At 45.8% G+C, this 61,985-nt stretch overlaps 1 protein-coding gene across 1 annotated transcript; it reads right to left on the minus strand.

Annotated features, from left to right (window-relative positions):
- Positions 1-5,558: 5,558 nt before the first annotated feature.
- SLC6A5 (solute carrier family 6 member 5) lies at positions 5,559-60,286 on the minus strand. The gene is made up of 18 exons (XM_065529706.2): positions 60,176-60,286; positions 59,432-59,621; positions 58,778-58,938; positions 57,819-58,490; positions 55,083-55,221; positions 52,350-52,481; positions 51,836-52,009; positions 44,735-44,876; positions 41,366-41,498; positions 32,069-32,203; positions 30,831-30,934; positions 28,072-28,196; positions 22,474-22,586; positions 21,588-21,719; positions 20,318-20,417; positions 12,910-13,010; positions 8,107-8,274; positions 5,559-5,844 (listed from the first exon to the last, which is right to left on the minus strand). Exons 1-18 carry the CDS (start codon positions 60,284-60,286, stop codon positions 5,689-5,691), a joined length of 2,988 nt encoding a protein of 995 aa, XP_065385778.1. The 3' UTR covers positions 5,559-5,688.
- Between the last annotated feature and the right edge of the window lie 1,699 nt (positions 60,287-61,985).

A 61,985-nucleotide genomic window follows, 5' to 3' on the forward strand; every position in this document is an offset into this window, starting at 1 on the left:
AAAAACATATTTAGAAGGGTTATAAAAACAGAGCATTTCTCACTGAAATCCCATGGTACCTGGGATCTGCTTTGAAATACTCTAGGGAAACAGGGTTTCAGGGTGGGGAGACGGATCATGAAATAAACTTGGACATGAGTTGGTAATTGCTGAGAGTGTGTGATGTGGACATAGGAGTTCATTATTCTGTTCTCTCCAATGTTATGTATACCTGAAATTTCAAGATAAAATGTTAAAAACAAACACACACACACAATGATCAAAGGAATCTCAGGAAGGACATAGAAGGTGATGAGTCAGCACCAAGCTCTGATCCCACAGAGTGCACTTCTTGCCCTTTCAGGAGCACCGTTGCTGGGAAGATAAGACATTACACTGAGTTTAGTGTTAACAGCACTGTGCACCTGCCAAAGTACAGTTTTAAGGCCAGTCCCTGAATGCATTATATGGAACTCTTATTATCATAGACTCTTCCCAGTCTAGAGCTTGACTGCAGGCTGGACACCTGTGCACTTGGCATGTGGATTTCAGCATCAGCTTGTAAGGGCATTTCTTTCCTAGTGAGGACAGCCTAGATCATCTCTGTAGCCTTCCAGCACTGAAGCTGAAGATGGAGGCAGAGCATGAGTATGCTGTGCTCATTTGAGGAGAACAGAGCCTCTGGGTTAAGCTGATCAGACAGCAGAGAACATGACACCGAACCCTGGGGCCACATCTCTGAGTAAGGAACATGAGGGCTCCACCCACCCAAAAGGAGAGAAATGGCATTTATTTGTTTTTTAGAAATAGGTTTTCCTTCTACTATAATTTGAGTTCCTTAAGATTTGAGACCACTTTATTCCATTTTGCCTGGGGCCTAGCACAATGCAGGAATTACATAAAATGTTTGCTAAATTGAAATATAGTTGAAGACTGACAAAATGATCATGAAAACATACATAGTGTTTTAACTTGTCCAGTCTCTCTGTTCAGATCTCAGATCTACTCAGATTGTCTTTCTCTCTTTTTCTTCCTTCTCTTTCTCCTACTCCAATCTCTCTCCCCCCATGAGGGTGATTAATAATTCAGCAAACAATAGTGTCTTCTGATGGTTAAAAACATAGTAACTGAATTGATATTTGTTTCTGCAGCAGCACAGTATCTCGTTTTCCCAGGAGGGCAGTTTTCCATGACCGTCCCAGGTTTTGCACAACAAAATAGATCAATCTTGGGGATACCTAAAGGCTATTTATTAAGAAAGAAAGATGATGGGTAATGGCTTTGTAAGAGACACAATACTATAATCATTATGTTTTAAACACTGACATTTATTTAGGGTTTTGTGAACTCATACATTATTAGGATAAATTCTAATTTATATTATTATATAATAGGCAAATATATAATACAATAAATTGCATTTTTATACATAAATACAAAATTTGAGGTAGGGCCTCAAGAATAATGACTTCTTAAATGAATAATGTGCAGTATATAATATGTACTCTATAAGATATATATATATATATGATGCATCATTTGTAACATAATATATCTTCTTCATGTATAGTTAATGAAAAAATATAAGGACCTGATTAGGGAACATATATTTATTCGTGGGCAACAGTACCCACAAAAGGTGCCTGCGTTTAGGACGTTAGCCAAGTACACAATGTAAGAATTAACCTATTCCTTTACAGGTCCATAATAAAGTGCAAAAAAACACGAACAAATGAGAGACAAAACAGTTTTTAGTCAATTATTAAGAATCATCCTAACAGTAAAATACACCTATAAGGCAAATGGTTACCTGAAGATGTATTTAATCCACGGCAGGCAAGTCAAACCACTGCTTGCTTTTCAGAGGTGATGAATACCCAATCTGAAAACACTTTCTCTTTGGCTGCAGGCTGCTCAGAGGTGACCTGAGCAAAGACCACATTTCGAAACTACTTGGCCTTTCTGGACAATTAAAGCAAAATCTGGGAAAGATAGGAAGCTTCACTTTCACAAATCCTAGGGCCACTTAGTGGGGAAATGAGTATCAAGGCTGAATCACCCACACATTTGCTCCCAACCTGGAAGTTTTCTACATGATACCCATTGTGAAAGAGAAAGAAATGCTCCTCTGTTGGCCTTGACCTTTGGGTCCTGCAAAACACCCTGCCACACAGCACGTCCTCTCTCGAGTCACCTGCCTCAAAGAAGCATGTCCCAACTCAAATCCAGGTGCAACAACAGTAGTATGATCTTGCCATCTCACCTGACGTTGAGCAACAGTTATTGTGCTAGCCTCTGGGAAGAGGACAATGACCTACGGCCAAGGGAACAAAGAGAAAAGAAAATCTTACTTTTAGGCATGGGAAAACCATGCTGACAGCAAAGGTGGACAGGAAGCACTGAGAGACACGTAGATAAGGAAACAAGAACTTAATTAAAGGAAAACTCAACTCCAATGCAACATTACCATAAAAACAACCCAAGTCCTATCCATTTAAAAGTCATCATGTTAAACTCTTTTTAAAGTGCTGCTTACTGAAATACAAGATGATTACATTTCTTACATATTAAAAATGCATTGGAAATTTCAAAGACATTGAGGTCATCATGATTTTGCATTGACCACAGACCTCATGCAATACATAAATATAAAGGAAAAACAATAAAACAGAACTGGACATATTTGTACCTGATAAACATAGTCCTAAAGATAATAAGTTACTAATATGCAAGACATTTGCATAAGAAGTCACAACACCAATTGTTAAGAAATACACATTTTTTCTCCTCTGAGGATATGACAGGGTTAATGTTTTTCACATATGGCTTTTTTTCTCTGAATGAGTTTCTGGCCTTTGTTGGTGTTATGAAATAATCTCACAAGTGGAAAATGCTCCACTATTCTATACAGTGAACTAATAAAAGTCTTTCTTCAGCTACTTGGTTTTTTCCCTAGTTTGAAGGGAAGTTTTCAGGTGGCAGTTTCTAACAATGTTATTCATTTTATTTGTATCCATTCATTTTTTTCTTCCAATTGACTGTACATTTTAATATCATGGAAACAGTCCATTAGACAAGCTAAATTTACAACGTAACCATTTCCAGGTAAATTTGGAACCTTTCAGCTAAGCTTGTCCCTTTAAACAAAGGGAAATAAATCTTGGAAACTATAGTGAAGTGGGGTCAGGAGGAAACAGCTGCTCCGGGAGCAGCTACTGTGTCTTACCTGGACAAATCATAATTAACACAAATGTAAATGCCCCCAAATCCAAAACATGCAGCTAGTGATGAGGTCTCCGTTCTCACAATTAAGTTAACTTTCAGTTTGTACAAAACAAACCTGGCAGCATCTGTGGGAACCCCCCCACCCAAACACACACACCTTTTAATCACAAAAGCAGCAATTAGCAGAAATTGGGTTGGCGTCCAGCATCAGACGAGTTTTAGCCAAGAGGCAAGAGGAGAGCCAAAAACCATTCATCCTGACACAAACATACCAGTCCCATGAGAGAATGCTAATTGATTTAAGCTCTTTTTCTCAACCTTCAAATTGGAAAGCCTGCAGATAATTTCCAGGCCTAAGTTATTCCTCCCGGCTCCTCTCACTCTACCAGGTATCAATTGGAGAGGCTCATTTTTGGTACCATTGTGCGACATCTGCTACAGTAACTGGGGGCTTCTCATCAATATGGCTTTCTTAGAGAAACCTGTGTTCATGGCAGACAGGTGAGGCGACAGCTCAGCTTCCTAAAGCTAAGTTTAGGGAAAGCTCAGGGTGTAGTCTCTGTGATAGACTCAAGCAAGTTTGAGCTTTGGGAGACAAGAGGGGAAAGGAGGAGAAGGAGAGGGGAGAACAAATATACACTGCAGACAAAAGACATGAAAATCTAAAGTTCAAAACCCATCTTTGTTTCCTTTGCTAAAACATTTCACAAGCTCCTCTTAAAAACTGGAAGTTCATATTGATGTTGGCAAATGGCAATGATACTTGCCCTAGAAAAGGAAGAGCTCAGTAAAATGAGTTGAGACTTTTTTTTAACAAATGAAATCTTTTTTAAAAAAAATGTACATTAAAGTCTGTTGTTGGGTTTCATTTCTGTTAAACAGGATGAAAATGTCACAATATACAAGATTTGAACTGAAAACTTTGCCTGAGACCCTGTACTATGAAGATAAATGAAGAAAATGATTGAAATGATCTCCCCTAAAGGAAACAACTTTAGGTTTAGATATTATTACTGTAAGGGAAAATAAAATCCCCAGACTACACTACACTAAACTCACCATCTCTACAGAATTCATAGGATATTTATAAGGACAGAAAACACCACTACAAGTACACACTACATGAACACATGTCACGTTTTAAAAATTTCATATATGCATGTTCAGGATACAAGAAGATAATAAAGTTTACACTTGGCCAATTTCTGCAGACATATGATCCCCTCTCATTAGAGTGCAGTTAAAATGAATACTGTGAATAGGGAACTCTTAAAATTGAATCGGCTAAATGTAGTCTTAAAAGCTATAGTCTTAATTGGCTCACTCGCTACTTGCCTAAGCTGTATTTATCAGAAAGTTCTATAAATACCATGTCCTAAAATATACTACCAGTGCAGTGAATATTGTGGTTGCTTTCTATTAAACTCTCCATTTCTTTGATTTCTCTATGACCACAATTGCCTTTTACTGTGAATGTAAAAGTTAAGAGTAAAAATTAAGAAGTTATCTGTCTTTTAAGAGCTTGTGTCCTATATATATAATATATAGACAGAACCAGGGTAAGTCTTGTTTTCCCAGAGGTCAAAAGACAAGGTATCTACAGCTTACAGAGAGACATTTAGAGAAGAAACACGGGATCATGACATTGAACCATGGTGGTAAATATCATGTAGAAACCAGCATGGAGCTCTACTATGAATGTACAAAATGAGGCACAACTTATATGATGGCTTCTTGGGCAGAGGTGGAGGAAATGGCCAAAAGAACTCACAAATGTGGTTATTTAAAACAAAACCAGACAGTTGAGGGAAGAAAACTGACAGTTCAATCTAAGTCACAATGTGCAGACTGTAGCGTCTGAGTTAGTGGTAACTGGAGATGGCTGATCCACAGGAAGGAAACAGATCCCCAGTGGTGACTGGAAATACAAACTTAACCACCGCAGTGGTGTCCAAATTGAATGGTCTTGTCTTACATCCAAAACATTTTCTGACCACTGCTGACTCTCTGGAAAAAAAAAAAAAAAAAACCTGTCTTGAACTTTGTGTGTCTGAACAAGATCACTACATTGCTCAGTTCTGTTCAAGTCCAAATTAAGTCTTATAATTCAGTCATTCTATATATGCCTTGCTGGCACCCCCATGACATCACACGGTGGATACGTCTATTGACCAAACCACGCATACATACCAGCGCTCATCTAACTGATCCTCCCCTGTAGGGTAAAACGTGTGGTCAGGGGACAAACCTGACCAGAAACAGTCACCATGGGCACAGGCAAACAGCACTCCAGGTGGTCTGTGTAGCTCTTTACTACAGCATGCGACATTACGCCTGCTTTTCTACATAATCACTCTCAGGCATGGATATGAGCCAAGATGTAGGAAGAAAGATGAAGAAAGATGGGAGGAGAGCTATGGAAAACATTAGGAGGAGGCAGAGAGGAAAAAAAGGATCAAGTCTGGACCATCCCACACCACTGGATTAGCACTGAGTGCCCAGTTCCAGATCCTTCACTGGCAGTTTGAGTCCCAGGGAAGAGGTTCCCAAGGGGTCGATCATGTTCTTGTAACGCTCCCCGCGGTGTTGAGCTAAGAATGGGCCCCAGTCCGGCTGTGGCGAGCACACCAACTTCAGCCTCTGCAAAGAAGCCAAAGACAGACAGGGTCACAGAGGTAATGTACCTTCCTCATCTGGAGATGACCCACCCATTCCCAAACTGCTTATGACCACTTTGGCCAGAGTCCTTGTTTGAGCCAAGGAGGCCCTCTACCAAGAGAGGCAGTTAGGAAGATCAGCCTTCATTAATTAACTAGGCCAGAGACATTAAAGAGGATACTTAGTTTGGTTCACTTGAAATTATTTACATCACCCTGCAAGCAGTATTGCAATTGCTCTGTGTTTGCCTTGCACAAGATTAATAGAGGATAAAGGGCCCAGATTTTAATTATACATTTTTCCCTCCAAATGAAGGGAATCCTCAAGCTTCTCTCTTCACTGCCAAACACAGTCTGCAAAAGACATGTGCTTGATTACTTTCGTTCTGTAGTCTCAACAGTGGGTTGCTACATCTAAATAATTGGATTTTGTTTAGCATATTTCCCAGAAGGATATAAATGACCAGAGGAAAAAAAAAAAAATCCAACCCCAAAGATACATCGCCAAGAGTGAGCAAAGATTTTAATTATCTGTTGACAAAATACACGCTTCTGACTTGGTTCAGCAGTGTGGGTTCTTGCAGGCAAGCTAAAAATAATAGGAATGTCTCTAATCCTTCAGCTGAAATTTTTATGGAAAACATAACTTGACTGGAACATTTTCTAGAAAAAGGAAAGAAAACATATTTCTGACTACATAAGAGGGAACAATTATATGTTTATTACCTTTTAAAGTGAAGCTGGTACTTAGAGCTATTGGTTTAATCTCTCCTTAATCATCAGTTTGCAACCTTTGTGTCCCAAATCCACCATAATAAATTTATATAGTCAACTCAATCAGTTTAGAGAATTTTAGCCTAAGACAAAAGTAGCAGAGGCTAAACCAGGTTCCATTCAGAGGGAAAGAGATTTCTGGGTCAGTTGGTGGGGAGGCTTATGTGGGGCAGGAGTGAACCATCTCTGGAGGCCCATGGGGCCAGTCACTTACCTCATTTACCTCAAGGGAATAACAGAATTTCCTGAGGTTGGAAACTGGAATACGGCTGCAGTAAAAAGATTCCTATACATCCTTTTGCTAATTCTGTCTCCACCATTAGTCCAATGAAGACAAAAGCTACCCCCCAACCCAGTGGACTTTTGTGTTGTGCACGTACCACATGCCTGATTCCCATCCTCTGTCTCCCCTCCAGAGCCTCAATGGGATACCCCAGAGGCCTGTTCCTTCTTCATTCCTTTTTCAACCCAGCAGACCAACAGCAAAGCCCAAACTGTTATTCTCTGCCTTCTATCACCTGAGTCTAGTCCAATGCTTCGCTAACAGGGGGGCTTGTTAAACTGTAGATGCCAGGGTCCCATTTCCCCAAGACTCTGGTTCAGTAGGAGTCTTCTGCCTGGATTCTGATCATGTGCATTTCCAACAAGTTCTCAGGTGAGAAGGATGCTGCTGGTTGCTGGAGCAAACCCTAAGTAGCCCTGATCTAGTCCAAAATGCCAGATTCCTGGATCCTCAAGACCGAGGCAGGGCTGGGTGATTCCTAGCACACCTGAGCAAGTGACTCCTCATAAATAACAAAAGCCTGACCACACTTCACTGGTGGCACCAGAGGCAGTCCCCGTCCCATTCACTCTGGAGTGACAGTGGGGATTCTTCGCATTAGAGATGGGAAATGGGTCCAGCAAGGGATCAATTGACAAAGAAAGACAAGTCTCACCTCATACCAGCCATGTCCTGAAATTCTCACTACATTCTGTGGTAACAGTGGCATTTTAATCAGCTGAGACCCTCAACCATCCCTAACAGAGGCACAACAGGAGGGGGTAGTGATTTTAAGTTTAATGGTAATAGATGTTTGGGAAGAAGAAGCCTTAGACAGAGAGGAGCATCAGGGAAGGGGGAATCTGATGTGTGGTTAAAAACAAAACACTGAGATTTAAACTGTGGATGAGGGGAGAGGAGGAGGAAACTCCAGGAAAAAGGAGACCCTCGATCATTTATTCCCCAGAGCTGTCACCACACTGAGGACTAGCATAATAACAGTTCTGCTTGCAGATTGGCTGAGCCCCTCCATTAGAGGAATCATACATAATAAAAATGGGTTTAATAGAAATGGTAGCAATCGTAATTGCTTCATCACCAAGTCTCCCTCTTGAATAAGTTTACCGAATCTTTTGTTTTTTAACGTGCAGAGCTTTCAGGGGCTTTCCCTTGGGAGGAATTGGGAGGGAAAGAACTAGACAGAATTACCTCGATAAATCTTCCAGGGGCCAGATGCATTTTTATCACAAACATAATCGGGATCCAGATGACGGAACAGGCGAGCATTAGCCATCCAAGCACCATGGACCAGTTAGGATAGCGGTAAGAGCCGTAGGTCATGGGCTCCCACTGGTAAAAGCTGAAGCAAAGGATAAACTGGAAAGAAAAGTGACACATGTGTTAGGGTGGTGGCATGAATTATTCATGCACTCAACACTATTAAACCCCTGTTATGAGTTTGATGCTTTCGTCTCTAATATTTTATACCCACGAAAGAGTAGTATTATTAATCCATTTTTCAAATGAACAAACTAAATTTCAAAGAGATGGAAATGACATGTACTGAGCTGCTGACCCTGCATTTGCCAAACCATGGGAGCGGAGCAATATATGTGCATGTGTATACATACAGACAGACAGAGAAGACAAGTTTAAAGGGTATATACTAAGGTGACAAGTGGGCAGATGTGGGCGGGGATGATAGTGGGTGTTTTTAAGGAGTTGTCTGTATTTTCTTTCTTTTTTTTTTTTTTTTGAGACAAAGTCTCACTCTGTCACCCAGGCTGGAGTGCAATAGTGCGATCTCAGTTACTGCAACCTCTGCCTCCCAGGTTCAAGCAATTCTCCTGCCTCAGCCTCCCAAATAGCTGGGATTATAGGCATGTGCCATCACGCCCGGCTAATTTTTGTATTTTTAGTAGAGACAGGATTTCACCGTGTTGGCCAGGCTGATCTCAAACTCCTGACCTCAGGTGATCTGCCCACCTCAGCCTCCTAAAGTACTGGGATTACGAGTGTGAGCCACTGTGCCCAGCCTGTCTTTTTTATAATGGGTAATAATCAAGCTTTTGTTAAAAGAAAGAAACCCAGGCCAGGCGCAGTGGTTCACACCTGTAATCCCAGCACTTAGGGAGGCTGAGGTGGCGGATCATCTGAGGTCAGGAGTTTGAGACCAGCCTAGCCAACATGGTGAAACCCCATCTCGACTAAAAGTATAAAAATTAGCCAGGCATGGTGGCGGGCACCTGTAATCCCAGCTACTCAGGAGGCTGAGGCAGAAGAATTGCTTGAACATGGGAGGCAGAGGCTGCAGTGAGCCAAGATCATGCCACTGCACCCCAGCCTGGGCAATTGGGCGAGTCTCAGTCTCAAGAAAAAGAGAAGGGGATGGGAGGGGAGGGGGCAGGAGGGATTGGAGGAGGAGGGAAGGGGAGGGAAGGAGGGGGAGGGGAATTCCATTATGTTTATGTCTTTTTACTTTTAAAAAATTGAATCTACTTTGCTTAATGGCCCACATCCAGGAGCTGCCTCTAATGCTGGCTGAGTGAGACCCAGATTGGTCCCCAGGCAGTGACTGAGCCGGAAGCTTAGTCCTGTGATAAGCTGTGCGACAAACAGAAGGGATGCACAGCTCCCCTTAAATGACTTAAGGAGAACAGGCGCCGTCACCAAGTGGTGAGCCGTGAGCCCAGAGACCAGTAGGCTCATCTTGGCCCAACCACTGATTAGCTGAGGGACCTTTATGTCTCAGACTTCCCTGCTATAAAATGGATATGTCTCCCTCTGTGTATACAACACAGGGGTTTTCTGGAAATGATAGTTTGGTATTTACTCATGAGTTCCCCCTCGATTTTAAGAGGGGTCATGATGTGTTTTCTGCCCATTAACTCCTATCACTGCACACTTGGGCTAGCAACAGCCATGAGAACCCTCTGAAGACTCGGCCAGCGCAGCTAAAGAGAAAGAAGGGAATTCAAGTGCTAAAAATAGAGGTATCTTTAAAAAGTGGAGCCAAGGTTCTAACTTCACTACTCAAGCCTTTGGGGGAAAATTTCCCTGAATGGTGTATGGCTCCCTGTATTCACCCTGCCTATAGCAACATCAGTCTAGAATAATGTACCCATATAAGTCCTCTCCTCATCTCCCCACCCCTCTCTTCCTAACTTAAACCACAAAATAACTGCCCAAAAGTGATTGGAAGGAATTTTGCCAGGAAAGATAATGTACGAAAGTGTTTTAGAAAAGTGTGAAGTGCTAGATGGATGAAAGGCATCTGTATTATTACCGCAAAGCCCAAACAGCTGGGATGAGTGATTATTTCAGTACAACAATAATTCAATATATTGATTCAAAGCAACACGAGCCCGAAGACAACTGTTGGAAAAGAATCTTCTATGGAAAGAGATGTCTACTCTAGGCCCCTTTTTAAACATTTGTCCCTAGAGTTATAAGCTTTATTAACCAGAGTATTGGAAGTATGGTCTAATGTAATTATTGTAAGCTGCTCCATTTCATTTACTATATAAATAGCAATACATCTGCTTATGTGCACGCATAACTCAGTAACATGATCTGACTATGTATACAATAATTGCATGGAGAATATTTATAGCTCTATAAATCCGTGAAGGCATATATAAAAATGATCAATTTCATTTTAGGGGCTCCAAAGTAATTTAAACCCATAATCTTAGCCTATTCCAGCACACCACAAATATCCATTTTATAGAAGGGCAGATGGCAAAAAATAAGTGTTGGGCTTAGTCCTCTGATACTCATTTCCAGTTGCACACATATCATATCAAACTTACCTGTGCAAATTTGTCCTTTGCCATGAATTTCCCTCTGCCAAGTTAATTTTGACGAAATGCTGTCCTTGGCTGGGACTGGCCGTGAGAGATCATAATTTAGCCACTGAGTCAGGTACACCCTGACCTTTTTGTGATGGCAGCCAAAGAAGGTGCTAGAGGGAGACTCATCAGTTGACAATGATGATGGAATTGACCCCTTCTCATTGTCCCTAGTTCCCAGCCAACACAGAAGGGGAATCTGGTTCGGAATATTTTCTGGGACCTCTCCACAACTTTCTGGCATAAGATTTATATTAGAAACTAAGTAAAGCACAACATAGTTGAGGAACTTTCTCAAAAAACAGCAAGTCCCTAAAATTCCTCTTCTCTGACATTCTGCTCACAAAAATGATTCGAACTATTTTAATCCAAACTGGCCAAACCTTAATGAAAGATGAAAGTACTAGGTTTTTAGAAATAATACATAGGTATAGGCTTGAAGCTTAGACAGCCCTGGATTCAATTCTTGGCTTTGTCACCTCCAAATCTAGTGGCCTTGGGCAAGTTCCTTGACCTCTCCAAGCCTCAGTGCACACATATGTAAAATGAGAGAGGAATCACCCAGCAGGCAAAGTGGTCCTAAGCTTTAGAAACAATGCTTATAAAGTGCCTGCCTCACATAGACCACAACAAACAGCAGCGCTGATTGTTACTATGTGAAATGTTGTTCCAGGGTATAATAAAATCCTCTGAAGCACAGTATGTTTGGGGTGGGAAGAAAAGCAAGAGAGAATCTAGAACAGGTTCTAACTTTGATTTTAGCCAAGCATAAATCATGAGTGGTAGGATCCAGGGAAGAGGGCAAGCGCACTGGAGATGGGAACACCGGAGGCCTGCGAGTCTGTTCACAGATGTTCTCTTCCCACCGGTTAGGTAAATTCGAGTTCTGCATATACATTCCAGTCTTGAATTCAAGAGACAGAAAGCCTATCCTTTTCAACTGTCATGCTCCAAATCTGGTGGGACTTTTCAGACAAATTGCATACTCTAAAATATGGGTACAGATGTCAGCCTCAGTATCACATTCGTGTCAATGCAGAGGGAGATCAATGCTGAATGATTTTTCTGTCTACATTTCTAGCTTTTCAGAAAAAAATTGAGATGTTTTGATTAAAACTCATTTTATGAAGGAAGGTGAGAGAGAGAGGGAAGGAAAGAAGAAAGACAAAAAATGCATTCCCTTTACAATTATACTTTCATCCTGTCTTGCTTCCTTTAGCGAAACTGGTACTATGTGTAATAGTAAAACAAAGGTCTTAATCTGGTTTCTAGTGTCACCTACTGGACTCATTGGGAATTACAGCCAACATCCTCCAGCGTTCCCAAAATTACACCTATATAAGCTAGAGAGGAGGAGGGGAAAAGATCTCTGTCAATTGCTGTGTTTGCAGTGCAAAGTGGGCAAAGCTGGCAGCTTATAGCACAATAACAAAGGTGACAAAATGAGAATGTAAGTCCATGAATTGCAGATTTTCTGAAACATGAAAGGGTCTGATCTTTAAGAAGGTGAATGTCAGATGATCCCAAAATGTCATCATCCCACTTGAAGATGACAAGGTAGGTCTCAAAAGCAATAAAAATTAGCATAAAAGTTTAATGCTATATTAGTTGTAGAGCAGCTGTGTTGAACCATGATTAAAAGCATGAATTCTAGAGTCAGACCACCTGAGTTCAAATCCAAGCTGTTGATAATTACTAGATGTGCAATGCAAGGCAAGTCACATCAACTCTGGGCTTCCGTTTCCTCATCTGTAAAGTGGAGATAATTATAATGCCACCCTTGAAGAGCTGCTGTGAGGGAGAGATGAGGCTATACATAGGAAGCACTGTGAACAAAGCCTACCACGTGGTTATCACGTGGAAAACGTGGCTGTGATTGTAATCCATTATTAGTACATAAAGCAGACTGATATGATGGGAAATGTGCCATAGGGGTGCTCCAAAGACCTGTGCATGAGTCCCAGCTCTGCACCTGACCTGCTAGGCACCTTTAGGCAAGTCTTTTAAACTCTCTGAACTTCAGTCTTCTCATTTGAAAGACAAGACCACCACCCAACACACCAGCTCCCAGGCTCACACGCAGGCACACACTGCTCAAACGTAAAACACCACATATGTATGCAAGGTGCTGTCTGCACAAGAAAACATGCAAAATCCTTACAGTTAAAATGGTTGGGGTTACAAATGCCCAGCAGACTTTCCAGAAGATGTTGGGCTGGAATCCGATCATCATCTCTATATCCTCACAGAATCTTTGCAAGCCTGCAAATAGACAAGCAGAAAACAGGTATAAGGCACAGTAGCAGGAGGGCGAGATGGGGGCAGGGCAGGCACTAGAGCCCCTCACTCAAGCACCATTGGCTAGGGCTGGCCCCAGCCTGGTATCAACATGACCCCTATTATGCAGGGAACCGTCAGACAAATGACACGCTGCCAGGAAGATTAAGGCAAATTGGACACTTAAATAGATATTAAATATGCTCTGTGGTGAGGTTCAAAAATGTCAGCCCACGGTAACATCTGAAAAGCTCAGTTCCAGCCTGCGCTATCAGCATTGTCACAAGCTGACATCTCACACATGCGGCTGTTTTCTGAGGTGCTTGGTGACAACTCTGGCAAGATCGGTGAAGATTGTGGTCAATAAGCAGAGTATATTCTGAAAACCTTGGAATTTAGAGATAAAATCACTGCACACTGGCTTTTATCTTCCACCCTCCCAAGGACGCTATTCCAATGAGTCATTTATCTTTGCGCCATGCAAGATGATAATAGCACACAAAAACCAACATAAATTCCAAGTGTCCTTCACCCACTTTGTTGGAACTCAAAGGACTGCTGTCTTCTTGGTCATTCATCAACCTCACTAAAGTAAAAACAGAGGAGATGGTTACTCTCATGGCCCTAGACAATTGCCATCCCTACTCCCTATTGGTTTAGGAAGGTTTTTAAAACCACTCCTCAAAAGAAAAAGGCGTTGAGAAATATTTTAGAATTGGGCAGTTTCTTGCATTCTTTCCCAACCTCATCAGAAGTATGGCCTTCCCTGAACTGTGGGACTGAGATGTTGAAGGGACCTGTACAGTCTCCAAGTTCAAGCTCCTTCATAGTCAGCAACTCTGACTTCAGTATGGCCTCAGCTTAAAAACTCATCATTCCTTCAGCCTCCATCATTTTCATGAAAAGTGGGTACCTGCAGGTCAAGAGAGACTTACCAACAACTCCTCCCATCAAGAATACTCCTTGCACATTGTCAGGCCTTCTTTCTAGACCTTGCTCCCTTGCTCCTCCTGTTCTCAGGATTTCCCAGCCTCCTCAGATGTCTGGGTCTTTTGCCCTGAGCTCCATGAGAGCAGGTGAATTCAGTCTCTGGGTGCTCCTCTTCCTGCCTTCACTGGCCACCTCTCCCCCTTCTGCCATCACCTCCCTGTCCACCACCTCATCTGCCCTCATCTAATCAGTGCCCCCCACCACCCCCATCTCAGTCCCCACTTATCCTTCCTGGTCCTGTATTTTCAATGCCTGCTCTCTGCTACTTGGAAGTGGGGAAGGATAAATGTGATGTGAGAAGACAGTGTCTTGCTGGGCTAGAAAAGTGACTGGAGTTTTCCTTCTGCAGAATGGAATAGTTCAATTCAGACCCTTAAAAAATGGCCCCGCTGGGCCAGGCATGGTGGCTCTAGCCTGTAATCCCAGCACTCTGGGAGGCCAAGGTGGGTGGATCACTTGAGGCCAGGAGTTCAAGACCAGCCTGGCCAACTTGGTGACAACCCATCTCTACTAAAAATACAAAAAATTAGCTGGGTATGGTGGCGCATGCCTGTAATCCCAGCTACTTGGGAGCCCAAGGCAGGAGAACCATTTGAACTCGGGAGGCAGAGGTTGCAGTGAGCCAAGATCGCACCACTGCACTCCAGCCTGGGCAACCAGAGCGAAACTCTGTCTCAAAAAAAAAAAAAGAAAGAAAGAAAGAAAAAGAAAAAGAATGGCCCTGCTGTTCTATATCTTGATTTGGGTGCTGGTTACATTGGAGTGAAAATTCATTGAGCTGTACACTCAGGATACATACTCTTGTGGAGAAAAAGGAACCCTAGTACACTGTTGGTAGGAATATAAATTAGTACAGCCACTATGGAAAACATTGTGGACATTCCTCCAAAAACTAAAAATCGCATTACCATATGATCCAGCAATCCAGCTACTGGGTGTATATTCCAAAGGATTTGACATCAGTATGTCCAAAAGATACCTGCATTCTCATGTGTATTGCAGCATCAATGGAATCAACGTAAGTGTACATCAACTGATGATGAATGGATAAAAAAGAGGTGGTGTACATACACAATGGTGTACTATTCAGCCTTTTGAAAGAGAGGAAATGATGTCATGAGTGATAATATGGATGAACCTGGAGGACATCATGCTAAGTAAAATACGCCAGGCACAGAAAGACAAACACTGCATGTTCTCACTTATGTGTGGAATCTAAAAAGAAAGAATTGAACACATAGAAGGAGACAGCAGAATGGTAGTAACCAGAGGTTGGGGAATGGGGAAAATGGGTGGATCTTGGTCAAGGATACAGTGTTTCAGTTAGACAGGAGGAATAAATTGTAAGTATTTGAGGTGATAGATATGTCAATTAGCTTGATTCAATCGTTCCACATTGTATAACACATAGCATCACTTTTGTACCTAGTAAATATATGCAATTATAATTTGTCAATATATAATAAAAATATATAAATGAAAAATATATCATGTATGTACATTATACTTTAATCTTAAAATTAACCCAAAAAACTCCACTCCGAACACCACTATCAAAATAATGGATCCTGAGACCCTTCACAGCCCTCCGCTCCTAACATTTGCTTTTACTTCCTACCAAGTTCAGATTGAGGAAGTCAGCCACCCCTCAGGACAGCGAGTCACCAGGCCCCCTGACAACAGCCATCATGGAGGGCCGCCAAGCCTCAGGACTGCTGTAGAGGAGCCTGTGCTGGGAACAGTATGAGGACTCATCCAAGGCACCTTTTCCCAGTTCACTCTAAAATGCCTTAGGTTGCAGCTGAGCTTCCCACTCTACTTTAAGGCCAAGTCTGACAGCGGTCAGTCACAAACATGGTACAGTGGAAAGAGCACTGGACTGGGAGTTAAGGTCCAAGAGTTGATACCCAGTTCTGCTACTGACTCACTGTGTGACCTTAGGTGAAACAGTCTCCCTGCCCAAGCTGTTGTTCATTGGGGAGACTGAGCCGAATGAGCTCTTAAGGCTTTTCCAGAGAGGTCAATCCATGATGCAAGGACACTCCAGGTTGCTTTCTTGGGTCTACAGGCGAGAACTGCATGCTTTGAGCAGCTAACCTGATCACCTTTGGATTTGTTAGTCTCCTTTAGTTTTTATTACACACCTTCAAATGAGTGGCCTCTGAACACTAGGCCCTCTGAGCATAAGTGAGGGGAGAGAATAAAATAAATAGAAGTCAAAGCTGAGGCCCTGAAAAATATATATAAAGCACCAACAGCAGGCCTCAGTTCTTTTTCTAAAAACAAAAAAAAAAAAGAGAGAGAGAGAGATTCTAGAAATTTCTATTATTAGCATCAATCCTGTTGCCATGTTTTTCCCCTTCATGAAACCATCCCCAAGAGACGGTGGCATGTGGCTTGACTGGGGACACTGTTATGATAGGGCTCAAAGTTAGACCTAAGGAATACACATAAGCAGCCTCCTATAAGAGGAGGGTGTCATGGTAGAAGTGCCCAAGCCCCCCAAGAGAGAATAAAGATCTGGACCCCAGGTTGTAGGAAGGGGTGGATCATGGGTGCTCAGTTTTCAGCAAGAGACAACTTAATGAAGAGGAGCAGTCCTGGGACCAAGAGTGAAAAGGCTTGGGTTCCAGGGCCAGTTTGAAGCCTGGAAAGTCATTTCCCCCCTTATGCAACCCTCCTGCACCGTGCCCATTCCCGAGTCAAGCTCTCCAGTTCCTCCAGCCTCTGCCTCGCTCACGGCACCCAGACCTTGGCCCACATTCAAGTCCCCACCTGAGTCCTTCACTGAGTCAACAGCTATTTTCATCTTAGGCCTCTGTTTATATGGCTTCCTCTGCCTGCTTTCTCCTTTCCCCTAATCCACATCCATCTTGCCTTCAAGGCCTAACTCATGATAAAGGAATTGTTCATGGAGCCTTGAGCATGGGCAAGAGGGACTTGCCTGCTGCATGACCTCGAGCCTGGAGAGGTAAGAGGGCAAGTAGTCAGGCCCCAAAAGGGCTCTGAGCAGCTGCTTCTCAAAAATGAGTCTGAATTAGTAGAAAAACAGCAGGGGAAACAAAAAGGTGGTGAACCTGTGGCTATTATTTTAGACTCAAACAGATATGAGGCTCAGAAATCAGTCCATGACAAACTGCATACAACCAAAAGATCCTGAACTGAGATGTCAAGGACTTGCTTCAACCAGTCAGTCACTTTCCCCCATGCACCTTTGTGGCTTTTGCCTCTCTAAACCACACCCATGCCCTTGGTCTGGATATTGTTCATAGGGGCTGCTTGCCCTCCTGGGTGGCCAGGTGTGGTTCCTCTGTGAGCACAGGTGGTGGCTGTTCAATCACATTGTTCCTCCAGCCAAAAGACCACTGTACTGGCTCCAGAAAAATGCAAATCATTTTTTCAAAATGACTCTACTTAGATAAAAGTCTGCTGAAGGGACCACTTCTACACAAAACTCAGGGAGTTTTACCTTGAAACCTGGATACCTCGAAGCCAGCTATTGGCCATTGAGGCATGTTGACTTGAGAACGTCAAACAACTGTTTCAATCTAATAAAACTTGAAAATTGTACCTGCCATATTTCAAACGTTTGGATGATATCCTCTAGAATCTAGAGATTATTAGAAACAAGAAGAAAACACAAATCTCTTCAATTCACTGGCTTTTTAAAATTCTGGCTAGGAAGGTAGTACACCAGGTGAGTCAGGTTCATTTTAACCCTTCACAGGTTTATGTTCTACTATTTTAAATGAACTCTGCACTGGTTTGAGGCCTCATGATCTCAATAAAGAATACACTGTCTTCTGTGATATAAATTACAGATTTGTGCAGGTTTTTGTTTTTTTTTTTTTTTTAACCTCAAACAGTCATGTTAGCTTATTTTTCTTCCTGAGATTCACTTCTTAGAATTCCATCCAGATCCTAATCAGAGGCGTACGGACACATCTGACACTGCAGAAGTCCGGTTCAACCTGAGCCCAGCACAGAGGCAACCTGATTCTGGAGGCAAACCCAACACCAGCACTCTTACTTAGAAACCAGGAGATTCCCTGGGTGGTCCCAAGGAAAATTAACATAGCCCAGGGACTAAAGCACTCAGGATTTATTTTTTCCTTCAGAACTAAGAAACCTATGACTAGATTTGTATGGGGGTGGGGGACAAGCTATTTGATTCCAAAAAACAGAAATATTAAGAGGTTCCTATTTTAATGATGTTTTAAACCATCCTGAACAGCCCTGTTTTATAGGGAAGAGCTGTGCAGACGTGCCCTTTGTGGCAATCAGCAGTTAGGGTACAGGTAACAGAAGATGGAAATGAGATAGTTACTTGCACTTGGGCCAGTGCTGCAAATAGAGCTTTCCTGACTTTGCCAACTGATCATCTGGTGACCTCAGCTTACACGTAGACCCATGAGGGACTGAGTTGCCAAAGAAGGACCTTGGAGGCTTCTTCTTGCCTCTCCTGGCAAGGTCTTTAGTTTCTGGGCAGAAAGTTATGATTGCCTGTGGTGGATTTCACTGGGTTTCTACCACTCTCTGCTCAGCTAGAAAGCACTTTGAAGCCTCACCCTAACTCCGACAGCAGGTCTTCAATCACACCATCACTGCAGGATCCAGGCTGTCTTATCAGCCAAAAGTGCTGGCAGCTTGGTCTCTGATCTCATCAGGACAGCTGGCATGCCTGCCCACCTCTCTTGCCAGGAACTAAACTCTCCCTGCAGTGGGGATGTAGTCTCTAATCTGAGATAAATTCCCCTTCTACCAATGTCCAAAACTGACTGCAAGTATCATCCTGTTTCTGGAGTGAGTACCAGGATGTTTACACAGGAGGTTTCTTTTTTCCCTCTGGATTCCCACTCCACCCCCTTTATTTTAATGAGCTTTCCAGAAAACCAAGACGCTGTTAAGCACCTGTTGGGTGGAGGCTAACAATTACTTTAAAAATAAGATGCTCGTAACGGGGATACCTGCAGAGCTCTGCAGACCCCTCTGGCCTAGACCCCTCTTCCTTTGGGCTCCAGATGGTACATTTGTCCCTCAAGCATATCCTGCATTCCAAATAATATCTTTTACTTCCTTTTGGCTTAGAATATGTTGCTGTCTCTTTTGAGCTCTGAAGTACAGTTAGATAATCTGAACTTGAAATGTTCACCTTCCAGATATTTGCTATGGTGGCGCTCTCTCTCTCTCTCTCTCTCTCTATATATATATATATAAGTGAGGCCTCGGGACAGTTCTGAGCAGGCTTCCAAGCAGAAAGAAGTCAGTAGGGCCTTGAATCAAATAGGACTTTCTTTAACTGACAGTGCATACAAGGGACCAGGAGATACCCTTGAAACCCGAGGACAAACACTTCCACACAAAGGGCAAAGATGACATCTGATAGCTCACCATTTCTTTTTTTTTTTTTTTTTTTTTTTTGAGACGGAGTCTCGCTCTGTCACCCAGGCTGGAGTGCAGGGGCTGGATCTCAGCTCACTGCAAGCTCCGCCTCCCGGGTTTACGCCATTCTCCTGCCTCAGCCTCCCGAGTAGCTGGGACTACAGGCGCCCGCCACCTCGCCTGGATAGTTTTTTTGTATTTTTTAGTAGAGACAGTGTTTCACCGTGTTAGCCAGGATGGTCTCGATCTCCTGACCTCGTGATCCGCCCGTCTCAGCCTCCCAAAGTGCTGGGATTACAGGCTTGAGCCACCGCGCCCGGCCAAGCTCACCATTTCTGTTCTTGATAATGGCCCCACTGATATGGCGAGCTGGTTGCTATTGTGATAGTAAGAAGGATAAACTGTAAGACAACTGGAAGTGTATTCCTGGAAAAATCTGAGATTGAGATATTGCATCACAGGCACCTATGATGCTAATAAAGTTTCCTAAGGATCTGTGAGCTGAGTGGTCTCTTCTCACTACAGTACCCAGGGACCAGCTACAAAGTTATCCCTCAATTCAAGCTGCATGGGCACTGAAGATCAGGAAATAATTTCATGCCTGCAAAGTAGCCTCCTTCTCCCTGATCTGGCCATTGTTCAATTAACTGTTCACATGCCAGACCACACCCAAAGGGGTATCTGAGTCCTAGGAATTTCTGATACAAAGATTTTTAAGTTGCATCTTCAGCCACCTCTTGTTTCCCTATTAAATTTGGATCACAGTGGTCTTGAGGCAAGTTTTGCAGCTCTCTTAGGTTTCCTAAATAGTTGCAATTTAAGCCTTGTATTGTCTTATTAAGTATGGAAAATCTGCTTGCCATCAATGCCTTACCGACACTCAAGCTCTACTTCAGCAACAGGCACAGTGATTTCCTTACCATACACATAAGAGATCCCCACGAGCTCAAAAATGGCAATGATGACAAGGGCATAGGAGGCAGCATAGGTGTCCACAAGCTGAAACATGTAAATTCCACCCTAACAGGAGAGAGAAACAACCAATATCAAATACATCCTGGAGCCAGGCTATCTCTTCCCATGTTTTACAGCCAGTTATCTCAATCCTAAGAAGAGTCAGGTGCAAACAGGAGTCCATGTATCTCCCCTCCTTTCAATAGCAGTAACCTACACCTGGTCCAGCATGTAAGCTGGAGGCCTTGCTGTGTCAGCAAAGCAGTTCCTCAACAGACTCCGAGCTAATCAATATAACAAGCACCAAAAAAAGCGATTTAACATCTTATTCTTGGAAGGCAAAGGTCAACCTCTGAAGAAGTATATGTGAAAGCAGCCAGATTGCTTTATTTTTGCTTTAAGCAATTGATCATATCCACCTATGTATCTGCATTCAATTGACCCTCCAATGACCTTTAGGTGTCTCTGGGTATTTCTCACACATCCCCATGAATCTCTACCTCACTCTTTAAGTCTCCCAACAATAAATAAGGTGCAGAGACCTTCACATTCCAATCCATTATTTTACAGAGGAAGAAATTAAAGCCCTGGTAGTTAGATTGCTCAAGGCCACAGAGACAACAAAAGCAATATATATACTGAGTGAGTTAACACAATTTACCAAGACACTCAGGACTAGAAGAAACTGAAGTGCCTGTTGACTCATACATGACAGTAATCATCAGAAAATGTACCTGGTTGGTAAATAAAGATTTTTATATATTCTGTTTTCTTTTTCCTAATTTTTTATTTACCTTTTTAGAGGCGGGGTCCCACAATGTTGCCCGGGCAGGAGTATAGTGGTTGTTCACAGATGCAATCAGAGCACACTGCAACCTTGAACTCCTGGCCTCAAGCAATCCTTCTGCCTCAGCCTCCCAAGTAGCTGGGAATAGAGACATGCGCCACTGCACCAAGCCACGTATTCTATTTTCTTAAAGTAGGACACACCTGCCTTGTTGGCTCAATAAGGCTACATCTCAATTATGAGATACTAGAAGCATCACTGGTAGCCAAGATGACATATTTCCCTCTACAGTCAGAATCCCTAATGAACTGGTGCCATCTACATGGAAATGGCAGTGATTTGCCTTTGATTATAAGGTCTGAGAGCTGCTAAGGGTTGAAGGACAGATAGCCATTGGCTCCCCCACCCACCTATCCCCACCGCAAGCCTGTGCCCAGGAGGCAGCTTACCTGAGTGATCATTGGAAAACCCATGATGAAGAAACAAATGCAGCAGCCCAGAGTAAACACTGGCTTGTGTGTGCGCAGGTACTTGGGGAACTCATCTGAGATGGAGGTCACTATGGTCTCGATGGTGGCAAACTGAAACCGTGTCAGGAAATGAACATCTGAGTCAAATTGTACCACCCAGGAGGTACCCCCAAGCCCTTTGCATGTCCCATCCAGGAAAGCTGTATTTGTGTTAGGTTTGGTTTTTAGGATGGCATTCCCTCAATGGGTCTAAAAAGCCTCCTTGGGGTCCAACCCACAAGGGCAACCAAGAGAACCCAAGCAGGATGTGAGCTTTAAAAATTGTACTTCCAACCCCCAGAGACTTGCATTCATATTCACCCATTAGGACATTTTAAGTTTCATTTTGTATTCATGAGATGTAAATTCCTATCCTCCAGTTTACCTTGCATTTGCTCTTCTACTTGAGGAAAAACCCTCTTTGCACCCAAGGACTAAACTCTGAGCACCTGTCAGCATGATCTGTGGTTGTCTCAGCCCCACAGCAATTCCCCTAAAATTGACTTCACATTATTTCTCATCCAGCCCTACAGAATTTGCTTTGGCAAAATGACACGAAGGCAGGAAGCACACAGACTAAAAATTGCCACATAGAACAGAGGGAGAAGGAAAGAGAGAGGACGACTCTCTTGCACCATTACGTGAGTACCCAAAATACAAGGTGATCCTGAGCCCTACGCAGGCACTTCAACATCTCCAGATCTCTCGGGAGAAGCATTCAGACACCCCTAAGCCTACCGCTCTCCTGAAGGGTGAACCCAGGACCCAGAAGAGGGGGAATCTTCAAGAGGAGTCTGGGATAGAGACTGATGGCAAAGGGGCTCACCATAGTGTCAAGTCCAAGAGTGAGGAGCATCAGGAAAAAGATGATGGCCCAGAACGGAGAGAGAGGCAGCCTGGTTAAGGCTTCCGGGTAAACCACAAATGCAATGCCTGGCCCTGGAAGGAACGAGACAGATGATTGCAGGCAGGCCCTACTCAAGGCCGCTCTTCCTGGAGCCCAGAGGGCCTTCTCTCTGCTGAGATCCTCATTTATTACTTCTTATATGCTGCTTCCACTGTTAGTTATTTTTCACTCATCTCTATCCATTTCCTCAATTAAACCATAGGCTTCTTGAAGAAAAAGACCAAGGGAATTAGGTCAACAGCTAGGAGAACTCACAGGAGAGGCCTAAAAATAGTGTCTAAGCAGAGACTCAGAGGCAACTCTACTGGACTCCACGGCTAGGTTGTGTGCCATGTACATAGGATGAGAAACTCCATCTTCGTATTGGATGAATTAAGGGAAAATGTAATTAATTACCCGTTAGAGCAGTAGTACTCAACCAGCAGTGATTTTGCACCCCAGGGGATATTTAGCAATGTCTGCAGACATTTTTTATTCTCAGGGGTGAGCTGGGGGTAGGGGTAGGATAACTACTGGCATCTAGTGGGTGGAGGCAAGGGATGCTGCTAAGCATCTTACAGTGCACAAGAGAGCTTCTTGCCAACAAAGAATTATCCTGTCTCAAATGTCAGTAGTGCTGAGGTTTGAGAATCCCTGCTCTAAAAGTTGGAACATGACCAGAATGACATTATTTCTTCCTTTAATTATTTTATGAAGTTTTGGGGTGCGTGTGCAGGACGTGCAGGTTTGTTACACAGGTAAACATGTTCCATGGTGGTGTACTGCACAGATCAGCCCATCACCGAAGTATTAAGTCTAGGAAGAAATACTAATGCATTTCTTCCTTTAACTACCCTTCCTCCTATTTAGTCCTCCAGGAGAAAACATTCACATAAAATATGAATCTAACACTTTCAGGATCTTGCACTATTGGTATAAATGGTGCCAGTCCTAGTAGTTAGTTGGGTTGGTGGGGCGGTGCATGAAACATCATGTAAGGATTAAGAGGGTTCGGTCTCTAAGGGTCAGATCTGGTCCAAATCCATATTCCATGACTTACCATCTGTGCAACCCTAGACAAATTATTTAATTTCTGTAAGCCTCAATTTTGTCCATCTGTAAGATGGGGATAAAAATAGGACCTCACAAGGTGGCTACAATGAACAAATGAGAAAACGCAGATAAAACACTGAGCCCAGTACCCCCTACATCATCAACACCCACAGATTATTATCTTCTACTATGAGTGGACTATGAACTTGGAAGTTAGCGGTTCTGATTCAGGTTTACTCTAGAACACTTCATGTGGGTCTTGCTGGGGATGTCTGAGCGGCAGTTTTCTCTGCTATCATAAAACCCTGCCAGTCATTCTCCCTGCCTCACGGCCTCACTGGGAAGATTACTGTAACTAAAAGTGGCTAAAGACACAGCAGTTGTGAATTTCCCTGTAAGTAGAAAACTAAACGATAATGGGCAGAGACAAGTGAATGTGGGCACCGGGATAATCCACAGGCAGCACACATCCACGGCCAGAAGTCACAGCACCTAGAATGTTTATAACGCAAGCATAACAGCACTTTTTTAAACTGGAATTTATCAGGTTGTTAGTTCCTGATGTTGCCTAGGGCCTTGGTGTATTTAAAATATAAAGCCTCAAATGCCTGAGATTTCCCCACTTTATGCATTTATTGAACAGACTGTAGAGCCAGTCTCTGAAGGCTCCCTATGTGAACCATAAAAGAAAAGTCTGTATTAAACTAAAGTTCAAAATAGGTCTCAAATGCAGAACAACAAGGAAGTCAGTTTAATGCTCTCACGACAGTCATGCCCATAAAGCCGACAAGAAGGTCTTCAATGGCCACTAGCAGAGGTCCTCAGCGGCTTACTTTAACAGGATTCCACCCTTTGGGCTTTACAGCTTTTTTAGAGGAAGGAAGTGATTTCAAAATATTCAGCCTGCTTCCATTTCAGCTGCCTCCCTAAAGCACCCAGGTGAAGGCGGAATGTGCAAGCTAAATTACAGCAGACTCCACTTACCCAAGGCTGATGGCAAGCAGAGTCATCTAGGGAATAACATCATTAGATGTTAAAAAGTATATGGCCAGTCTGATGGAGGCCAGGTTCTGCCTCTCTCCTCTCCCACTAGGTGGCAGTAGAGCCCAGTGACTGGAGTACAGGCTCTCTTCCTCATGGATTAAAAAACTGGTGGCGGGATTCGGTGGCTCACGCCTATAATCCCAACACTTTGGGAGGCCAAGGCGGGCGGATCACAAGGTCAGGAGTTCAATACTAGCCTGGCCAATATAGTGAAACCCAGTCTCTACTAAAAATACAAAATTTAATCGGGCATGGTGGCAGGCGCCTGTAGTCCCAGCTACTCAGGAGGCTGAGGCAGGAGAATGGTGTGAACAGGGGAGGCGGAAGTTGTTCAGTGAGCCAAGATGGCACCACTGCACTCCAGCCTGGGTGACAGAGCAAGACTCCATCTCAAAAAAGAACAAAAACAAAAAAAAATGGCTGTACCTCTTACTGGCAGAGGACTTAGGGGAGTCACTTGTTCTTTCTAGACAAATTTTAGTTTCTTTATCCACACAATGGAAATAGTAATAGTACCTACCTTTATAGAGCTTCTGTGAGAATTAAATGCATCAACACAAGTAAAAAGCTTAGAACAATGCCTGGACATACTAGGAACTCAGAAAACATAGACTATTATTGGTCTTGTGAAAGGGGATCAAAGGGGCTCCACATTTCAGTAACTTGAGCAGAGTCCCCAGAGATCCTACCATGAGAGCCTCCTTTATCCTAGAGCGCCACTAAAGACACAGCAAGGGGCTCTGGTCAATGCAATGCATCAAGGCCCATAGCACAGCTTGGGTAGCCACTCTGCTGTGATAACTATTACAAATTGAATGAGCTCTCTGAGGATATGCCAGCTGGACTTCTGTGCCTGTGGGCAGAAGGATTGGGATACAGGTGATAGGCAGATGGCTGCATGGAAGTGGGGCATCAGTGCCGTTTGAGAATGCTCATTTTGATCAGTAAGGTATCTGAACTATTAAGGGGCAAGGGAACCAAGGTAGTATTTCTAGTGCTCTGTTTAGCTGAGAGTTACCTACACCTGGGAATGCTAAATAAATATGCACATTTCTGCTTATCTACTCTGGTCTGAGTTTTTCTGCTGCTGGATAAGCATCTTTGTTTGGCTTCAGGATAGATTCTGAACATGAGTCACCGCTCCATAGGTGGCAATGCATATGGTGGGGAGATGGCTCTGAAGGCCTAACTTCCCTGGAAGCTGCTTTTCTAGAGCAGATCCCCAAGAAGAACATGCCCCCTTCCCTATGTCTATCACAAAAGCAAAAGACAGCCTGGTCCCTTCACCAATCCTACCCATCCTCAGCCCCTCAAAATTTTGATAAGACCAAGATTTCGGATGATCATTTTGGTAGAAATGCCTCTTTTAGAAGGGAGTGGTAAACTAAATCGAATAGTGTTAGATCATTCAGGAGAACCTCTATTTGACTAAAGGTCAAAACTTAGTTACCAAAGTTGGGTCAGCAAAAATGGCCTGAATGTCTATATGCCAGTGTTGCCCAGCAAGGATGAAATGGGGCTCGGGTTTAATGCAGACCTGACCCCAAATTTCTGTCCTATATTCTGCAGAGCCTCCATCATATCGAGGCAAGTAAGACAAGCCTGTAGAGCACATATAAAAATACATGCAGGTTCAGATGAGCAGGAAAGCTTCCCCAGTGGGTCTGGGAGAAGATCTCATGGACCCTCTCCCGTGGGAGATGAGGCCCACTGTCCCTGTGCCAGAGACAAGTATTAACACAACAGGTTAGAACCTGTTAGAAGTGCCCTTATCCTTGTTCAAATCAAAGGAAGTGAAAAAACACTGGCAAGGAGAAATTTCAGAGGAAAACATGGGCAATTTGTTGGCTTCATTTTACGTACCAGAAAAACAACATTCTATTTGAGGTTTTGCAATATCTCCCCAGAAATCCCTTTCCTGGAGCAGAAAAGAGTTCAGAATCGTTTACTAACCTGGCCCACATCTCAGGATTCATAGTCTCTAGCAGGTTGGCCACTGGTTCCAAAAGAACTCAGTAATGTCACAGAAAGTAAAATGCCTAAGATCTTCTAGAAAATGGGACAGAACCTATCTGCTCCAACCACTCTGCTAGGAGGAAATGAGGTTACAGGACAGCTGGAAGTGACTCCAGTACCTCTAAGTACAAAACCTGTTTACCCTCTCACTTTCCCTCCCTGCCTCCCAGGGTATCTGAGAATTCTCAACCAGCCAGAGCCATTGCTTATCTCCTGGGGCCCCTCTAATTTAGTGCATTGCTGCAGAACCAAACACCCCTCAGGGTTTCACAGCCTCTCCAGGGAGAGATAATTGCACCCCTGGAACGTGCTGGCTCTTTAACTCTTTGAGGCCCTGGGTGTACTATCAGCATGAACTGGCGCAGTAATGAATTATCCTTAGGGAACCAGAAGAAATCTTAGTGTCCAAAAAGGTGAAATTTCCAGGGCTTAGTTCTCTCACCACATCTGAAACATTATCTGAGAATGGCAGTCAGCTGCTTGAAGGAAGATAACTGCCCAGACAAGCCTCTCACAGGTACACCCCTTGGTTGTCCAGGGCCATAGTCATGCCCCACAGCATGAGGCACAGGACCTACACACTAGGCATCCCATAAATGTCTGAATTGAGAATGAGATCATAATGGTAAACAATAAACACAATGAAATCCCTTAATCACTGAAACCTACTAAATATCCAAATCCTTTGTACTAAAATCTTGAATGCTCTCTCTGCAAAATGCTGTCCTAGTAATATGGATTAAATGAAATAAAAATGAAAGCTCTTTGTAAACTTGAAAACATCATACAAATGTTAGCCATTAATAAAAAGATCATTTGGATAGAGAGTAAACATTTATTCCACATGCCTCTCCACCCACCCAGCACGATCCAACCTTTCTACCCACTGGGGAAAAAAATTGCAGGTCTGCATTGCTAACTAAGCAGAAGGCCCTGAAAGCACATTTGACCTAACAATCAGAAAAGTGCTTTGTAAGGAAAATGGTCCTCTGAAGTCAGTTCTCTCACTAAGCCTTGGTTTCGACAGGGCCCTCTGCAAGGAATGTCATCCTACAGCAGCCTGTGCCCACATCAGCACCTGAGGCAATGGTTTGCCTAATAAATTCTCTACTCATACCTAACAGGTATAACCCTCACTTCTATAGGCTGGAGCTAAATTAAGAGGGGCAAGGTAAGAGGAAGGGGAGGAGACGAGAAGGAAAGAGGGCTTTTAAAGCAATCCCTCTAGTCAGAGACAAGCCAGTTCTGACTCTGTAGTGAGCTTCCTACTTGAGCCTTCCTCAGTCCCACTGTACAGAAGGACCTGGGCTCCTCCACCCTCTATCCTGTTCCAGAAGGCCAACTTCCCAGCATAGTATAAATTAGGAGCTTGTGACATGGGCCTGGGACCTGCCCTGCAACAGCAGGGTAACAACTGTCCCGTACCTTGGTCTGCCACATTCTCAATGTTGACTTTGCGTTCATTGGCCATAAAGCCAATAACGGAGAAGATGACGAAGCCGGCAAAGATGCTCGTGGCACTGTTGGTGCAGGTTACAATTAGAGTGTCCCTGGAAAGAAGAGACCAGAGTTTTCCATTAGATGTGCTTGGTGAGTGGAAAGGGACAAGGGGAAGGACACATAAATGTGTGCCCACGTGTTTGCTTGCACATGTGTTTTATATATATGTATGTTCATGTCCTAACCACAGGCTCCCTTGGACTCATTTAAAAAGCACCAAAAGGCTCAAAAGATATCCCCTAATAGCCCTGATTCAGGGCCTCTGGGCCAAAGCTCTGACTCCACATTCTATATAAAGGGTCTCAACTCATCTGCTATGGTCTGAACCCTCCCATCCCAAATTCATTGGCTGAAACTTAATCCACAATTTGATAGTATTAAGAGGTGGGGCTTTAGAAAAGTGATTAAGTCAGGAAGGCAGAGCCAACTCATAGGATTAGTGCCCTTATAAAACAGGCTGAAGGGAATGTGTCTGCCTCTTCCACCATATGAGGATACAGCAACAAGGTGCCATCTTTGAAACAGAGAGCAGCCCTCCAGACACTGAATATTCTGGCACCTTGAACTTGGACTTGCCAGCCTCCAGAACTGTGAGCAATGAATGTCTGTTGTTTATAGCCAAAAGTCAGTTAAAGATACAAAAATATAGGTAGATAGGAGAAATAAATTATAGTGCTCTACAGCACTGTAGGATGACTATATTAACAACCATCCCAGCTGGGCACGGTGGCTCACGCCTATAATCCCAGCACTTTGGAAGGCCAAGGCAGGTGGATCACCTGAGGTCAGGAGTTTGAGATCAGCCTAACCAACATAGTGAAACCCCGTCTCTACTAAACACACACACATACACACACAAAAAAAAATTAGTGGGGCATGGTGGCACATGCCTGTAATCACAGCTACTTGGGAGGCCGAGGCAGGAGAATCGCTTGAACCTGGGAGGTGGATGTTGCAGTGAGCCGAGATTGGTCATTGCACTCCAGCCTGGGCAACGAGAGCAAAACTCCATCTTAAAAAAAAAATCATCCTATAGCACTATAAAATGACTATATTAACAACAATTTATTATATGTTTTCAAACAGCTAGAAGAACGAATTTTCAATGTTCCCAATACAAAGAAATGATAAATGTTTGAGGTGGTAGATATGCTAATTATTTGAGGTAGTGGATATGCTAATTACCCTGATTTGATCATTGCACATTGTGTACTTGTACTGAAATATCACACTGTACTCCATAGATATGCATAATTACTATGTGTCATTTAAAAATAATAAAAGCAAAAAATGTATAAAGAAAGAAAAACATATTACTCAGTCTATGGCATTTCGTTAGAGCAATATGAACAAACTAAGACATTATTCCAGGGGCAGGGGTAAATCTGTCCATCAGAACAGAAATGGAGGAGATGGGGCCTTGGTCGGCTCCAGGACGGGAACTATGTGTGAGGGAAGAGAAGGCAGTGGGAAAGTCAAATGACCCTAAAATGTGAGGGTAGCCTGGAGTTGGGACACACAGGGTTGAGAAGGACAAAGGGGCAGGGGAGGGAAGAGAGCCCAGCAACTCTACCTTCATCGCGGAGCCTGCTGCTGGTAAGACAGCCAGGGTTTCCCAGCTTACCTTCAGTCATCCTGTTCTCAAATGTGAGGTCACGGCTAGATGGGTTACACTGTAACCCAGGGCTACATTGAAATCTTTTTTCTCCTGCCTTTTAGCGGCATGACCTTGAGCAATCCTTTCCACTCTGATTTGAAATGGCAGCAATGAGGCTGTCATAGGCTGTTGCCAGGACAGAATGAGATGATGCCTGTACCATGCAAAGCCTAGAAGTGTGCAGCAAATGATCCACCTTGACTGACCCCTTAGTTTACTGATGAGGAAATTGAGGTCCAGGGGAAGGTAATGGACTAATTAATAGTGTGGGCCAGGATGTGAATCTAGACTTTCCAGCTCTCAGCCTGGGTTATTTCTGCCACACCACACAGCCTCATTTCTAATAAAGAAGATAGCAATGCTTCACCCTTTAATGGTGTTCAGACTAACTTGGGTCAATGGTTAATGAGCAGTTGTGACCAAAGAAGTTCAAATACCATAGTCTGTTACTCAAGGCCATTACGAACTGAATCATATCTTCCTACTGCTCCCCCACCCTTACCAAATTCATATTTTGTCATCCTAATCCCTAGTATCTCAGAATGTGACTGTATTTGGAAAGAGGGTCTTTAAAGAGGTAATTAAGCTAAATGAGGTCATTAGAGTGGTCCCTGATCCAATGTGACTGATATGACTGGTGTCTTTATAAGAAGAGATTAGGTCACAGCCCCACACAGAGGGAAGACCATCTGAAGGCACAGTCCACTGTATCCACAGATTAGGTAGCTCACAAATGACTGTCACAGAACACAGCTGGCTGCACATGACCTCCAGAGAAACTTGCTTCCATCCTATAAATAGCCACTTGAGCCTCCACCATGTATCAGAGCCAGGTATGTAAGTGAGGATCTAGGCCTTCAAAAGACAGTGCCTAGGCCTCAGCACGTGTTTTGTCCTAGGCCAGAGGCAAATCTCTAGCTCTCCCTAAGATGAAATGTGAGGATGTGGCCTCAGGTGTCTGATAACTCAGTCCATTCTTCTGTCCCACTCACCAGCTATGCCCAGATCTTGTAGCACCTCTACATACCTGTAGCAGTTGTTGTGGAATTTGTTGTAAGAAGAGAGAGTAATCAGGCCTCCCCATGCAGCAGATAAAGAGAAGAAAATCTGAGTGGCAGCATCTTTCCATACCTGAGAGGCAAAAGGGAAAGAGATTCAAGATCCATAAAGGAGACTGGCCCCAGGGGAGGGGAGTCTCACACACCCAGTGCCATATCATGTTTCCAGGGGAAACATCAGGGACAAGATGACTTCTGACATCAACATCAATGAGAACATAAATCACTTTGGAAACCAAAGGCACAGTAAATTACCTGGGAGATTTTAACTTCCTGTATCAAAGGTGAGGAACTCAATAAACTACACTACATGCCGTGCTCATCTTTTCTCTCCCGTAAAGCTAAACGGAAGGGAGAGTCCTTCCTTTAGGTCAATACACTCTCAGAAAATAATAATTTACAACAGCAAAATATATTAACGGATGCAAAATCAAAACCCTTTTTAACTGACATTTCTGCGGATTACAACTGCTATTAAATTTCTGAAACTCTGTAGCCCCAATCTTAGTAAAGCAACCTCTATGCCACTGTAGACTTTATAGTGTCACGTCCTACCTGCCATTAAGTGGAGACTTTCTGTTACGTGCAATCAAACTCAATCCTAGCTATGCGTTCTTAACACACCCTGGAAAAGCAGAATTTTCTTTAAGGTGAGAAAAGTCAGTTCCCCTTCAACAATCACCCCCTCATTTGTAGTTTTTGAGTTGGAAATTTTAGAGTTAGATGTGCCTGTACAGAATATGCAAAGAGAAAGTTCAGCTTGTGCTGGCCCTGTGTGGGTGTATAAAAGTATTCAGACGTGTCTGAGCCCTTAAAAGGTTCAGGTAAAAATATTTTAAAAATAGAATCGCTTGTGGTTTACACTAAATGCTGTTATTTTCCCACCAGCAAAACTACGCTCTGACACTCTATAATTAGTAACAGATAAATGGTGTGAGTTGGCCCAAAGCTATTAAGGGGATTTCATTATTCATTTTCGGCCTCTACTATAACCCCAGATGTAGGACAACTATTCCAGGAATCTAAAAACCCTCAGTTGTCCACTTCTCATTAAATATTTCCTGAGTGCATAATATACCAAGATCATCAGGCTCTTATAAAAGCACACACTGGGATTCCCTGGGGGAGGACGTCTAATCCTTTTTGCCCAAGCATCCCAGAGGACCACTCCCCCCCGGGCCAGTTATAAATAAAATTAGAAGCCCACCGTGGCATCTGTGAGTTTCTCCCACTTGGGTGTGATGAAGTACCAGATCCCAGCTCCAGCTCCAGGCAGGGTGACTCCGCGGATGAGGAGGATCACCAGCACAACATACGGGAACGTGGCCGTGAAGTACACCACCTAGAAAAGCCATGGGCAGAGGGGCTGGAAGGAACAGCCCTGCAGAGTGCACCTGTGCAGAAGGAGCATTGCTCGGGGAAGGAGTAGGGCTGCCACCCCGGCACAAGCGGGTGACAGAGAGCACATCAGGGTAGTTCTCCCCAAACGCAGACAGGGCTGGGGAAGCAGGGAAGGCACTGGGACCAAAGGCGAGTCAGAGAGAGCTAGAAATAAAGCCTCTTAGGAGAGACCTGAGGCTGTGGGATGAGTCGGCCTACAGTCAGAAGGCTGGGGTAGATGTCACCCAGCCCAGCTGATGAGTACACAACTCCTTAGGGAACCACAGAGGGAAGGAGGGAGGGGGGCTCTGTGCCTCCCTCCTCCCCAACTCCTACTCCACTCCTGGTAGAGCACCAAAATTCCACCATTAAAGATGAATCCTATTAGCTTAAGCTTTCCGTCCCTGTTTATACACATAAGTGGGGCAGTCCCGTAAGGTGAAAAGAACGTGATCTTAGAATTAGACGCATTTAGGTTCAAATGAAATTGTACCTCTGGCACTGAGTAGCTGTGTGACCTTAGACAATGTATTACGCTCTCTGAATCTTAGTTTCTGAATCTGTAAATTAGGGATAATAGCGCCCTTCTTACAGACAATCGTGAGGATTCAATGAGCTAATGCATGGATAGGACTTAGCGTGGTGCCTGATTTATAACAGCGGGTTATTAAATCCCATTAAGTTCAACAAATATTTATTGAGGGCCTCCTATGAGCTGGCCACTGTGCCAGGCATCAGCTGCACGAAGGTGAAGGGACTCCTAACCTAGAAGACACAAAGACAATGTCTGAATAATGAGCTAGAGAATTACACACAGGGCACTATGGAAGTTCAGGGAAGGGCATTGTGCTCAACCTAGAAGTCTACTAAGAGGTTCATGGAGATGACACTGAGCTGGACAAGTGCAGCTTAGAGGAGGAGAGGCAAGGTGGGAAGGTGAAGGAAGCACATGGGCAAGGCAGGTGTGTGAGGCAAAGCCCTACTCACTATCAGCACAGCATAAACTTGAGGCTAAGAGTGGGGGGGGGGGGTGGAGGACTAGAGACATTGAAGAAGATCATGTCATAGGAGGTCCTGAATGCCAACCAAAGGGTACTCCTGGATGCTGGAAGAGAGGGAGGGACCAGCATCAACAAACTTTTGGGAGGCTGGGCACGGTGGCTTATGCCTATAATCCCAACATTTTGGGAGGCCAAGGCGGGTGGATCACCTGAGGTCAGAAGTTTGAGACCAGCCTGGCCAACGTGGCAAAACCCCATCTCTACTAAAAATACAAAAATTAGCCAGGCGTGGTGGCGGGCACCTGTAATCCCAGCTACTCAGGAGGCTGAGGCAGGAGAATTGCTTGAACCTAGGAGGCGGAGTTTGCAGTGAGCAGAGACCACGTCCTTGCACTCCAGACTGGGTGACAAGAGCAAAACTCCATGTCAAAAAGAGAAAGAAAAGAAAAGAAAAGGAAAGGAAAAGAGAAACATTTGGGAGGTAACATTAGCAGAACTTGGGGGTTAGTTGAACGTGGTAGGTGGGGGGACCTTTCCTTCCATACCTGTCCATCAAACCTCAAGGTGAGGGCTTGGGACCAGGATTTGGCAGAAGTGGAAGGAACAGTGTGAGAGCTCAGCCTCTGCAGTCCCACGAGCCTGGGTCTAAATCCTGACTCCAGCACTTACGAACTGGATCACCTTGAGGAGCAACTTAACCTCTCTGAGTCTCTGACCCTCAGTGCCCACACCTGCAAAGTGGCAGCAACAGTAGATTCTTCACGGGGCTGTTGGAAGAGTACAGTGTTACAATACACACAAAGTGGAACCGGCCCAGGGCACTGGAAACAGAAGTACCATTTCAGTCTGGCCTAAGACTCACCAGTCCTCAACTTAATAGCATTGACAATGCTCGGCTTACAGGTAGGTAGGCTACAGTCCAAAAAGTGCATTAAAAGACACTTGAGGCCAGGCACAGTGGCTCACACCTGTAATCCCAGCACTTTGGGAGGCCGAGGCAGGCAGATCACAAGGTCAGGAGATGGAGACCATCCTGGCTAACATGGTGAAACCCCATCTCTACTAAAAATACAAAAAAAAAAAAAATCAGCCAGACATGGTGGCAGGTGCCTATAGTCCCAGTTGCTGGGACTATAGGCTGTCAGGTGGGGCTGGGAAGAGGAGATGCTACAAGGGCAGGCCCTTCCACAGAGGCTGAGGCAGGAGAATGGCATGAACCTGGGAGGTGGAGCTTGCAGGGAGCCAAGATCGTGCCACTGCACTCCAGCCCGGGTGACAGAGCGAGACTCTGTCTCAAAAAAAAACAAGACACTTGAGAGGCTGAGGTTAAGCTTCCATCCAGGCCCACTCTGGGCTCTCTGATCCATGGGGTGATGGCTATTGGTTAAGGGCCACCTCCATTCCCACCTGCAGTCCTCCCTCTGAGGGCAACTGGAATACCTGCCCCATGAGAGGGACACAGGGCCCCCGCCACACGCTGCCTGCACAGACTTGAGTACCTGGTAGGGGCTCCAGCATGGTAGTAAGTGGGATTTCAGGAGGTGAGGACAGATTCAAGGACTCACAGGGGGAGATGAGTTGGGGAAGTTTAGAGCTGAGATGAAGAAATAACTCTTGGAGGCCAGGCGTGGTAATCCAGTAGTTTGGGAGGCCGAGGCAGGCGGCTCACTTGAGGTCAGGAGATAGAGACCAGCCTGGCCAACAGAGTGAAACCCCATCTCTATAAAAATGCAAAAATACAAACATGAGCTGGGCCTGGTGGTACTCGCCTGTAGTCCCAGCTACTCAGGAGGCTGAAGCAGGCAAATCACTTGAACTCGGGAGGCAGAGACTGCAGTGAGCCAGTATTACACCACTATACTCCAGCCTGAGTGACAGAGTGAGACTCTGTCTCAAAAAAAAAAGATATAACTCTATAACTCTTGGGGTCACTCCACTTGTTCAAATGAACATACATACTTATATATATATTTAGAGCAACTCATATGTGCCAGGGACAGTTAAATGTTCAGGACCTATCAGTAAACAAAGCAAAGATTTCTGCCCTGAATAGCTTCCGTTCTAGCTGGGGAGATCATCAATCAACAAGAATCGTGGTAAGTATTATTTGTGGTATATTAGAAGGTGATATGTGGATTGAAAAAATGAAAAATTAGAGCTGGGTAAGTGGGGTGGGGTGTGGGGAGGATGGTTGGGAAGGCTTCAGGGAGAAGTTGGTCAAGGAAGAAAGTCAGGGTGAGCCAACTGGATGTCTGGGAGAACATTTTAGATGAAGGGAACAGTTGGAATCACGGCCCTAAGAAGGGAGTGTGCCTGACTCCTAGGAACAGCAGAGGCCAGTGTGGCAAGAGATGGGGCACAGGTGGGAGAGATGGGCAAAGTGGGAGTAGGGAGGGGCAGACTAGGTGAGGCCAGGCAGAGCTCTTACTCTGTGGGCAACGGGGCTATGGCAGGGACTCAGGCACAGGGGTAACAGGATCTAACCTTTCCACAGAATCTCCCAGTTGCTATGTAGCAAGAATACGGCAGGGATAACAGCAAGGAAGCCGCAGCAGCCAGCAGGCAAGGGACAAAGAATGGGGATAGCTCCAGCCAGGGTGTTGTCAATGGAGCTGGTGAGAAACAGTTGCCAGATACATTTTTGAGAGGAGCCACCAGACTTAATGGGGAGTGTGAGAAAAACAGAAGAGTCAGAGTGACTCCCAAGTGTTTTGGCCTCAGCAACTGAAAGGGTGGCGTTGCCATGAACTGAAATGGGGAAGTTGCTTCTGTCTCTAAACCCAATTACTCAAGGCCAAACTCCTTCTTCCTGGCTGCAGGTTCAGAGCTGCCAGGGATGGGCTGCCCTCCTTTTCTCTCTACTGCGACACTGGGGATACCTTTTCCCTGCCCCACAGAACAGCAGTCTCTCCTCCCTCCTTGTCTCAAAGAACTTGTAGTGCTAGGGATGGAAGGGAGGGGCAGCAGCCAGCTCCTCTCTATTTCTACCAAACCTGCTTCTCTCCTTCCCTCCCCTTGAAGTCTAAGGAGAAGTGAAGCCCTTCCACACGTGGATGTTAGGAAATCCAAGGGCATCTGACATCTCAGGGCTGGCCTCACAGCTGTCAGGTGGGGCTGGGAAGAGGAGATGCTACAAGGGCAGGCCCTGACCAGCCTGACTTTCCTGCCCCCAAAACAGCACGGGGATGGGATGCAAGACAAATAAGGAGTATCCTTTCCATCCCCTGACCACCTGGGGCTGGTGGGAAGTGAGGATGGAAGGAAGAGGTGAGGGAGAGGACATGACCTAGACGGCGGTGGCTTAAGGAGGAAATCTCCAAGGCTGGCATGAGTTTAAGATACAACTGTTCCCATTTCACTGTTGGAGGCTGTTTAGACACCATCATTCCTGAGTTCCCTCTGTGGCCAGGTATATTTCTCCCATTTTGCAGAGAAGTTAACTGAGGTTCAGGTTAAGCCTCTCACAAGGGATTAAATATCTCGTTCAAAGTCTTCAGACAGGATTTAAGCCCAAAGCTTCCCCACTCCAAAGCCACTCTTTCCATGAACGCCATTCTGTGGGCCACATGATCAGAAATGTGTATGGCAGGGCCAGGACTAGGGGGAGGCAAGTGAGACAGGAGGCATCTAGGGTGCAAAATTTACGGAGGAATTCACTGTCAGGTGCTGGCCCTGTGCTTCGGGAACCTGAGAGTGAGTGCCTCTCAATTTTGCACTCTAGGCACTTGCTTGCCTCGCCCAGGTGATGCATTCATTTTTAGATGGTGATCATGGTGAACTGAGAGGGCCAACAGTTTGGTTTACAAATCCTGGGAATGCCTCAAATGTGAGTCAGGTGGGCATGGAGGCTTTCTGCACAGCTAGTTCCTCTGTGTCAGAGAAGATTTAGAAGGCACCTGTTTCCACATTGTATTGTCAGAGGAATTAAACTTGAACAGTAATGAATTACACTTGGCAGGAGTGACACTGACTCGCCCATCTGAGCCTGTTGGCCTGACACCTCCAGGCATCCTTCTCACCATGGGACCCCTGAACAGGTGGTAAAAGCCCACCAGCCTGTACAAGCTAATTAGGTTAGCTTTGCTTCGCTGCCACAACTCTCAGGCAGAGGCGCCCCTGAGGGCAGGTGGGCTGCATTTGACCTTCAGGCTGCATGCTGGTCGCCCGTGCCTCTGAAATTCTAGCTGCTGGAAAAGTCTCCAACAGTGAAATAGGAAGACCTGTCTCAGAGGAAGCAAACTGCTAGTCCTGTCTCCTAAGGCCCTAAACAAGAGGAACTGAGCTTATCTGGCTGCAGGAGGATGACATCTCTTTTGCATAAAAATGACAGTGTTCCTGGGATTTCAATCACAAAGGAGTTCATCATAAAGCTGCTGCATCCACCTTGGCTCCCAAATAATGCTCTATGATTAATGTCTGCACAGGCCAGGGCAGGATAGTAAATTGTGATTCATTATTTCTGGTGGTGTTCTTCATTTAAAATAGAAATTGATCATTGATCTCTGGTCGGAAACTTTTCTCAATGAAACAGAGAGATAAGTTGGCAGATCTGAAAGAAAAACGTACCTGCTCAAAACTTCCTATTCCAGAAAGCCTATGAAATCTATCACCAAGAATTAAATTCTAAATCAGTGGAAAGAACTGGCTGCCATGCCATTCCAAAAGAACACAGACTAATAAGATAAAAAGAATCTTAGAGAATATTCTAACTGTTGATTTTGCTAGAAATGAAGCTGTAATATATCCTGTGACTTGCCCAAAGCCACACAGCAACACAGCAGAGACTGGGTAGAAATGCAGATTCTGATTCACTGTGGGGAGATTTTTTCCCCACTATATGAAAATGATGGCTCCAGAATTCCTCATTTACTATCTATTCTTAATAACCCCTTCTTGGGAGAGAATGTCTTGTATTAGAAAAAGTCTAGGCTGGCTGGGCGCGATGGCTCACGCCTGTAATCCCAGCACCTTGGGAGGCTAAGGCAGGGGGATCACCTGAGATCAGGAGGTCAAGACCAGCCTGGCCAACATGGTGCAATCCTGTCTCTACTAAAAATACAAAAAAATTAGCCGGGCATGGTGGTGGGCACCTGTAGTCCCAGCTACTCGGAGTCTGAGGCAGGACAATCACTTGAACCCAGGAGGCGGAGGTTGCAGTGAGCCAAGATGGCGCCACTGCACTCCAGCCTGGTGACAAAGTGAGACTCCATCTCAATAAAAAAAAAATAAAAAATGTCTCGGCTTCAAAGCCAGATAGACCTGGATTCAAATCCCACTACTGCCACTTAAAAACTCCATGACTTCAGGCAATTTACTCTACCTTGACAAGCCTCAGTCTCTCTCTACAAAGTGGGAATCAATGTGCTTCTAATGCATGTGAAGCAGCCAGCACAGTGCCTGGCATACAGTGTTCAACAAACCTCTCTTTCTCTTCCCATCTCCCCAACAAAGCCTCTGCTCTGGAGATGTCAAAGTGGCACAATACGCAGTCGATACAGCAGCCATTCAGAATAATAAACATGAAAAGAGATAATGTTAATTAATAACTGACCATACACCAGGTAGTAACATGCATATCTCACTTAATCCTTATAGCAATCCTAAGTATTATGCACTATTATCCCCAATTTACAGAGAAGGAAATAGGTTTCGAAGGTTAAATAGCTTGTCCGGAGTCACACAACTAGAAAGTGATAGAGCCAGGATTTGAACTAAGATTGGTCTGACTCTGGAGCCACAGGCCATTCTTCCTCACATCATTAAAAGGTGCTGTTCTCACCCTCCTCACCTATCACCTCTCCTCCTGCAGTCTCACCTTCCAGCCTATACTACAGACACCTATCTGGCCACTTACAGAAGTGACAGTCTTGCCCATGGGATTTTGATTGAGCAGATACTTGGCTAGTCTCACTGAGCAATCGCTTGGCTGGGCCCTTTGTCGTTTATGGAAACCCCACCCAAGCTCAGCTCCAAGCTACAGAAAGTGAGGGGTCCGGGAAACTTCAGGCCAGGCTGGGTATTGTCATAAGGGTCAAGTTAACATTTCCCATCTCCCTGTAACCTTAGAAAAACAATCAATCCAGTCTCGTGGTACTCACTCAAAGCCAGCAGGTTCCTCAGGGGTCACTGAATCCCAGTTCTCATTTTACAGAAGGGGAAACTGAGGTCACAGAGTAAAAGTGCCCCCAAACCTCCAAGTCACCCAGCAAGTGTCCGACAGAATAATCTTAGAACTAGAGGGCCTTAGACATCACCCAGTCCAATTGCCCTCACCTTAGAAATGAGGAAACAGAACTTCTAAAACAGCTAGGAAAATGTGCTTTTCATTTATTGGCCAAAAAAAAAGAAAAAGAAATAAAAGCTAAGAGCAAAATCAGAAGCTCAGCCACGTTTCACCGCCCAAGTAGAGATACCCCTACACAGCAAACACCATGAGCAGTCCTCAAGGACAAGGGCCCAGGTCTCCTCACTCCCGGGCTGGTTCTCTCTAGCTGGCCTGATTCTCCCCACACTCTGTGATTTTAGGCGTACCACCTGCCTCAGGTAACCCTGACAAACCTGCCAGAATCTACCACTCAAGTCACTGTGGAATTAGATGACATGAAAAGCAAGCACTAATAAGAACCATAATCAAAAAATGTCCATGTCCCTAGGGAGAAGACAGTTTGGTCTATGTGGCTAATAGGTGCCAGGATTGGGTGTCTAGTGGGGGGTGCGAAGCATGCCTGGGGGTGAAAGATGGCACTGATTACCCTCCCGATGAGACCCGATCCTTCAGAAGTTGGTTGATTGTAACACAATCGCAGAAATTCTTGGCCTGGATAACAGACCAAATCTCAACGCCATAACCTATGGTCTCAGAATCCCCCATTACATCCTCATTCTTTGGGGCTTAAAGACATTTTTGTTTCATCCTAAAACGTGCAAATACCTCCTGGGGTAATTAAATATTATTGCATGGTATTGGAATAACTGGTTAATTCTTCAGTAGGTTTTTCTTTTCTTTTCTTTCTTTCTTTTGTGTGTGTGTGTGTGTGTGTGTGTGTGTGTGTGTGTATGTGTCCGGCGGGACAGGATATCACCCTGTCGCCCAGACTGAAGTGCAGTGATGCCATCTTGGCTCACCGCAATCTCTGCCTCCTGGGTTCAAGTGATTCTCCTGCCTCAGCCTCCCGAGTAGCTAGGATTACAGGTGCCCCCCATCATGCTCAGCTAATTTTTGTATTTTTCATAGAGACAGGGTTTCACCATGTTAGCCAGGGTGGTCTCAAACTCCAGACCTCATATGATCTACCTGCCTCAGCCTCCCAAAGTGCTGGAATTACAGCCACTGCGCCCAGCCTTCAGTAGGTTTTTCTAAGGCTGCAAGGAGATGAAGAAATGTTACTGTGAATGCTACAACAATGCCCAGTGTGGCCTGAGGTTCCATGGGCTCCTCTCTTTCTGTGGCTTGGAACTGAGCTTGGGTGGGAGTTTCGTCATCTCCAAAGGGCCCAGCCAAGCGATCACTAAGTGACCCTTACCAAGTAATTGCTCAGCCAAAATTCCACGGGCAGGACCATCTTCCTTTAGTGCTAGGGGCACGTGGGGTAGAAGAGTGTCAAGCTTAGGGTTGAAAGAAAGGCAAGGAAGGCCACGAACATGGTGGCCAGGAGTGAGGAAAGGGAATCTACTACACAGTCTTGATCTTCAGCCAGCTTCTTGGCAGAAGCAATAACTAACTTGGCAGCCAGACTAAGAGGCAAAAGGCCGGCAGCACAAATTCTAGAGTTTAGGGGAAGTGACTGAATGATATCAGGGAGGTTCCTTCTGCTGAATGAGTGGCCGCCCCTGAGAGGAAAGGAAGGAAATCCTAATCAGAGTACCCCCACCATCCCTTGGGAGCTCTGTATATATGTGTCTCATTTAACCCTTAAAACAGCCCTGCAAGAAAGGTATTATTATCCCCATTTTGCAGATGAAAGTGAAGTCACTTGCCTACAGCCCCTCAGCTGCTCCAGGGCAGAGTCAGAATCAGCATCCACAGCTCCTGACTCTCTTCCCAGTGCTCTGCCTGCTCCCCAAAGCAACCACCCCTGGGCATCCCACAGCTTTCTCTTACTTAGATAAATCCAAGTGCTTACTTTTCCTGAAGTCTTGATTCCTTTAGCCAAGGATGCATACACAATGACCCAAGCCAGGAAGAGGCAGAAAGCTAGTGGCCACCGGATCTCGCCAGGATATTCAATCCCTGCAGAAATCTTCAGCACAAAGTACCTAAGAATTGGAGGGAGGGATGGGGGAAGTGATAGAAAGGAGGAGAGAGGGAGGTGACAGGCAGCAGGCTTTAAGCCTCCAGTAGAGCCAGGAGCCTTGCACAAAACCCCAGCATCCTCCACCCGCCCCACCATCGCAGACTTAATCACATCAGGCTGTGGGGAACTTGCTGGTCTGGGCTCTTGCCCACAGCCATCTGCAGAGACTCCAGCTGGATTTACCCTGCTCTTGATTATGTGCTAGGAGGCCACTCATGGCCCTGGGCAGGCTTCAGGACAAGGCTGTCAGTTCCATTCTCACTAGCACATCCCCAGGAGGAGTGCAACAGAAACTCTGAACCGTCAAGGGTGATTTTTGTGTGTTTTCTCTATTGCTCTACTCTTTTTTTTTTTTTTTTTTTTTTTTTGAGACGTTGTCTCGCTCTGTCGCCCAGGCTGGAGTGCAGTGGTGTGATCTCGGCTCGCTGCAAGCTCCGCCTCCCGGGTTCACGCCATTCTCCCGCCTCAGCCTCCCAAGTAGCTGAGACTACAGGCGCCCGCCACCACGCCCGGCTAGTTTTTTGTATTTTTAGTAGAGACGGGGTTTCACCATGTTAGCCAGGATAGTCTCGATCTCCTGACCTCGTGATCCACCCGCCTCGGCCTCCCAAAGTGCTGGGATTACAGGCTTGAGCCACCGCGCCCGGCCTGCTCTACTCTTTTATGCGAATTTATTCTGATAGTATTTGTGTGGTTTTAAATTTTAAAAATTAGTACATAGTGGAAACTGCACATGCTAAATGACTAAAAATGTGGCCCTGTATTGTAGTTCAAGTTGTGTTGGGCATTTCCTGAGGCTAAGGTTGGCTTAATTATAAAAGCAGGGCTGCCTAGACCTTGCTCAAGCAAAACATTCTAAGACAGATGAGCAGCTGCCGACAGAAGAGGCCACTGGTCAGCTGTAGCTGCTGCTGGCAACTTGTATAGAAAATGAAGACATCATGGCCTGCCTGGCCAAATGGCTAGCAGGGCAGCCTCACCCCTGAGGACAGGAGGCAGCTTCAGGGACAGTGCCTGATAACAGATTCAGACAATTCCTTCTACTCCACAACCATCTAGACATACATCCTCTGTGAAACTGCTGTGTTTGTAGGTTGACATTTTTCTGTGACCTAAAGAACAGGCAAGCCAGCATCCAGGCTCGCAGGACTGTGGGAATGATGGCCCAGAACGTTCTGACCTGCTGAGGGAAATATAGGCAGCAGCCTGACTCCTGGTCCAGCCGGCTAGCTTGAGAGGCTCTTTGGCAACACACAGCCATGTTTTTCATAACAGGGATGGCCAACTCTGTGCAGACAGAGCCTCTTTCAGGCCCAAACCCTGGCAGAACCTGGGCTCAGAGTTGACTAGGGCAGACCAAGGCTGGAACTAAACTTGGTTCCAAGGCAAAACCCTGAGGACCATATTTGCCAAGTGAGGAAAGGGACCTTCCCCATGTCCCATCCCCAAAATAGGTAAACCACATAGTCAACAATTCCACGACTTAGCCGTCTCAACTGCTCCACACTTCAATTGTAGGACCTCAAACAAGTCCCAAGAAACTCCTGATGACATTTCTTCTTAGAAATAAAGACTGGCCCCAAAGGATTAGTAAAGGCCACCAAAAGCAGGCTTGCAAATCACTTTCTAGTACACCTGACTGCATGGATTAGGTGTACTGGCAAATGATTTGCAAACCTGCTTTTGGCAGTCGTTCAGATTTCATCATATACCAGGTCAGACGCAGTTGCTCAGTGCTCAGGGATAATTAAAGGCCCACCCCAATACCATGATAATTATGGTCAAAGGGGACTATTTAATCAATTAGGTAACTTTCCCTTTTGTTCTACAAGGAACAACCATGTACACTCTGAGTCTACAGGGGAAAAAAAACAGGAATAGGAATTAATGACAACTGAGAGAAGAGTCGAGGTATTAGCAACCACTTACCATCTAAGTGAAAGCCACAAACTGGAAGCTCATTGATTAATGCATTTTATTTGATCCCCATGTTCTATTTGAATTATTTTGCTGCCATTTAAAATAGGAGAGATACATAAAAATCCAGATTTTATTTCCATCTTTGATTGTAAAATAGAAGCTCTGGCAGCACTGCCCCACAATTTCACAAGGCAGTGATCAGAGGAGCTGAGCACCAGTGGCCTCCCTTACCTGTGACAGGCAGCCTCTTTGGTTTGCCACAGTCCCCACCCCTCCCTATCATCTCACTTATTTTCACTTTACTCATTTATAATTCTGCCATGCCTGAGTGCATTTGAATTTACAACCTCTGAGTTAAAGTTTAGCTAGAGAACACTTTTTACGTACCCTATGATGAACTCTGTCTACATTTATCTCCCCTAAGATATAATTTCATGGCTGGGTGCAGTGGCTCACGCCTGTAATCCCAGCACTTTGGGAGGCCAAGGTGGGCAGATCACAAGGTCAGGAGATCGAGGCCATCCTGGCTAACACAGTGAAACCCCGTTTCTACTAAAAATACAAAAAATTAGCCAGGCATGGTGGCACGTGCCTGTAATCCCAGCTACTCAGGAGGCTGAGGCATGAGAATCACCTGAACCAGAGGCGGAGGTTGCAGTGAGCCGAGATCGCGCCACTGCACTCCAGCCTGGGCGACAGAGCGAGACTCCATATCAAAAAAAAAAAAAAAGAAAGAAAATAAAAAAATAATTCTATGAACTTCACTAAATCTTCCAGTGGTAGCTAAGGATCTTCAAGTATCCCTGAACCTCAATCTCCAATGTCTAGCAAAACCGATATTGAAAAATACAAAACTAAGGCAAAGCTCTGAAAAAAGGAAAAAAAATGAATTTCTTCTTATTTAAACTAAAACTTTGAGCATGACTTGTTTTCTTTTTGCCTCTCTTCCCTGAAGCCAAGTGCAGATGGAAGAAAAACTAATCTGGTTAACTGACAGTCCACTTAGATTACACTGGATCAAGGTTTTGCAATGGGCTTTTCATCAACATCATGAATTATAGCCACACTGATTCTGCTCCTACTGCCATCGTTCATCCAGCTCTGCTTTCCAGGCTCACTAGACACAACAGTCTGCTCTAGGAAGCCAAACCAGGGAAAAAACCTTCCTCTCTGGTCTCATCCCTTGGGCCACCCACACCTCTGGTCTGCAAATTGAATATTTATTAATTCATTGGGTTTCTCTTAGAAGGTAAAAAAAGAAAAAGAGAGTCATCTTACTTAAAATACTCTTCACTTCCACTGACAAATGTCTTATTGGCCTGGCTGGTGAAATTAACCGTTGTCAAGTTGGGATAGGCAGTCATGCAGAAAGTCGAGTTCTTGATCTGTATTTTGGGATGGTCACTGATAACACAGGAATCTGTTTAGGAGAGGACAGAATAGAAACACAGTGAAATCTGTACAGAAAACAGAGATGCATCTCTCGGCAGCAGTTTAAAAACAAATGCCAAAAACATTTGCCAAATATTAGAGAGTAACTTCAGGAAAGTATTAACTGGGCAAAGCCAGATATATTAATAAAAGAACCAAAGAATTATGTTTTCTCCATCAGAGCCCCCAGTCCCCACAACTGCACCTCGTATTGATGACAAAGGCATTTGTATACAGAGCACTCTCTATGTGGTGGGCAAGCATTTTGTGTGCATTATCTCATTTAATCCTCACAAGAGCCTATGCAGGAGGTACTGTAATCTTCCATTTTCAAAACAAGGAAACAGGCTTAAAGAGGTAGGTAACTCTACTGAAGCCACACAGCTTATGAGGAAGAGAATCAGGATTTGAACCCAGATCCTTATGACTCTGCAGAAAACAAATAAATTGCTGAAATGAATTTAATTGGAAAATAAACAGACCTCCTGAAGGGTACTGCTACAGAAGGCTTTCGAAGAAGTTCACCTTGGACCCACTGCCTGGCACCACATTCAGTAAGCACTCTAGGATACACGTGCTGTGTACTTTCTACTCTCACATGGGTAGGCAGAGGCAGCAACCACACCATCTACCGGGGAGCCTGTGACAGGACCTAACAGTGTGGTGCTCAACTAGGGATGAGTTTTCTCCCCAGGAAACATTTGGCAAGTCTGGAGACATTTTTAGTTATTCACACCTTGGGGACCTGGTGCTTACTGATATCTAATAAGTAGAGGCCAGGGATGCTAATACTAAATATCCTACAGTGCACAGGACAGCCCCCCACAACAAAAAATTATTCAGTCCTTTAGTCAGGCGTGATGGCACACACCCATAGTCCTAAATACTTGGGAAGCTGAGGCAGGAGGATTGCTTGAGCCCAGAAATGCAACACTGCAGTGAGAAATGATCACACCACTGCATTCCCAGCCTGGGTGATGAAGCAAGACCCTGTCTCTTAAAAAAAAAAAAAAAAAAAAAAAGAATTATTTAGTCCAAAACATCAGTAGTACCAAGGCTGAGAAGGCCTGATCTAGGCAGGGATGGAGAAAGGAAATTAACCATGTAAGTCTTGGTATGTCAGGCTCTGTGTTGAGCACTTTAATGATTATCTCATGAAATCCTCATAAAATCCAGGAGGTATATATTATTATTGTCATTGTAAACAGGAAGAATCTGAAGTCTTTCTGACCATTTTACAATGCCTCTCTAACAGATTTTAAAATACAGATCAACTGACAAATACCTTAAATAAAGAATCCACCAGGACTAATCCCAAAGGACATTATTTTGCGAAGGAGCACATAGTAACAATAACAACAACAACTTACACTCATATGGCAGTTACCACGTTTACAGCACTGTTTTAAGTACTTTACATGCATTGACTAATTTAAGCCTCATACCACCCCCTGTGAGAAGGTACTGTTATTATCTCTATGTTACAGATAAGGAAAACTGGGGCACAGAGGGATGCAGTGGCTGGCCAAGGTCATACATCAAGCCAGGATGTAAACAAGCTTTCTCTTTGGAGTCAATGACTTAGGCACTCCAATGTGAATAGGGAGCAGGGATTATAAATTCAAACACCTACAGAAGCCAGGATGATGACTCAAATAAGGAAGGCATAAAATTGGAAAATAATAGAGAGAGGTGGGGACTATGGCCAACCAGAGAGCACTCCAGCCAATCAGTGCCAAGCTTTTCCAGATGTTGCGGCAAAAGATGCAAAAAATCTATCAACTTACATGAAATCTCCCCATTTAAAAATACTGAATGTGTTAAAATTGTCTTTAAATACCATGAGCAACAATAACAAAAAGTGGCCAGGCAGGGTGGCTCACACCTATAATCCCAGCACTTTGGGAAGCCAAGGCAGGAGGATGGCTTGAGCCCAAGACTTCAAGACCAGCCTAGGCAACATAACGAGACCTCTATCTGTACAAAACATTTTAAAAATTAGCCAGGTGCAGTACTGCACATCTATAGTCCTAACCACCCAGGAGGCTGAGGGAGAAGGATTGCTTAAGCCCAGGAGTTCAAGGTTGCCGTGAGCTGTGATCGCACCACTGCACTCCAGCCTGAGCAACAGAATGAGACCTTTTCTCTAAAATAAATAAATAATTTTAAGAAGCAGGCTTGATTCCCAATTTATGCTGTCTATGGAAGAGCAAAGTGGGCAAGAATGTGAGTTCAGGCGTTCCACTACTACTGAGAGCTTGAATGAGTTCCATTTATCCAAGCCTCCATTTTCTGGACATTGTTGTTCAGGGTTGCAGTAAGGACTAAATGAAGAGAGATCACAAATGAAAAATCTTCCCACGAAGCCTGGCACACAGCTGGCACTCAATAAATTTTAGCCATAACTCAATCATCATTGTCATAGCGTTTTCTGGAGAGAGTATCTCTAGTCTTCAACATCATCTCCCACAAGGCCACTTGCCTGCCATAAATTGCCTACCGCTTCCCATACACACTGCAGAGTTTCTTAGAATGTTGGGTAAAAATTGGAAACAATAATAAGAATCCCTTCCCTTTCAGTAGTTCTTTAGACCAAGGTTTCTCAATAGCTGGGCTAATGGCATTTGGGGTCAGATAAAGTAACCGCAATAGGTCCACTGCCCAATGGGCACAGTGAGTCAATACACCACCAAGACACTGCATTGCAGCAGAGAAAGAGGTTTAATTAAGAAAAGAGGACCTTTTCTAAGTCACCCCAGAATTCCAAAGGACCAATACTCTGCAAGGGATAGCCTGGTCCCAGGAACAGAACACACTCATGTGCTGGTAACACAGAGAATGACAGATGGAGGGGCTGCACAAAGAAAGACTGGGGATTGACACCTTGTTTTTTTTTTTTTCACCAAAATAAATTAAAAAATAAAGCACTGGCTAAAAATGAGATAGGATCTCTCAGCCTGATCATACACTCGCAGGAAACAAATAGAGTTTCCTGGGTTGCAGCAGAGAAAGAGGTTTAATCATAAGAGCCACTGAACAAGGAGATAAGAGGAAACCTCAAATCCATCTCCCCAAAGAGTTTGGGGCTAGGGTTTTGGAGTAGGTTGAAGAGTGCAGGGTGAAGTCATGGAACAGAGACATGAAGAAATGTATTCTCACACTGATTCAGTTCCTCTGTGGGAACCTTTTTTCATTTGTTTTTTGGTTTTTGAGACAGTTGTTACCCAGGCTGGAGTGCAGTGGCATGATGTCTGCTCACTGCAACGTCTACCTCCAAGGTTCAAGCGATTCTCATGTCTCAGCCTTCAAAGTAGCTGGGATTACAGGTGTGCGCCAACACTCCCAGCTAATTCTTGTGTTTTTAGTAGAGACAGGGTTTTGCCATGTTGCCCAGACTGGTCTCAAACTCCTGGCCTCAAGTTATACATCCACCTTGGCTTCCCAAAGTGTTGGGATTACAGGCATGAACCACTGCTTAAAGCTGGTAGGAGTCTTTAAACTGGTTGGCATCAGCTGTTTTGCTGGAATTCAGGATCTGCTTAAGCAATTCTTAAACAAAAGCCTTAGGATTCTAACATCAGAAATCTTATCTATAGGAACAACGGGGATGCAAATGTATGTAGTGTTACTCAACTTTTGGTTTCAAGGAAGTGAGTCAAAGCACAGCCTGATTAATGCTAATTATCACAATACTTCTGTCTAGAATTCTTGTTAACCCTGCAAGGACAACTTTAATAATTATTGGCTCTGGGACCGTCCCTTGCATTGCAGGATATTTAGCAGAATCCCTGGCCTCCACCTACTAAATGCCAGGAGCCCATCCAGCTGCAACAACCAAGAATGTCTCTGAACATTGCCAGATGTCCCCTGCAAAATCTCCCCTTGTTGAGAATCTCCACTTCAGGGCCTAAAAATATCTTCCTGTTCAAAGTATCTTCTTTAGTCTAATCGAATAACAGCTCCAGGAAGATTCCCACCTAATCGTTTACCAGGAAAGCTTTTGTTTCCCCCAGCGATGACATGAATGAAGACAATTAAAGAACCCTCCATATCTCTGTTCTGTAAATAAGCACGTAAGTTATTTCTCGCCCTCCTGCCAAACGTTATATCCACCCAAGACTGGAGCGATCACTAACACGAGGGCAAACACCAAATCTCTTGCTTCCCAAGTTGCAATTGTTGAAGCACGCAGGCAGCCTCCCTAGAGAGCGTCTCTGGATGTCTGCAGATCACTGCCGCCGCAGCAGCACAAGGTCACCGTTTCTGCAGCAATGCAGCAGGGTTCCCAGGATCCCTACTCGCTCGCTCCGCAGCCTCAAGCCTCCTGCAATATCCCCTCCCACCACTGGGCGGCAGGAGCATACTTCCCAGCGCCCGGCGCCTTCGGGTCCACCGGCGAAGGAATGATGGGCCATCTCATCAGAGAGCTCTGCGGCCCAGCAACCCCGAACAAAGAACAGAGAATGATCGTCCTAAATTGGAAGCTGTGGAATGGGATTCTCTTTACTCGGGCAATTATTAATAAATGAAAGCACATGAAAGACCAGGGAGAAAAGGAATCATTTAATTAAAGTTCTAATGAAAATGAAGCCATTCCGGAAATAGAAATGGTATTTATGTTGTTCCTATTTTACGTGACCCAGCTAGCTCCTATTTTCACATAAAGCCGCTGGTCTCACTTGACAGGGCGCAGATTAGTCATTCTCCATTACAGATACTTGAAGAGTTGAGTCACCCTAAATACGGCAGCCTCTCTTATAACCTGCATCAGAGAAAGACGTGACAAGCGCTGCCTCTCCCCACGCACAGATCCAGGGCTTTCCTCTGGGGCGGGAGTGGGTATGATTGCCTGGTATCTCCATGGAATGTGTCCCTTGCAGCACTGAGAGCGTCATGGGGCAGCTCCGCGCTGCACATGAAGGTCACAATAGCTAGCCATTCAGTCCCTTTCTCCTGGGGTGAGTCCTTTTGCCCAGCAGTCACAGGGTGTGGGTAGTTGTGGGGTTGCGAGAGAGCAGGTGAAACTGGAAGGCAACTGATGGGAAATGCTGGGGGAAAGAGTTTGTCCATCTCTTAAGGAAGCCTTGCTCAATATGACCATTTGCGAAACAGCCTGGGAATATCCGTTGTCTAGACTCCTGATTTGTACAGCAGAGCGTGGGGCTCTGCAAATCAGGCCACTATCACCTTTTCTAAGTCACCCCCGAATTCCAAAGGACCGATACCCCTGCAAGGAAGGGATAGCCTGGCCCGAGGAACAGAACACACTCATGTGCTGATAACACAGAGAACGACAGATGGAGGGGTTGCACAAAGAAAGAGTGCGGACTGACACCTTGTTTTTATTTCCACCAAAAAAAAAAAAAAAAAATTAAAACACTGAGTAAGAATGAGATAGAATCTGCTCAGCCTGGTCATATACTCGCAGGAAACAATCAGAGTGAAAAATGTGCATTGTCTCCTTGCGCTCAGAGCTAGGATAGTTTTAATGGTTTTGTACCAGTTGAGTAGGAGCTGAGCTGTGTCATGTCTTTGCTCTGCCTTTCATGTCTCCCAGGTGATGGTGAGCCAAACTGGAAGCCAGGGGCAGGGGCTTCTGTGCCTCTTGGGCCTCCATCCATGTGCCTGATCCAGTCAACATGCTCAGCCTGCTTTAAACACACACACACACACACACACACACACACACACAGAGCGAGAGAGACTATAAAATAAACACATGTTCATGGCAGAAAATGCAGAAAAGAATGGCATCTCTCTGGGTCTGCGAGAGGGAAGAATTCATCTTTTTGCCCTTAATCTACTTGAAGGGTTAAATAATGTGCTTTCCATCATGAAAAAAGCTGGTTTTGGAGGGCAACACTAAGAGCCAATCATACGGAGATCACAGAAAGCTGGTCTTGGCACAGACCTAGCTGAGGAGAATTAACAGATCTACTGGGGAAAGAAGAAACTACTTGTTTCTAGGTCCCCTTTTAAATGACCAGAGCTTCCAAAGTGACTACTACTAGCACCTTTTATCTGTAGAGTTGTATACTTCTGCAAGTGTATCACACCCCTCATTTCTTTTCTCCTTACAGCAATCCCCATAAGGTAGGTAGTGGAAGAACATTTTTATTTCTATTTTTCAGAGAAGGAAAACAGATCCAGAGAGAAGTTACCTGACCCAGACATACATAGTCAGTGACAGAGATATAGACCAGAAAGACTTCCTGACATAGCTGCCCTACTTCTCCTCATATTCACTCTCTTGCCCTTGACCCAAGAAGCTGACGCTTTTCCCCAAGGCCTCAAGTCCCAATCTATTTCACATCTGAAACATCTTCCAGGAACACTCCCTGACTCCCCAGTAGCTGGCCCTCTTCTAGACACTACATTTTTATCAGAGTGGTCTAAGGGTTCACTCTCATGTTCACCCCATGCACTGAGCAGTATCTTGTGAAGTCTGGCCGCAGGATCGCTCACCTGGACTCTAGGAATTAGACCATCACTTTTCAAATTGTACCATGCAGATAAGTCACTTGGGAACCTAGTTAAAATGCAAGTCTTATTCAGAAAGGCTAGAGGGGGACTTCTAACCACCATCCAGGTAATGCTGCTAGTCTAAGAAACACTATAAAACAAAATAAGATTCTACAAGGACTTGTTTAAATGCAAATTTTCTGAACCCAACCAAATCTATAAATCAGACTATCTTGTGGGCCTGTGAACCTGCATTTTTAACAAAGATTCCAGCTATTCGTGAGCGAACAAAAATTTGATTATGCCCTTCTCTGGGCCAGGAACTCCTTAAATGTTAGAATTAAGTATATTTGATAGCTCAATGTAATCTCTGTGTTCCCAGAACATAGTATAGGTCCTAGCATGCATAATATATGTTCAGTTATTTTGTTGAATAAATGGATAGTTCAGAATACACACACCTAAAGCAGATATTTCCAAACTTACCTAATAAAAGTTTGGTTTTATCTTTGCATTCTGGCGTATTCCAAGGGTTGTTGCAGGAGCCCCAGGGTAGTACAGACACAAAGGAGGCAAACAGGTAGAAAAGTGTATAGCAAATAATCACATTGTAGTATATGGCTATTAGGACAGAGATGATCAGCATCGCGATGCCACAGCCTGCAGAAGCAAAAATTCCAGGGGTTCATTCCTTCTTAAATGCTATGGAATTCTTAGAGTTAGGCATAGGGTAGGGACCTAGGTCTGGGCTCTCTTGTACAGAATGGATGCACTAATAGCAGAGTGGACTGTATGTCTACCAGGGATATGAAGGCATTCTGCTGGGAACTTAACAATGCCAGAGGTGATCTTGGGCCATTATTCAGAAGGACGAAATAAAGGATGGAAAGAGTTAGTTCTATTAACCACAAAGGCAGGTCTCCCTCCCTGGGGCTGCATGGTGCCAGAGGGGACAGAGTCAGAAAGGGCCTGAGGAGGCTGGGAGGCAGGCTGGACTCACCTTGTAGAGCTGGGATGGCCTTCCACACAGACACTGGCCCCTGGCTGGCAAACTGGCCCAGCGACACCTCCAAGAAGAAGATGGGTAATCCAGCCAGAGCCAGCATCATCAGGTAAGGGATGAGGAAAGCACCTTGGAAAGAGAGTGGGGAGTGAGAGCCCTGGGAGGCAAAAGCAGGCTGCTGCCCTCCTTCACCTTCCGGGTTGGGGGCTGGGCTCCCTCTCAAAGAACTAAAGGACAATTTAGCTCCATTCCTGAAGAAGCCCTTTGATGTCCTGTCTCAGCAACAGTCACCCACAGATATTTAAGAGCCCTCCTCCAAAAAGTATAAGGGTACCCGTGCAAATACACTCCTTATTTCAATTCTCCACTGGCAGATGGCTAGGGATATGTGCTGATGGGGTTTTATTCTTTTCTTTTTTTATTATAGCACTTCAATTTCCCAAAATTAAGCCCCTGCAGAGCTTAACCAGTCCATGCCTTTGACTCACTACTGGATTCAGATTGATGAAATCTTATCGGAGCCTCAGCCCTCCCAGGACCTAAAAGCTTCTAAGCTAAACTCCAGGAGCCCTCCTCTACAGTAAGTTACCTGAACAGCTTCTACCAACCAGGGCTGGGCAGGCTCTGCCAGAAAGCCATTGGGGGATACCCATCCTTCTTCCTAAACCCATCCCCATCCGCATCACACACTTCTCAACGCCCTTCTCCATGTGAGAAGTTCCTTCCATCCTTCAAGGTCAACTCAAATGCTTCCTCTTCCAAGAAGTCTCCCATCTGTGTCCTCCCACAGTACCTTGCTCCAGGCACCAATCACTTGTTAATTTTTATGTAAGTGTCTTATTCAGCCTGTGAGCCCCTAATGTTGTTTGCGCTTCATCTCTTTAGTCCTCAAAATGCCCCGTCTAGGGCAATAGTATCTGGCAGGCCTCCATAGAGTCGCTGAGACTTCTGTAGGGTTCTTTCCCTTCAACGTTCTTTGAGGTTGTTTGGGAGGGACTTGGGGAATGGTCATGAGTTTTGAAAAAGGTTTTGACCAGAACGGGCTGCTGCATGGGCCAGAGTCAAGGGCCAGGGTACTGGAGATGCGCGAGCGCAGAACAGTGGCCTTAGCGGAGGGAAAACTAATCTTTCTCTAGTCTACTCTTCATGCTCCCGCCCCTCTGCACTTCCTGTTTGATGGCAGGGCCTTTCCTGCCCGGGGCTTTCCAAGCCAGGAAGGCCCAGGAGCAGCCACGGGCTGCTGGGCAGTAAAACCGGGGTCCTGCTTTATCCTCTCAAGACGGGGATTGTGCAGTCCTCCTCAGCTCCTGAAAAGGAGCGGCGAGCCCTCCACCCCACACTGAGGGCTGCGGGGCCCCGAACCGCAGTGCGGAACAGGCTGCCTCCCATCGCAGCGCCTGGCTCCTCGGGAGCGCTGAGATCTGCTCTGCCGCTCTTCGCAGATCCCGGGCGAGCAGAGCGCGGGCACTTGCGCGGGCCAACCTCCTTTTGCTGGAACTCCCTCCTCTACCCTGAGTACCCACTTCCCTTCTATTCACTGGAAGCCTTGTTGTAGCATCCTGGCCTGAGGGCGCCCTGTGGAAAACCAAAAGGGAACCTATCTGGGTGCCTCTATTCGTGTGGCCGGTACTTGGTCTGTTTTCAGGGCACCCCAGATGGCAAAAGCTCTGCGGTTCTCATTAGTACTTGTCAGAGTTTCCTAATTTGGAACTGGAGAGGAGGGGAGTAGTGGCCTATGTTTTGCGCTTTAGCCGTCCGGTGATGCACCAAAAACGGACAGATGCAGCACCTGTCCGTTCCGCTGCACCAAATTCCGCCTGAAGCGGACCCAAGAGGCAAAACAAAAGAACAAAAACCCTCAAACTGCCTGACCTATGGGCTGAAGGAATGCATTGTTTGTCCCTTCCGTCCAGTTGAGAAGATGTGGGAGGGGGCTCTAGGTTCAAATTCCTATTGCTAGAGAGCGGCCGGCCCCGCGGCACCTAAACGTCGGGAGGGCCAGAGGGATCGTGAATGTGCCGGGTCCCTCCTCGGTGGGTACAGAAGAGGTACAAGGGAGCACAGTTGCCCAGCAGCCGATGCAAGCCTAACTAGTGTCCTCCCCATCTCTGAAACGGCTTTCCTTCAAAACCAGCACCTTCCTCCCATTTAGGGCAGATGAAAGAAACCTGTTTTCGCTGTACGATTTTACTAAAATCAAAATACGTTCTGCTTCAAGAAGCAGAACAAGAAGGCGGAGGTGGCAGGCACTTCTGAGAGGTTTTTGACAGCACATCCCCCACCCCTTCTCCCTCACCCCCTAGCTCGCCTAAGGAGTGCCCTAGGAAGGCAGGCTATAACCCTGAATCAGGGCTCCAGAACTGTACAGCGGCTGGCTGTAACCTTGTTGGGTGCCCGAAGTGCCGCCGCTCTCTGAACACTTGACCGCTAGCACCCGTGCTTACGTGGCTCCGGACCCAGGCCCCAAAACTGGGTCAGTGGGGGTTTGTGGGGCCTCACTCCTCCCCTGCGCCCCTCTCTAGATAAGAGACTCCGGGATCTAATGCCGAACGATTATGGTCGTCCCCGCCCTCTGGTTATGCACTCACGCCTATGAGGTGTAGGGCTGGAGCCTGCGGAGGCTGCTCTGAGCCTCCCCGCCCTGCGACCCTGCCTGAGGGCTCCTGTCCCACCCAACCCTCAGGTGCCCGCCCCGCCCCGCAGCAGGCGGAAAGAGCGGAAAAGCCATACCTCCCCCGTTCTGGAAGGCCAGGTAGGGAAACCTCCAGACATTGCCCAGCCCCACTGCGTACCCCACCATGGACAGGATGAAGTCCAGTTTGCTGGACCAGTTCCCTCGGGCCTTATTCTCATCCCCTTGCTCGTCCTCCTGGGGGCGGAAAAGCACATTGTCGATAACAGCCCCGAGTAGGTCCACAAGCAGGCCCCTTCCACCCCTCCCCCCGGCTAGGGGTCCTTCCCAGCAAGCAGGCTCCCACTTTTCAACTGAGGATGCATCGGCAAGCAGGACCCCAAATGTAAAGAAAGGATGCATCTACAAGCAGGGACCTCACCCCTCAACCCTGCACTGAGAGTCAATCAGCAAGCAGGTCCCCAATTCTGATCTGAAGATCCATCTTAAACAGACCCAAAACCCCCTCTTTCCTAGATCATACAGTCAGGGCACACCAGCAAGCAGCTCTCCCCAAACCTTGAACCTGTAAGGTGATTGCAAGCAGGTCCCTCCATCCCCAACCCTTCACCAAGAATTTATTTGGCAAGCATCATGCCTGGAGTTCCCAGCAAGCAGGTTCCTAATTAATCCTCGCCCACAAAAAAGCCTTCACCACACCCCCTCCTCAGCCCTTTCTTCCTTTAGAGTGTGTGACAAGACCAGAAAGAGAGCTGCAATGCCGAAGCCAGCCGGAGCCCCTGCCTTACTTTCTTGACCAAACAGAACCTGCCTGGTCAACTAATTTAAGAAGGCATCCTTCAAGACTAATGCAAGGGAGATGGGCAGGAGGCAGATTTGAAGATGAAACAAGAGGGAAAACAAACAAACAAAAAAAGATTGATATGGGAAGACACAAGCCATCTACAACCTTGAGTTCTGGTCTAAATTTTACTACTAACCAGGTGGACAACCCCAGGCAAGCCACTTGCTCTCTCTGAACCTCCATGTCTCATCTATAAAAGAAGCTTAGAATAACTGTCCCCTGAAGCCCTTGCCAGCTCCAGCAGTCTATGAATCTTTGAGGCTCATTTCTTCAAGCTCACACTAAGACGCTTTCTTGGGGCAGTGCCTGGTCGTGGAATGCCTCACTACTACTCAGGAAAAATGGGGGGAGACCACCCCAAATAAACTCTGAAAATGTTAGGGACACCTAGATACTGCACAAAGCTTTCCAGGGACTCAGGCCACTGCACAGTTTCCACCTCCTCAGTCACCCTTCACCTCCTATTGTAGTAACTTGCTAGGTCTCATACTTTTCTACAGGCTGTGGAGGACACAGCAGCAGCTGTCAGGAGAAGTCTTGGGGAGGGAGAAAGAGCCAGGGTGAGTGTCAGAAAGGCACAATCAGAAAGATGGGCAGGGCCGAAAATAAGTACTTTCAGAAACCAAACATCTTTAACATCCTCCCTCTCATCCTCCCACACACAGACCACCTCCACGCCTAATCCCACCCTTCAATCCTTCCAGAGCTGCAAAGGGTGGGAGTTCCAGCTCCTTCTGCCGCAGTGCGGAGGTTAAGCAAGACAAGTGAAACAAATATTCTGCTCCACCTGGGGTCACACTGTGGTATACATGCTGTCAGAGGCAGATAATACACATAGAAAAACCCTCCAGATGTGGACCCCAAAAGGAAAGGCAAGTGGGAAACTCTATATTTATTTCTAGTTCTGACACCACAAGCTCCTGCTAGGTGGGCCTGTGGGTAAGTGTGAGTGTGTGTGTGTGTGTGCAAACACTAGAGTAACTAAAGATAGAAGGGCTGTATAAATCCTAAACCTCACACAGGCATAAATTTTGGTCCAGGCCCCACTGCTGGATATATGCCTAGTCCCTGAGGCCAGGAAAGGAGAGGAGATAGCAGAAAGGCAGGCAGTGAGAAGGGAAGAGCTGAAGTGGATGAAAAAGGACAGAAGAAAGAAGAGATCAGAGAAGGAAGGAGAGAGACAGAGGGAAATGGAAGAGAACAAAAGCCTGTATGAGACAGCGGGCCACCAGCAAAAGTTGCCTTTATTCATAACCCAAGGATTGGGATTTGCTCTGTGGGTTTTTCACGCCTCTAATTAAGTGGTAAAGGATCAAATGCAAGAGGGGATTCAGATTAGTGTAGCCTGAAGCTTATACAATTGAGGGAGGTTACTTTAGGGAAAAAAAATAGAAAATTTTGGCAAAAGTAGACACCAGGTTTTGGAAGGACCCAGGCAAAGGACAGGCCCCAAAGCTTAAGCTTCAGTAGCCTCAGGTAAACCCACCTGGCATCAAATGAGTTCTCATGTAATAAGCTTTACTGGCAGTGTAAAGGCTACAAAACTTAAACTATTATCCTCCTACCCCTCCACCCCCAGCCACGACCACCTGGCTTTGTTCTGAATTTTCTCCCTCTTTTTGTTTAATTAAGAAATTACTTTTGAAAAGAAAAGACAGTCATTGGCAGGAGAGGGAGTCTGTCTGCATAAAAGGGTGGGATCTATCTGCCTGAACTGCTTTGTGAATCCGGACCTGGATTCCCACTACAGCCAAGGCTGGGAAGGGGCAGGTCGTGGCCCCTCTGGCAGGGTCACTGCAGCCCTCGCGCCCTGAACTGCCGACCCCAGCGCAGTGCGAGCTTCCGAAGCCCCAAAGCCGCCTCCCGCATCCATCACCTGGCACTGCCAACCGGTTTCCCCATCAGCACACGTGCACCCGCCACGGCCCGGCTGGCCTCTCTCGCGCAGCTGGAGAGCAGGACACTGTGCGGGCCGAATGCAACCGCTTACCTGGGTGGCAACGGTGGCCACGCTGCCCGGGAGCACGGACGTGATTCCATCCGTGCCCAGCACCACGGTGCTCTGGCTCATGTTCACCCAGCCCACGGCAGGGGTATTGTTCCGCTCCAGGGTGCCCTTGCCCACACTCACGTTCGCATTCCCCTCCGGGCCTCGCAGAGCATGGATCTTACAGTGCAGCGCGTTGCTGGGCCCGGAGCTCCCAGGAGGGGGGACGGCCTGCGCGCCTTGCGCCTCTCTCAAGTCCGGCAGAGCTGCCGAGGCCGCCTGCGCCCGCGGGCTACTGAGTTTGCAAGACCCCACTCCTGGCCGCTCAGCCTCGCAGGCTCGCGCGTCCGCTGACTGGAAAGTTTGGGCGCCGGTGGAAGCGGACCTGGGCACACGTGGCGGCGGCGGGGCAGCAGCCGCGGGAAGCTCCTGCTCCGGGCTCGTCCTGGGAGCGCATGGGCCATCCAGGTGGCCCTGCGCCGCCGCCGCCTCCGGGCTGTTGGCTGGCTGTTTATTCATTTCCTTGGGAGCACTGCAATCCTGCAAACACAATGTCAAGTTCGTGCAAAACAAAGTCACAACAGCATTAAAAATACCTGTATCTACATATGGGGACGTTCGCAACTCAGGTCCAGACACAATATCTGGGGAAGCAAATTGGAATCTGAATTTTTTCTGTTAAGAAAGACTGCAATCAGTATTTCTCAATTTGCCCGCTTCATCAATAACCAGATGACAAAGAAGCTAATATTTCCTCCCTAGTGGAGGATGAACTAAGAAAAGAGGCAGAAATGGAATTTTGTAAGGGGAAAAGGGGAGTGGAAATAGCCCTAGAGTCATGAGCTCTCCTCCCTCTTTGGATTTCACATCACAGCTGTGGGTGCCCGCATCCCCATCACCATTGTAGAAAGATTCTTTAATTTTCCGCCCCATTTCCTTTGTCATTCAACAATGCACATTGCCTTTTTCCCCCATAGACAAGCTGCGGCCACAAAGCTGATGCCCTGGCACCTGCGAGTGCTTGAGGCCAAATTGGTTGAGTCCCAGCGCTCCACAACCCACCTCCTCCCGCCAGGTAGCAAAGAAATGTTAAGAATCACGATCAAAATAACCACAAAAAATCCTACAACGATAATAAATTTAAGACACAGAGTAGTAACTAGGTTTGTTATCTTACACAACTTGTATTCACTTCCAGATTCCCAGACATGTAAAATAATATGCAAAGTTTTTTGGTTCTTTTGTTTGTTTATTTGTTTTTGCGTAACTATTCACAGGAGTCTAATATCCTTCACAACCCTACGCTGGCTTGAGTACCAAAACTCATGACTAATTTTTATTCTCTTTTTCCCAATTCACTTTCAAATGAAAATAACTGCCAGCGGTGGTTTTCCTAGCCACTTTTATCTTTCAGGGCTTCCTAAACATTAGCACCAATAATTATTATTACACTGTAATAATCCTATTATCTTCACCTCCACTGCACTCTTCTAGTCTAACCCCCTTTCACAAGCACGCAAAATAGAACTCCTCAATTTCCACAAATCTGAATACCTCGGCTTCAGCCAGCATTTGTCTCAATAGCCTCTAGGACCCAGAGCAACTCGCCTCTGTACCGGCGTCTGGCTTTTCAGCACCGAGGACAGTGCCCAGGATCGGGTCTTTAGGAGCCACAGTCAACCTCTCAGCTCTACAACCTAGGAAACCTCTTTGCGACCTCAGGTGACGCTCAGAAGTACAAATACCTAGGGCTGTGAGAATTGTTCTCCTCCTCGCCCCCTTTCCCCCCACCCAATGCACAGACGTCTTCAAAAGAAACAGCCAAAACGAATCTGCTTTTCCTATCCCCTCAGCCCCTTTTCCTCTTGAAAGAACAAAAGCAAACACTCACCATGTCTGACACAGGCAACAGATTGAACTGGTGGAGGGTGAAACCCGCTATTGACAAGACTGGGTTTGGCTCCGGCAGGAGAGGCGCTTTCTATATCTCCTTGGGAAAGGCCGGGTTTGCGTCAGTGCAAAGCAAGGTGCCCTTGGTTTGACATTTTCTTGATAATACAAGTTTGATAAATCATTACCCCCTTGGATTCAAGTTTTAAAGGGACAACAGCCTAGAGTATGCTGGCCAGTTGTCGCTCCAGCGGGAGGGGGCTGCGTGTTTGGCGTGACTCATGTGGGTCTGATTACTAAACCGAAACCGGCAGGAGGGGAAGACAGAAGTTTGCCTCCTCCTAATTAAGGGAAACATGGGAGGGACACGTCCCACTGCACCCAAGGCAAGGCGCAGTCGCCAGCAGAGTGGATCGGGATGTAGAGGTAGGGGGAGGGAGCTAAACCACTGTCTTCTCTTTCCCTTTCACTATATTCCATTGCTCTCTCCCCCAATCTTCAGGGATGCCGAAAATATTACTCCGAAAGAGACTGAGGGTCTGCGCATAGCCCCACAGCTCTGCGACGGCTGAAGCAGGCATGGGTCCTGCATTTATCAAGGTATACCTACCTAGCATGTATGTGGACTTTAGATTCTCACATCCCTACCCTTCCGGACAGTCAGTCTTGGACGAATCCTGGGTTTTTTGCTTAAAAATTGAGATCTAGTATTTCCGTTCCTATTTCTGTTAACACAATCAGGAGAAAATTCTGAGTATAACTGACCGTTCTCATTGCATTTTTAAGCTCTTTTGAAGACGTTTTAGAGAAATGAAAATGAAGATTTTCCAACACAGACCTAGTTCTTAGGTCACTTTCAAAGTCAAGGGAAACCCATTCTTTCTTTGTAGTCCTTTCAATAAAATCCTACCAGAGCCAGGCCTGATTTGACAGCGCGAGACCTTAGAGACGTCCAAATCGAGATGCCCAGCAACGGGCGGGGGGGGAGGGGGGGCGGGGGGGCGGGGGGAGCCGTACCAGGAAGTTCAACAATACTGTGGCGGAGATGGGATTGGGGGTGGCAGTGGCGATAAAAAGATGGACTTTCTTGTTGGTACAATGCAATAGCTATAATCAGGAGAGGAGAAAACGCCTTTACAAAGAAAGTGTAGTTTGGAGACTAGAAGGGGATTATCAGCAAAATGCTTCCCTCCTCTCCTTACTTGCCGGTCTAGCTTGGGGAACCCCTGGCCTCGGGGATGAGGAGCCACAGACAGCACGTTTTCCTTTCCCTACTGCCAACAGCCCAGCCCACTGCCTCAGGGTGCGCGCCGTCGCAAGCGGCTGGGCCGTCCCCGCGCGGCAGGAGGACAATGCCGGGGCGGCGGCGGCCGCAGGCGTAGGCTGCAGTGGCAGATTGCGGCGGGCGCCGGGGGCACTGAGGGGCGCCCTCCTGTCCCTCTGGAGAGCCCGAGAGTGTTTGGATGCCTCCGCTGGTTGGCTCTCCCGCCTAGCCCCTCTAAAGGGCAACTGGCTGGGGACACACGGTCTGCATTGCTTTTGGTGGGGGCAGGAGTAGGAGATCTTTGAGACGCCTTGAGGATTTCAGGTCGCTTTTTATTGCAGTTTTGAGCTAACGTATATTGAGATCTCAATACTCAACCATTGTGCAACGGCTGTCCATGAATTATCCCGGTTAGATTTGGCAATGGCCTTTCAGAAACTATACAATTGCAAAGCTGAGGAAATTGGGGCTCAGAAAGTCGTTTTTGAATCCTGGAGAAGATCCCAAGCACCTCCCGCGGGGCTGTCTCTGGGGTCAGTCGCGCTCTCCCCGGGGCCAGCTCGTAGGGCGAGGTCGGGAATTAGGGTTAAGAGGGTGAGGTGGGGTGGGCTGTGGTGGACTCTGGCTGGAGGAGGGTCTTCTGAGTGGGTGGGACTGAGAATTCCGCAGGGATGCCTGCTCAAGTTCCAGCTGGCGCTGAGAAGCAGCCCGCAGGCTCTTGGCATCTTGGGGGAGGCCAAGAGAACCTAAGGGTGTTTCTGCCTAAACAGTCCCCAGTTTCCGAGAGGGCTCAAGACGAATGAATGCGAGAATTGTAAAGGCAGGCCTGGCAGGCAGGCTCGGGCTCAGAGAGCGATCGGCCAGAGCGGTACCAACAGGCGGGCCCAAAGATCGGTGTAGGCCTCCCTCTGCAGTTCCCCGGCCGACTTCCCCGAGGGACAGTCACGACTTTGGAAGGTTCTGGCCAGTTTCCCAATTTGCATTTGAGCAGTCCCCGCAAAGGGCCAGGTGAGAAT

This window comes from Macaca fascicularis, chromosome 14 (assembly GCF_037993035.2).
Source record: "Macaca fascicularis isolate 582-1 chromosome 14, T2T-MFA8v1.1".
NCBI lineage: Eukaryota > Metazoa > Chordata > Mammalia > Primates > Cercopithecidae > Macaca > Macaca fascicularis.

What these genes read in the sequence shown, in the direction of transcription:
- SLC6A5 (XM_065529706.2), bottom strand. Translation starts at nt 60,286, where the DNA reads ATGCCTGCTTCAGCCGTCGCAGAGCTGTGGGGCTATGCGCAGACCCTC. An exon ending in GGCCTTCCAGAACGGGGGAG is followed by an intron (nt 52,482 to 55,082) that starts GTATGGCTTTTC and finishes TCTCTTTCCAAG; the next exon opens with GTGCTTTCCTCATCCCTTAC. An exon ending in AGAAACTCACAGATGCCACG is followed by an intron (nt 30,935 to 32,068) that starts GTGGGCTTCTAA and finishes TTTGCCTCTCAG; the next exon opens with GTATGGAAAGATGCTGCCAC.